The following is a 72,089-nucleotide window of genomic DNA, read 5'->3' as shown; positions in this document are numbered from 1 at the left end:
TGCCTGCCTGCCAGCGTGTGTGCCAGGCCCACTAGCCAACTAGTGCCACCAATCATATTTGTTGTAACAGTATTGAAAATATTTTAAATCATAACTTTTTTGACTGTGAATCATCAGTCTGCTAGTGCCTTTGAATTGCAGTTGCCTGCCTGCCAGCGTGTGTGCCAGGCCCACTTGCCGTTTCCAACTAGTGCCACCAATCATATTTGTTCTAACAGTATTGTCAATTTTTAAAAAAAAAAAAAATTTGGACTGTGAAGCATCGCTCAGCTAGTGTAATCTAATTGCAGTTGCCTTCCTCCCAGCGTGTGTGCCAGCCAGGCCCACTTGCCAACTAGCGCCACCAATTATATTTGTTGTCACAGTACTTTTAATATTTAAAAAATAAACATTTTTGACTTTGAATCATCAGTCTATTTTGTTGTTGTCAGGCTCACAGCGAATACTGTGCCCACTTGCCCAGTGCCACCACTCATAATTTGTTTAATAGTATTGTAAGTGTACATGTAAAAAAAATGACAGGCAGAGGCAGGCCACCCCGCAGGTGCCGTCGTGGTCGTGGTGCTGTGATTCCTTTAGACCCTACAAATATGCACAATGTTCAGACGCCAGGTGCTAGGGGGGACGCGAAAAGTTCTGAGGAGGACCTAGTTGAATGACTAACACAGGACACCCAATCTTCTACAGCTTACGCTCCTAGTCCTCCTAACCTTGACGCACAATCCACGTCCAGCTGTGCTTTGGACACCTCTCAAGTGACCAGTGCCACTCGCCCGCCTGTCGCCACCACCAACACTAGCACCACAGCCGCTTCACTTGATCTGCCACAGGAGTTATGGACACATCAGTTGGAAGAAATGAGTGATGCGCAACCATCATTGACAGAGGATGTAGATAACAGTGATATGTCTCAGTCAGGCAGCATTACAGACATGGAGGTACGGTGTGATGATGATGATGATGATGTTGTACCCGCTGCTGCTTCCTTTCTTGATGTGTCAGATACAAGTGAAGCGGTTGATGATGATGTGTCGGTGGATGTCACGTGGGTGCCTGCTAGAAGAGAAGAGGAAGAGGGGGAAAGTTCAGATGGGGAGACAGAGAGGAGGAGACGAGTTGGAAGCAGGGGGAGGTCGTCTCAAGGAGCTAGTGGCACAGTCAGACAGCATGCATCGGCACCCAGTGTCAGCCAGACAGCACACTGAAGACCATCAACGCATGCTGTTGCCACCACCAGAATGCCGTCATCGCAGAGCTCAGCAGTGTGGCATTTCTTTTGTGTGTCTGCCTCTGACAACAGTGATTCCATTTGCAACCTGTGCCAAAAGAAACTGAGTCGTGGGAAGTCCAACACCCACCTAGGTACAACTGCTTTGCGAAGGCACATCGTCTCACATCACAAACGCCGATGGGAAGAACACATGAGTAGAAGCAGCACACAAACTCAAAGCCGCCCTCCTCCTCCTGCTCCAGCATCTTCAGCCACCTCCAACACTGCTGTCCTCCTTGCCCCCTCTCAACCATCCTCCACTGAGTCTCTCTTACGTAGCAGTTCCTGGTCATCTGCCCACAGTCAGGTGTCTGTCAAGGACATGTTTGAGGGTAAGAAGCCAATTTCTCAAAGTCACCCCCTTGCCCGGCATCTGACAGCTGGCTTGTCTGAACTCTTAGGCCGCCAGCTTTTACCATACAAGCTAGTGGAGTCTGATGCTTTCAAAAAATTTGTATCTATTGGGACACCGCAGTGGAAGGTAGCTGGCAGAAATTTATTTTAACAAAAGGCAATCCCAAACCTGTACTCTATTGTGCGAAAGGAAGTAATGGCATGTCTGGCACACAGCGTTGGGGCAAGGGTCCATATGACCACTGATAGCTGGTCTGCAAAGCATGGTCAAGGCAGGTATATTACCTACACTGCGCATTGGGTAAACCTGCTGATGTCTGACAAGCATGGAATGCGTGGCTCTGCAGAAGAGTTGGTGACACCGCCACGACTTGCAGGCAGGCCTGCTGCTACCTCCTCTACTCCTCCTACTCCATCCTCTTCCATAACCTCTTCCTCGGCTGAGTCCTCTTCTGCTTCTGCGTCTTGCTCCACATCAACGGCAGCCCCCCAGCTCCCCAGGTACTATTCAACATTCCGGATACAGCAGTGTCACGCCGTCTTGGGGTTGACTTGCCTAAAAGCAGAGAGTCACACCGCACCAGCACTCCTGACCGCCCTGAATGCACAGGTGGATCAGTGGCTGACTCTGCACCAACTGGAGAATGGCAAGGTTGTTTCTGACAATGGAAGTAATTTGGTGGCGGCATTGAAATTGGGCAAGTTGACACATGTGCCGTGCATGGCATTTGTGTGTAATCTGATTGTACAATGCTTTGTGCATAAGTACCCAGGCTTACAGGACGTCCTGAAGCAGGCCAGGAAGGTGTGTGGCCATTTCAGGCGTTCCTACACGGCCATGGCGCACTTGTCCGATATCCAGCGTCGAAACAACCTGCCAGTGAGGCACTTGCTTTGCGACAGCCCGACACGGTGGAATTCAACACTCCTAATGTTCGACCGCCTGCTCCAACAAGAAAAAGCTGTTAATGAGTATTTGTATGACCGGGGTGCTAGGACAGCCTCTGGGGAGCTGGGGATTTTTTTGCCAAATTACTGGATGCTCATGCGCAATGCCTGTAGGCTCATGCGTCCTTTTGAGGAGGTGACAAACCTTGTCAGTCGCACCGAAGGCACCGTCATCGACATCATACCATTTGTTTTCTTCCTGGAGCCTGCCCTGCGAAGAGTGCTGGATCAGACTGTAGATGAGCGTGAAGAGGAAGAGTTGTGGTGTCCATCACCACCAGAAACAGCCTTATCAGCATCGCTTGCTGGACCTGCGGCAACGCAGGAAGAGGATTGTGAGGAAGAGGAGTCAGAGGAGGAATCTGGCTTTGAGGAGGAGGAGGAGGAGGAAGACCAAGCACAACAGGCATCCCAGGGTGCTCGTTGTTGTCACCTCTCTGGTACCCGTGGTGTTGTACGTGGCTGGGGGTAAGAAGATACCCTTCAGTGACATCAGTGAGGACGAGGAACAGGACATGATTAGCTCAGCATCCAACCTTGTGCAAATGGGGTCTTTCATGCTGTCGTGCCTGTTAAGGGACCCTCGTATAAAAAAGCTGAAGGAGAACGACCTGTACTGGGTGTCCACGCTACTAGACCCCCGGTATAAGCATAAAGTGCCTGAAATGTTACCAAATTCACGCAAGTCGGAAAGGATGGAGCATTTTAAAAATAAATTAAAAATTATGCTTTACACAGCGTATAAGGGTGATGTCACAGCACAACGGGAATCTAACAGGGGAAGAGATGAAAGTAATCTTCCTCCTCCTCCCACGACCATGGCGGCAAGGACAGGACGCTTTCCTGACGTGTTGTTGATAGAGGACATGCGGACCTTTTTAACTCCTATGCATCAGCAGAGCCTTTCGGGATCCAGCCTCAGAGAAAGACTCAACCGACAGGTAGCAGACTACCTAGCATTAACTGCAGATCTCGACACTCTGAGGAGCGATGGACCCCTTGACTACTGTGTGTGCAGGCTTGACCTGTGGCCTGAGCTATCCCAATTTGCAATTGAACTTCTGGCCTGCCTCGCTTCAAGTGTCCTGTGCGAAAGGACCTTCAGTGCAGCAGGAGGTTTTGTCACTGAGAAGAGAAGTCAAAAAAGTCTTGACTACCTCACCTTTATTAAAATGAATGAGGGATGGATCCCAAAGGGACTGACATTGGGCGATACATTTGAGTAAAAAAGGCCTGATGATGAGATGAGCTGCCTTGGGCTACAAATGGTACACACGCTGGCTTTTTTTTTCTTATAATGCAGGATGACTTGCGTGACTTATCCGCCAACAACTAGTGTTCAAGCCGCAAGGTTTTAGGGCACTTTCTAACTGTTTTACAAACATAAATTTTTATGGCCGCTGCTACAGCAGCGGCTGCAACAATACCGAATTTTTCAGGCATTTGTACATGCCTAATTTTTCTGGCCTCTGCTGCTGCACTGTGGCTACAAAACTCAAAGCAAAAAAAAAAGGCACATAACAGTGATTAAACTTAACACACCACTCATATCTGGTGGCACAGTACATTGCACGCGCAGTGCCCCAAATTTGAAGTAGGAGGACCGACCAAGCATCTTTTTCCATCTCTTGGTTCCTCTAAATTATCTCCGGGTTCCACCTATGCCATATCTGTACTCTATTGTGCAAAAGGATGCCTTATGTGGTGTTTCATGCTGTTGTGCCTGTTGAGGGTCATGGCCCATCGTATAAAAAGGCTGAAGGAGAACAACCTGTACTGCGTGTCCAAGCACATTTTTTGTTCAATATTCCCGGTTCCTCTAATTTATTTCTGGGTTCCTCAAATCAATGCCATACATGTACTCGATTGTGCAAAAGGGTGGCATATGTGGTGTTTCATGCCGTTGTGCCTGTTGAGGGTTGTGGCCCATCGTATAAAAAGGCTGAAGGAGAACGACCTGTACTGGGTGTCCAAGCATGTTTTTTGTTCAATATTCCTGGTTCCTAAAAATGATCTCCAGGTTCCTCAAATCAATGCCATACCTGTACTCGATTGTGCAAAAGGATGGCATATGTGGTGTTTCATGCTGTTGTGCCTGTTTTGGGTTGTGGGCCATCGTATAAAAAGGCTGAAGGAGAACGACCTGTACTGGGTGTCCAAGCATGTTTTTTGTTCAATTTCCCGGTTCCTCTAAATTATCTCCGGGTTCCTCAAATCAATGCCATACCTGTACTCTATTGTGCAAAAGGATGGCATATGTGGTGTTTCATACTGTTGTGCCTGTTGAGGGTTGTAGGAGATCTTATAAAAAGGCTGAAGGAGAACGACCTGTACTGGGTGTCCAAGCATGTATTTTGTTCAATTTCCCAGTTCCTAACAATTATCTCCGGGTTCCTAAAATCAATGCCATATCTGTAATCTATTATGCAAAATGATGGCATATGTGGTGTTTCCTGCTGTTGTTTCTGTTGAGGGTCCGGGACCCTCGTCTAAAAAGGCTGAAGGAGAACAAAGTGTACTGGTTGTCCAAGCATCTTTTTCCATCTCCCGGTTCCTAAAACTTATCTCCGGGTTTCTAAAATGGATGCCATACCTGTACTCTATTGTGCAAAAGGATGGCATATGTGGTGTTTCCTGCTGTTGTTTCTGTTGAGGGTCCGGGGCCCTCGTATAAAAAGGCTGAAGGAGAACGACGTGTAATGGGTGTCCAATCATTTTTTTTAATTTCCCGGTTCCAAAAAATTATCTCCGGGTTTCTAAAATCAATGCCATACCTGTACTCTACTGTTCAAAAGGATGGCATATGTGCTCTTTCCTGCTGTTGTTTCTGTTGAGGGTCCGGGGCCCTCGTATAAAAATGCTGAAGGAGAACGAAGTGTACTGGGTGTCCAATCATGTTTCTTTTTAAATTTCCTGGTTCCTAAAAATGATCTCCGTGTTCCTAAAATCGATGCCATACCTGTACTCTATTGTTCAAAAGGATGACATAGGAGGTGTTTCCTGCTGTTGTGTCTGTGGAGGGTCCTGGACCCTCATCTACAAAGGCGGAAAGAGAACGACCTGTACTGGGTGTCCAAGCACGTTTTTTGTTCAATATTCCCGGTTCCTCTAAATTATCTCCGGGTTCCGCAAATCAATGCCATACCTGTACTCTATTGTGCAAAAAGATGGCATATGTGGTGTTTCATACTGTTGTGGCTGTTGAGGGTCGTGGGCCATCGTATAAAACGGCTGAAGGAGAACGACCTATACTGCCTTGCTGCTCCTTTTAGGCAGGCCAGCTCTTTGCATACATGCCCACAGACTCTGTAACAGATGCCTCTTTTAGGGAGAGGTGCAGCCATAATGCAGGGTCAGAAACTCTGTCTGCAACTGCTATACTTGATTGTTCAAAAGGAACGTCACGTCTTGTTGTTATATTTTGGTGAGGGTAATCATGCAGGCCATATAGACCTCCCACGATAGGGGGAGTAACAGGGATGAAAGTGCTAATAATAGTACTACTTTACACAACCAAGTTAGCTATGGGTCCCAGTCCAAGACCGCATGTCTTGTTGTTTTATTTGGTGCGGCTAATCATGCAGGCCATTTAGACCTCCCACCATTAGGGGTTGTAACAGGTATTAAACTGCTAAGAACAGTACTACTTAACACAACCTAGTTACCATGGGTCCCAAACCGCATGTTTTGTTGTTGTACTTTGTTAGGCTAATCATGATGGCCATGTAGACCTCCCCCGAGAGGTGGCAGTAACAGGGATGAAAGTGCTAAGAATAGTACTACTTTACACAACCAAGTTAGCCATGGATCCCAGTCCAAGACCGCATGTCTTGTTGTTTTATTTGGTGCGACTAATCATGCAGGCCATATAGACCTCCCACCATTAGGGGTTGTAACAGATATTAAACTAATAAGAACAGTACTACCGAAATAAACCTACTTACCATGGTTTCAAGAGCCCAGGTTTTATTGTTGTACTTTGTTAGGCTAATCATGATAGCCATGTAGACATCCCTCGAGAGGTGGCAATAACAGGGATGAAAGTGCTAAGAATAGTACTACATTACACAACCTAGTTAGCCATGGGTCCCAGTCCAAGACCACATGTCTTGTTGTTTTATTTGGTGCGGCTAATCATGCAGGCCATATAGACCTTCCACCATTAGGGGTTGTAGCAGGTATTAAACTAATAAGAACAGTACTACTTAACACAACCTAGTTACCATGGGTCCCAGACCACATGTTTTGTTGTTGTACTTTGTTAGGCTAATCATGATGGCCATGTAGACCTCCCCCGAGAGGTGGCAGTAACAGGGATGAAAGTGCTAAGAATAATACTACTTTACACAACCAAGTTAGCCATGGGTCCCAGTCCAAGACCGCATGTCTTGTTGTTTTATTTGGTGCGACTAATCATACAGGCCATTTAGACCTCCCACCATTAGGGGTTGTAACAGGTATTAACCTAATAAGAACAGTACTACCAAAATAAACCTACTTACCATGGTTTCAAGAGCCCAGGTTTTATTGTTGTACTTTGTTAGGCTAATCATTATGGCCATGTAGACCTCCCCCGAGAGGTGGCAGTAACAGGGATGAAAGTGCTAAGAATAGTACTACTTTACACAACCTAATTAGCCATGGGTCACAGTCCAAGACCGCATGTCTTGTTGTTTTATTTGGTGCGGCTAATTATGCAGGCCATATAGACATCCCACCATTAGGGGTTGTAACAGGTATTAAACTAATAAGAACAGTACTACTTAACACAACCTAGTTACCATGGGTCCCAGACTGCAAGTTTTGTTGTTGTACTTTGTTAGGCTAATCATGATGGCCATGTAGACCTCCCCCGAGAGGTGGCAGTAACAGGGATGAAAGTGCTAAGAATAATACTACTTTACACAACCAAGTTAGCCATGGGTCCCAGTCCAAGACCGCATGTCTTGTTGTTTTATTTGGTGCGGCTAATCATGCAGGCCATATAGACCTCCCACCATTAGGGTTTGTAACAGGTATTAAACTGCTAAGAACAGTACTACTTAACACAACCTAGTTACCATGGGTCCCAAACCGCATGTTTTGTTGTTGTACTTTGTTAGGCTAATCATGATGGCCATGTAGACCTCCCCCGAGAGGTGGCAGTAACAGGGATGAAAGTGCTAAGAATAGTACTACTTTACACAACCAAGTTAGCCATGGATCCCAGTCCAAGACCGCATGTCTTGTTGTTTTATTTGGTGCGACTAATCATGCAGGCCATATAGACCTCCCACCATTAGGGGTTGTAACAGATATTAAACTAATAAGAACAGTACTACCGAAATAAACCTACTTACCATGGTTTCAAGAGCCCAGGTTTTATTGTTGTACTTTGTTAGGCTAATCATGATAGCCATGTAGACCTCCCTCGAGAGGTGGCAATAACAGGGATGAAAGTGCTAAGAATAGTACTACATTACACAACCTAGTTAGCCATGGGTCCCAGTCCAAGACCACGTGTCTTGTTGTTTTATTTGGTGCGGCTAATCATGCAGGCCATATAGACCTCCCACTATTAGGGGTTGTAGCAGGTATTAAACTAATAAGAACAGTACTACTTAACACAACCTAGTTACCATGGGTCCCAGACCACATGTTTTGTTGTTGTACTTTGTTAGGCTAATCATGATGGCCATGTAGACCTCCCCCGAGAGGTGGCAGTAACAGGGATGAAAGTGCTAAGAATAATACTACTTTACACAACCAAGTTAGCCATGGGTCCCAGTCCAAGACCGCATGTCTTGTTGTTTTATTTGGTGCGGCTAATCATGCAGGCCATATAGACATCCCACCATTAGGGGTTGTAACAGGTATTAACCTAATAAGAACAGTACTACCAAAATAAACCTACTTACCATGGTTTCAAGAGCCCAGGTTTTATTGTTGTACTTTGTTAGGCTAATCATGTTGGCCATGTAGACCTCCCCCGAGAGGTGGCAGTAACAGGGATGAAAGTGCTAAGAATAGTACTACTTTACACAACCTAATTAGCCATGGGTCCCAGTCCAAGACCGCATGTCTTGTTGTTTTATTTGGTGCGGCTAATTATGCAGGCCATATAGACATCCCACCATTAGGGGTTGTAACAGGTATTAAACTAATAAGAACAGTACTACTTAACACAACCTAGTTACCATGGGTCCCAGACTGCATGTTTTGTTGTTGTACTTTGTTAGGCTAATCATGATGGCCATGTAGACCTCCCCCGAGAGGTGGCAGTAACAGGGATGAAAGTGCTAAGAATAATACTACTTTACACAACCAAGTTAGCCATGGGTCCCAGTCCAAGACCACATGTCTTGTTGTTTTATTTGGTGCGACTAATCATGTAGGCCATATAGACCTCCCACCATTAGGGGTTGTAACAGGTATTAAACTAATAAGAACAGTACTACCGAAATAAACCTACTTACCATGGTTTCAAGAGCCCAGGTTTTATTGTTGTACTTTGTTAGGCTAATCATGATGGCCATGTAGACCTCCCCCGAGAGGTCTGGAAGTAACAGGGATGAAAGTGCTAAGAATAGTACTACTTTACACAACCTAGTTAGCCATGGGTCCCAGTCCAAGACCGCATGTCTTGTTGTTTTGTTTGGTCCGGCTAATCATGCAGGCCATATAGACCTCCCACCATTAGGGGTTGTAGCAGGTATTAAACTAATAAGAATAGTACTACTTAACACAACCTAGTTACCATGGGTCCCAGACCGCATGTTTTGTTATTATACTTTGTCAGGGTAATCTTGCAGGCCATATAGACCTCCCTTGATAGGGGGAGTAACAGGGATTAAAGTGCTAAGAATAGTACAACTTAACACAACCTAGTTAACAGTGGTTCCCAGACCGCATGTCTTGTTGTTATATTTTGTCAGGATAATCAGGCAAGCCATATAGACCTCCCCCGATAGGGGGAGAAACAGGGATTAAAGTGCTAAGAATAGTACTACTTAACACAACCTAGTTACCATGGGTCCCACACCGCATGTTTTGTTATTATACTTTGTCAGGGTAATCATGCAGGCCATATAGACCTCTCCCGATAGGGGGAGTAAGAGGGATTAAACTGCTAAGAACAGTACTACTTAAAACAACCTAGTTACCATGGGTCCCAGACCGCGTGTCTTGTTGTTATGCTTTGTCAGGGTAATCATGCAGGCCATATAGACCTCCCTTGATAGGGGGAGTAACAGGGATTAAAGTGCTAAGAATAGTACAACTTAACACAACCTAGCTAACAGTGGTTCCCAGACCGCATGTCTTGTTGTTATATTTTGTCAGGATAATCAGGCAGGCCATATAGACCTCCCCCGATAGGGGGAGTAACAGGGATTAAAGTGCTAAGAATAGTACAACTTAACACAACCTAGTTACCATGGGTCCCAGACCGCATGTTTTGTTATTATACTTTGTCAGGGTAATCATGCAGGCCATATAGACCTCCCTTGATAGGGGGAGTAACAGGGATTAAAGTTCTAAGAATAGTACTACTTAACACAACCTAGTTACCATGGGTCCCACACCGCATGTTTTGTTGTTATACTTTGTAAGGGTAATCTTGCAGGCCATATAGACCTCCCCCGATAGGGGGAGTAACAGAAATTAAAGTGCTAAGAATAGTAGTACTTAACACAACCTAGTTACCATGGGTCCCAGCCCGCATGTTTTGTTGTTATACTTTGTCAGGGTAATCATGCAGGCCATATAGACCTCCCCCGATAGGGGGAGTAAGAGGGATTAAACTGCTATGAACAGTACTACTTAACACAACCTAGTTACCATGGGTCCCAGACCGCATGTTTAATTATTATCCTTTGTCAGGGTAATTATATATCTAACAAATCTATCTATTTATCTTCTATCAATTCTATCTAACTATCAATCTATGTATGTCTATCTATCCTATCTATCTATCTTGTGTCCGGACTGTTTTGAGACAGCCAATTGTGTTTTTGACAAATTTGAAGTAGGAGGACAGACCAATCACAGGGATTAAACTGCTAAGAATAGTAATACTTAAGAAAACCTAGTTATACCAGTACCACCATGGGTCCCAGACCGCATGTTTTGTTATTATACTTTGTCAGGGTAATCATGCAGGCCATATAGACCTCCCTTGATAGGGGGAGTAACAGGGATTAAAGTGCTAAGAATAGTACAACTTAACACAACCTAGTTAACAGTGGTTCCCAGACCGCATGTCTTGTTGTTATATTTTGTCAGGATAATCAGGCAGGCCATATAGACCTCCCTCGATAGGGGGAGAAACAGGGATTAAAGTGCTAAGAATAGTACTACTTAACACAACCTAGTTACCATGAGTCCCACACCGCATGTTTTGTTATTAGACCTCCCACCATTAGGGGTTGTAACAGGTATTAAACTAATAAGAACAGTACTACCGAAATAAACCTACTTACCATGGTTTCAAGAGCCCAGGTTTTATTGTTGTACTTTGTTAGGCTAATCATGATGGCCATGTAGACCTCCCCCGAGAGGTCTGGAAGTAACAGGGATGAAAGTGCTAAGAATAGTACTACTTTACGCAACCTAGTTAGCCATGGGTCCCAGTCCAAGACCGCATGTCTTGTTGTTTTGTTTGGTCCGGCTAATCATGCAGGCCATATAGACCTCCCACCATTAGGGGTTGTAGCAGGTATTAAACTAATAAGAACAGTACTACTTAACACAACCTAGTTACCATGGGTCCCAGACCGCATGTTTTGTTGTTATACTTTGTCAGGGTAATCATGCAGGCCATATAGACCTCCCCCGATAGGGGGAGTAAGAGGGATTAAACTGCTAAGAACAGTACTACTTAACACAACCTAGTTACCATGGGTCCCAGACCGCATGTTTAATTATTATCCTTTGTCAGGGTAATTATATATCTAACAAATCTATCTATTTATCTTCTATCAATTTTATCTAACTATCAATCTATGTATATCTATCTATCCTATCTATCTATCTTGTGTCCGGACTGTTTTGAGACAGCCAATTGTGTTTTTGACAAATTTGAAGTAGGAGGACAGACTAATCACAGGGATTAAACTGCTAAGAATAGTAATACTTAAGAAAACCTAGTTATACCAGTACCACCATGGGTCCCAGACCGCATGTTTTGTTATTATACTTTGTCAGGGTAATCATGCAGGCCATATAGACCTCCCTTGATAGGGGGAGTAACAGGGATTAAAGTGCTAAGAATAGTACAACTTAACACAACCTAGTTAACAGTGGTTCCCAGACCGCATGTCTTGTTGTTATATTTTGTCAGGATAATCAGGCAGGCCATATAGACCTCCCCCAATAGGGGGAGAAACAGGGATTAAAGTGCTAAGAATAGAACTACTTAACACAACCTAGTTACCATGAGTCCAACACTGCATGTTTTGTTATTAGACCTCCCACCATTAGGAGTTGTAACAGGTATTAAACTAATAAGAACAGTACTACCGAAATAAACCTACTTACCATGGTTTCAAGAGCCCAGGTTTTATTGTTGTACTTTGTTAGGCTAATCATGATGGCCATGTAGACCTCCCCCGAGAGGTCTGGAAGTAACAGGGATGAAAGTGCTAAGAATAGTACTACTTTACGCAACCTAGTTAGCCATGGGTTCCAGTCCAAGACCGCATGTCTTGTTGTTTTGTTTGGTCCGGCTAATCATGCAGGCCATATAGACCTCCCACCATTAGGGGTTGTAGCAGGTATTAAACTAATAAGAACAGTACTACATAACACAACCTAGTTACCATGGGTCCCAGACCGCATGTTTTGTTATTATACTTTGTCAGGGTAATCATGCAGGCCATATAGACCTCCCTTGATAGGGGGAGTAACAGGGATTAAAGTGCTAAGAATAGTACAACTTAACACAACCTAGTTAACAGTGGTTCCCAGACCGCATGTCTTGTTGTTATATTTTGTCAGGATAATCAGGCAGGCCATATAGACCTCCCCCGATAGAGGGAGAAACAGGGATTAAAGTGCTAAGAATAGTACTACTTAACACAACCTAGTTACCATGGGTCCCACACCACATGTTTTGTTATTATACTTTGTCAGGGTAATCATGCAGGCCATATAGACCTCTCCCGATAGGGGGAGTAAGAGGGATTAAACTGCTAAGAACAGTACTACTTAACACAACCTAGTTACCATGGGTCCCAGACCGCGTGTCTTGTTGTTATGCTTTGTCAGGGTAATCATGCAGGCCATATAGACCTCCCTTGATAGGGGGAGTAACAGGGATTAAAGTGCTAAGAATAGTACAACTTAACACAACCTAGTTAACAGTGGTTCCCAGACGGCATGTCTTGTTGTTATATTTTGTCAGGATAATCAGGCAGGCCATATAGACCTCCCCCGATAGGGGGGGTAACAGGGATTAAAGTGCTAAGAATAGTACTACTTAACACAACCTAGTTACCATGGGTCCCAGACCGCATGTTTTGTTATTATACTTTGTCAGGGTAATCATGCAGACCATATAGACCTCCCTTGATAGGGGGAGTAACAGGGATTAAAGTTCTAAGAATAGTACTACTTAACACAACCTAGTTACCATGGGTCCCACACCGCATGTTTTGTTGTTATACTTTGTAAGGGTAATCTTGCAGGCCATATAGACCTCCCCCGATAGGGGGAGTAACAGAAATTAAAGTGCTAAGAATAGTACTACTTAACACAACCTAGTTACCATGGGTCCCAGCCCGCATGTTTTGTTGTTATACTTTGTCAGGGTAATCATGCAGGCCATATAGACCTCCCCCTATAGGGGGAGTAAGAGGGATTAAACTGCTAAGAACAGTACTACTTAACACAACCTAGTTACCATGGGTCCCAGACCGCATGTTTAATTATTATCCTTTGTCAGGGTAATTATATATCTAACAAATCTATCTATTTATCTTCTATCAATTTTATCTAACTATCAATCTATGTATATCTATCTATCCTATCTATCTATCTTGTGTCCGGACTGTTTTGAGACAGCCAATTGTGTTTTTGACAAATTTGAAGTAGGAGGACAGACTAATCACAGGGATTAAACTGCTAAGAATAGTAATACTTAAGAAAACCTAGTTATACCAGTACCACCATGGGTCCCAGACTGCATGTTTTGTTATTATACTTTGTCAGGGTAATCATGCAGGCCATATAGACCTCCCTTGATAGGGGGAGTAACAGGGATTAAAGTGCTAAGAATAGTACAACTTAACACAACCTAGTTAACAGTGGTTCCCAGACCGCATGTCGTGTTGTTATATTTTGTCAGGATAATCAGGCAGGCCATATAGACCTCCCCCGATAGGGTGGGTAACAGGGATTAAAGTGCTAAGAATAGTACTACTTAACACAACCTAGTTACCATGGGTCCCAGACCGCATGTTTTGTTATTATACTTTGTCAGGGTAATCATGCAGGCCATATAGACCTCCCTTGATAGGGGGAGTAACAGGGATTAAAGTTCTAAGAATAGTACTACTTAACACAACCTAGTTACCATGGGTCCCAGTCCGCATGTTTTGTTGTTATAATTTGTAAGGGTAATCTTGCAGGCCATATAGACCTCCCCCGATAGGGGGAGTAACAGAAATTAAAGTGCTAAGAATAGTACTACTTAACACAACCTAGTTACCATGGGTCCCAGACCGCATGTTTTGTTGTTATACTTTGTCAGGGTAATCATGCAGGCCATATAGACCTCCCCCGATAGGGGGAGTAAGAGGGATTAAACTGCTAAGAACAGTACTACTTAACACAACCTAGTTACCATGGGTCCCAGACCGCATGTTTAATTATTATCCTTTGTCAGGGTAATTATATATCTAACAAATCTATCTATTTATCTTCTATCAATTTTATCTAACTATCAATCTAGGTATATCTATCTCTCCTATCTATCTATCTTGTGTCCGGACTGTTTTGAGACAGCCAATTGTGTTTTTGACAAATTTGAAGTAGGAGGACAGACTAATCACGGGGATTAAACTGCTAAGAATAGTAATACTTAAGAAAACCTAGTTATACCAGTACCACCATGGGTCCCAGACCGCATGTTTTTTTATTATACTTTGTCAGGGTAATCATGCAGGCCATATAGACCTCCCTTGATAGGGGGAGTAACAGGGATTAAAGTGCTAAGAATAGTACAACTTAACACAACCTAGTTAACAGTGGTTCCCAGACCGCATGTCGTGTTGTTATATTTTGTCAGGATAATCAGGCAGGCCATGTAGACCTCCCCCGATAGGGGGAGAAACAGGGATTAAAGTGCTAAGAATAGTACTACTTAACACAACCTAGTTACCATGAGTCCCACACCGCATGTTTTGTTATTATACTTTGTCAGGGTAATCATGCAGGCCATTTAGACCTCCCCCGATATGGGGAGTAACAGGGATTAAAGTGCTAAGAATAGTACTACTTAACACAACCTAGTTGCCATGGGTCCCAGACCGCATGTTTTGTTGTTATACTTTGTCAGGGTAATCATGCAGGCCATATAGACCTCCACCGAAAGGGGGAGTAAGAGGAATTAAACTGCTAAGAAATGTACTACTTAACATAACCTAGTTACCATGGGTCCCAGACCGCGTGTCTTGTTGTTATACTTTGTCATGGTAATCATGCAAGCCATATAGACCTTCCCCGATAAGGGGAGTTACAGGGATGAAAGTGCTAAGAATAGTACTACTTAACACAACCTAGTTACCAATGGGTCCCAGACCGCATGTTTAATTATTATACTTTGTCAGGGTAATTATATATCTATCAAATATATCTATTTATCTTCTATCGATTCTATCTAACTATCAATCTATGTATATCTATCTATCAAATCTATCTATCTCGTGTCCGGACTGTTTTGAGACAGCCACTTGTGTTTTTGACAAATTTGAAGTAGGAGGACAGACCAATCATCTTCTTCCATCTCCCTGTTCCAAAAATGCAGGCCATATAGACCTCCCCCGATAGGGGGAGTAACAGGTAGTAGTAAACTGCTAAGAATAGTACTACTTAACACACCACGGGTCCCAGACCGCATGTCTTATTGTTATACTCTGTCAGGGAAATTATATATCTTTCAAATCTATCTATTTATCTATCAAATCTATCTAACTATCAATCGTATCTATCAAATGTATATTGCATCTATTGATTGATGTAATTCATATCTATAAAATGTATATTGCATCTTTTGATCAATGTAATTTGTATCTATCAAATGTATATTGCATCTTTTGATCGATAACATTCGTATCTATCAAATGGATATTGCATCTATTGATCTATGTAATTAGTATCTATCAAATGTATATTGCATCTATTGATCTATGTAATTTGTATCGATCATATGTATATTGCATCGATTGAGCTATGTAATCTATGTATCTATCTATCAAATCTATCTCGTGGTTGTGCAAATGGACTGTTTGCAGTTGTTTGTGGTGCGTTACACTTGGAGTTTGGTCTGTCACTGTGAAGCGGGCTTAACCCTTACACTAGCTGATCGATACGACATCATAACTGATGTTTTAAAGCACGTTATTGCAAACAATTTATTAATGTTAGGTGATTTAGGCCCTTTATGGGTTAAAAGCAGACTCTGCATCAACTATGTAATTTTCCATGGGAGTTTTGACATGGATCCCCCTCCAGCATGCCACAGTCAAGGTGTTAGTACCCGTGAAACAACTTTTCCATCACTATTGTGGCCAGAAAGAGTCCTTGTGGGTTTTAAAGTTCGCCTGCCTATTGAAGTCAATGGGGTTCGCGCGGTTCGCCGGTTCACGAACAATATCGGAAATTCAAGTCCGCCGTTCGCGAACCGAAATTTTTAAGTTTGCGACATCACTACTTGTAGGGGGCAGATTAAGATTTTTCAAAGATGTTTGGATCAATTCTGTCCAAAATCAATGGATTCAGAGTATTGTTTCTCAGGGGTACAGAATAGGATTCAGAGTAAGACCGCCTGTGAGATTTTTTATCTCACGTATTCCAGCAAACCCAATCAAGGCTCAGGATTTCCTGAAGAGTGTTTCAGACCTGGGGTTATTAGGGGTAATCTTGCCAGTTCCGTTTCAGGAACAGGGTCTGGGGTTTTATTTAAATCTATTCATTGTCCCAAAGAAAGAAAATTCATTCAGACCAGTTTTGGATCTAAAAATTTTGAATTGATATGTAAGAGTACCAACTTTCAAGATGGTGACTATAAGGACTATTCTGCCTTTTGTTCAGCAAGGGCATTATATGTCCACAATAGACTTACAGGATGCATCTCTTCATATTCCTATTAATCCAGATCACTATCAGTTCCTGAGATTCTCTTTTCTTGACAAGCATTACCAATTTGTTGCTCTTTCCTTTGGCTTACCAACAGCTCCAAGAATCTTTTCAAAGGTACTCGGTGCCCTACTCTCTGTAATCAGAGAGCGGGGTATTGCGGTGTTTCCTTATTTGGACGATATCTTGGTACTAGCTCAGTCTTTACATTCTGCAGAATCTCACATAAATCAGCTAGTGTGGTTTCTTCAAAGACATGCTTGGAGGATCAATTTACCAAAAAGTTCCTTGATTCCTCAGACAAGGGTCATCTTTTTAGGTTTCCAGATGGGTTCAGTGTCCATGACTCTGTCTCTAACAGACAAGAGACGTTTGAAATTGGTTGCAGCTTGTCAGAACCTTCAGTCTCAGTCATTCCCTCCAGTAGCTATGTGCATGGAAGTTTTAGGTCTCATGACTGCAGCATCGGACACGATCCCTTTTGCTCATTTTCATATGAGACCTATCCAGTTTGGTATGCTGAACCAGTGGTGCAGGGATTATACAAGGATATCACAATTAATATACTTAAATCCCAATGTTCGACTATCTCTGACTTGGTGGTTAGCTCACCATTGTATTATTCTAGGGGCCTCTTTCGTTTGTCCAACCTGGACTGTGATCACAACAGATGCAAGTTTTTCAGGTTGGGGAGCTGTTTGGGGATCTCTGACAGCACAAGGGGTTTGGAAATCTCAAGAGGCAAGATTACCAATAAATATTTTGGAACTTGCGATTCTGATGGATCTTCAGTTTTGGCCTCTATTGAAGAGAGAACTGTTCATTTGTTTTCAGACAAACAATATCACAACTGTGGCATATGTCAATCATCATGGTGGGACTCACTCACTCACAGTCCTCAAGCAATGAAAGAAGTATCTTGGAAATCATCAGGGTGGGACTCACAGTCCTCAAGCAATGAAAGAAGTATCTTGGATACTTGTTTAGGCGGAATCCCGCTCCTGTCTAATTTCTTCTTTTCATATCCCAGGTATAGACAATTGGGAAGCGGATTACCTCAGTCGTCAGACTTTACATCCAGGAGAGTGGTCTCTCCATCCAGATGTGTTTTCTCAAGTTGTTCAGATGTGGGGTCTTCCAGAAATAGATTTGATGGCATCTCATCTAAACAAGAAACTTCCCAGGTACCTGTCCAGGTCCAGGGATCCTCAGGCGGAAGCAGTGGATGCATTGACACTTCCTTGGTGTTATCAACCTGCTTATATTTTCCCGCCTCTAGTTCTTCTTCCGAGAGTGATCTCCAAGATCATCATGGATCAATCGTTTGTGCTGCTGGTGGCTCCAGCATGGCCTCACAGGTTTTGGTATGCGGATCTTGTTCGGATGTCCAGTTGCCAACCTTGGCCACTTCCATTAAGGCCAGACCTTCTATCTCAAGGTCCGTTTTTCCATCAGGATCTCAAGTCATTGAATTTGATGGTATGGAAATTGAACGCTTAGTGCATTGTCATAGAGGTTTTTCTGACTCCGTGATTAATACTATGTTGCAGGCACGTAAATCTGTTTCTAGAAAGATTTATTATTGAGTCTGGAAGACTTACATTTCATGGTGTTCCTCTCATAAATTCTCTTGGCATTCTTTTAGAATTCCTAGAATTTTACAGTTTCTTCAGTATATTTTGGATAAAGGTTTGTCTGCAAGTTCATTGAAAGGACAAATCTCTGCTCTTTCTGTCTTATTTCACAGAAAGATTGCTAAACGCCCTGATATTCATTGTTTTGTACAGGCTTTGGTTCGTATCAAGCCTGTCATTAAATCAATCTCTCCTACTTGGAGTCTTAATTTAGTTTTGAAGGCTTTGCAGGCTCCTCCATTTGAGCCTATGCATTCTTTGGACATTAAAATACTTTCTTGGGGGGGGGGGGGACTTCCGGGAGGCAGCCATGACAGATCGCTAAATCATCAGCTCCTTCATCTATGCACATAAATTTGTGTGTAATCAATTTTCTACCATCTCATAGCATATATCTTATGAGCTGAGGATATACAACAAAGCAAGCTCTTTCACACCATGCTACTATTTTTGGAATAATAACTTTACTCAGCAAACCGGAGTGATTTAAAGGTTGCTGTCTACCATCATATTAACCCCCCGGCAGGGCATTAATTTGCCTCTGTCGTTAAGAGGCAGTGAACATACCTCAGCGGGTGACAGGGAGCCGAGATTTGTGAGAGCAGCAGCGGAGCGTCTTGATTTAGAGCTGTATATGGGAGCAACGCTTGTTTTGCAGATCGCCACTAACTCGTCCCACATTGGAGCACTACAAGGGCTCCGGTCAGAAGGACCGCAGGAGCAGAAGATAACAGAGAGCATCCGACAATCATCCCCAGAGCAGAAACTAGACCGCGTTGATATGACCACTCACCTGCATTTCCTATATTCTCCCCCAGCTGCAGCAGGACGCATGAGCTCCACCACGGTGCAGATCCATATCAGTCGGCACTACTGTGGTCACACTTACACACTCGCCTTTCTTGGGACCCGGGACCTTTGTTTTGTTGCTGTGCTGGAGGGACAATTCTGAGACCTCTCGGTTGTGACAGATGGTTACTGACAGCATAATGTGTTAAAAGTATTGACCTTTATCTTAGCGGTAAGGTAACTCTTGAGTATACCGTTATTCCAAGCAATACTGGATGTCCCTGTTCTGTGTATATAAAAGGAGAAAAAAAAAAAAAAAACGTTTGACTATTTCAATATGGACCCAATGCTTATGATGCGTACTGCACATGTTGTTTATTTTGTACTTTGTGCTTCATTAACCCTCTGCAATTTAATATTGTTGTTTATATATTTAGTGAAATATCCTGTTAGATATCATATATAAATCTAATGGAGTATGGTACTCTCTATATTCTGATATCGCATATTTGAAGATTTCAGTCAGAAGCTCTAGCCCCCTATATGTCCTGTTACAAATATTTTCTTATACTAACCCACTATTTTAACAAAGGCTGGTCCTTGCACTACAACATTATTTTGAGCCTCAAGAGGTTCCATACTATTTAAGACATGTTTGAATATTGAACATACACAGGAGGTGGCACTTGGCTTCCCTAGCTTTTATATTTATGACTCCAACTGTTAATGTAGAAGGTCCACTATATTATATGTTGTTAGAGTTGTAGCTTATTGCTAGTTTTTCAGTTTTATCATATGGCTATCCAGTATAACAAGTATCACTGTCAGGGTTCAGCCTGGAATTGAACCTGGGACCTGTCTCTATTTCGGCAGCTGTTGTTTCCCAGCCTGTTGTGTTACCACTATGCCACCAGATGGCTTGATCACAGGGAAGGAATATTGTGATTTTCTGTTTGCTGCAACTTTGGCTCTCTGGCTCCACCTGCTTGCCAGCTGAAAGAAATCATTTAATCAGCAGCCTGCCTTTATCTGGGAGCTTTGTTTGCAATTTGGTGCTTTCACATTAAGAGTGATACTCTGAAACACTCTCTGCTCCTGTTTCCTGTGAGAAATACAGTTATCTTGGATTTCCTGGTTCCTTACTTCTGTTTCAAATACTGACTTCTCTTCTGGATAATTCCTTGGTACTGTGTTTCATTTTTGGACTGAATTCCTGGCAATTGAACTTGCTTAAAACTTTATTTCCTAAGGACTGATTCAGGAACTTTTGCTTGCTTGTTTCCTGATACTACAAAGTTCCAATTGCAGTCTATGTAAATATCCTGTTTGTTATTACAAAGCTTTGCATCCCTGCCTGTTATTACAAAGAACTGTTTTCCTGCCTGATACAATACAGTTCCAGTCTACAGCATATGCAAATATCCTGTTTATTACAAAACGTTGCATCCATGCCTGTTATTACAAAGAACTGTTTTCCTGCCTGATACTTCACAGTTTCCAGACTACAGCATACGCAAATATCCTGTTTGTTATTACAAAGCTTTGCATCCATGTCTGTTATTACAAAGAACTGTTTCCCTGCCTGATACTTCACAGTTCCAGTCTACAGCATACACAAGTATCCTGTCTGTTATACAAGCTCTGTTTTCCTGCCTGATTCTACTCAGCTCCAGTTCTACAGCATATGCAAGTATCCTGCTTGTTATTACAAAGCTCTGCTTTCCTGCGTGTAATTTCACTGTTCCAGTCTAGAGCATATGCAAGTATCCTGCCTGTTATTATAAAGAACTGTATTCCTGCCTAATACAACAACTTATAGACTTTGTCTTATCTAATTGCATATCTCTGCATTGCTTTATCCTATAAATAAAACCATCTCCTTTATTTCCTAAAACCTTGTACCTGTTTAATTATGCCTAAAAGGAAAGACTCACGCAGACAAAACACAACATTAATACCAAAACCTGACACCTCTGCACAACAGCTCCTTACTCCTGAACCTGCTCCCTTGCAGAGTATGACAATCACTGAGGTATTACTTGGGAGCAGTGAATACCTCTTCTTGTGTGATATTATAGCTAAGAGATATAAATATGGCTCCTGAACAAGTCTTTAAAGCCACTTAATCTCACTGATTGCCACATTATCAATTTTGTCTTTCCCCTGGTATGCACAGAAGTAGAGATATCTAGTCATATGGAAGTGGCTTCTGTCAACAAGACTCATGCTGTAAACTTTTTATCAATCGCACTGTGGGGAGTATACCATGGCTCTTATATTTCTCTCACAGGTACCAGGGTCAGTAGATTGGTTTGATGGGGATTCAAAGTACATATGCTAATAGGGTGTAGAGATCTGTAGTCAGCTCTTAAGTATAGTCAAAAAGACACCTAGTTTATGAGGCCCTTATACTTGTAACTTGAATCCTCCTTTTTTGTTCATGTCATAACAGGGATCTCCAGGTCCATAGCTTTATCTCCAGCCCACTGTGAACATATTTTCATTAATTAACCATTTTGTTTGTACAGTAAGTATTAGCACCAAGTTTATTGCGTCTTTTTCACAGTTATCAGTTGTAGCATTTTACCAAATTGCTAAAAAAAAGAGGTTCTCATTCAAAGATCCAAAAGTGGTCTTTCATATTTGTCATAGCCCCCTATGAATGGTTATATATCTCTGGCTGAGGTCCAAAGTGACCTCTTTTCCCATCTAGGGAGCATATAGAATATTAGGCATTGTACTTTCATACCATCATTTTGAATTTTCTTTTCAGACATGCATTATGTTTCTATTCAAAACTGTGTTACAATGTACCTGTTCTTTTATTATTGCTACTTTTTGTTTATTATGCTTTATGTATGCCTTATTCAGAACCTCAATAAAAAAAATAAATAAAAAAAAAATACTTTCTTGGAAAGTGTTGTTTCTTTTGGCCATCTCTTCTGCTAGAAGAGTTTCTGAATAATCAGCTCTCTCTTGTGAATCTCCTTTTCTGATTTTTCATCAGGATAAAGCCGTTTTGCCGACTTCATTTAAATTCTTACCTAAGGTTGTAAATTCTAACAACATTAATAGGGAAATTATTGTCCCTTCTTTGTGTCCTAATCCTAAGAATTCTTTGGAGAGATCTTTACATTCTTTGAATGTTGTGAGAGCTCTGAAATATTATGTTGAAGACTTCTAGTCTATTTGTTATCTTTTCTGGTTCCAGGAAACGTCAGAAGGCTTCTGCCGTTTCCTTGGCTTCGTGGTTAAAGCTTTTGATTAATCAAGCTTTTTGGAGTCGGGTCAAGCCCCTCCTGAGAGAATTACAGCTCATTCTACTAGATCAGTCTCCACTTCGTGGGCTTTTACGAATGAAGCTTCAGTTGATCAGATTTGCAAAGCTGCAACTTGGTCTTCTTTGCATACATTTACTAAATTCTACCATTTTGATGTATTTGCTTCTTCAGATGCAGTTTTTGGTAGAAAATTTCTTCAGGCAGCTGTTTCAGTTTGATTCTTCTGCTTCTGATTTAATTTTTTTTCCTTTCATTTATGAGATTAAAACTCATATTTTGGGTTGTGGATTTATTTTTTTCAGCGGAAAATGGCTGTTTTTATGTTATCCCTCCCTCTCTACTGACTCTTGCGTGGAGTTCCACATCTGGCGTATTGATATCCCATATGTCACTAGCTCATGGACTCTTGCCAATTACATGAAAGAAAACATAATTTATGTAAGAACTTACCTGATAAATTAATTTCTTTCATATTGGCAAGAGTCCATGAGGCCCACCCTTTTTATGGTGGTTGTTATTTTTTGTATAAAGCACAATTATTTCTAAATTCCTTTGTTGATGCTTTTTACTCCTTTCTTTATCACCCCACTTCTTGGCTATTCGTTAAACTGAATTGTGGGTGTGGTGAGGGGTGTATTTATAGGCATTTTGAGGTTTGGGAAACTTTGCCCCTCCTGGTAGGATTGTATATCTCATACGTCACTTGCTCATGGACTCTTGCCAATATGAAAGAAATGAATTTATCAGGTAAGTTCTTACATAAATTATGTTTTTTTTTCACAGGGTCTTCATCTTAAATTAAGATGATCAGTGCTGAAAAATAATTTTCTCATACAACAATATAGCTGCATCTATTCTAATCCTCTTAAACTGGATTTTCACAGTTCTCATCCTGTAAGTCTTGAAACTGCTAAGTGACTAGGTTTTAAATATAGTCCAAAGTTGAAGAACTCACCGTACAGACGGTGTTTTCAAAACCTCACTGTACAGACCATCGCTAGATTACGAGTTTTTGTCGTTAAGGCTTATAGGGCTAACGAGCAGTTTCAGCTCACTGCTCACCTACAAACAACGCTGGTATTCCAGGTTTTTTTAAACCCAGAGTTAGCCACAAAAAAGTGAGCAGAGAGCAAAATTTAGCGCTGCTTACGGTAGCGGTGAGCTGGCAAAACGTGCTTGTGCACGATTTCCCCATAGGTTTAGGGGTTAATATATTTATTGAAGTGGCGGCGATGTCCGGTCGGCAGATTAGGGGTTAAAAAATGTATTTAAGTGTTTGCGATGTGGGGGGGGGGGGGGCTCGGTTTAGGGGTTAATAGGTAGTGTATGGGTGTTATTGTACTCTTTTTAGTTAAGAGATCTATGTTACAGCGTTAGCCCATAAAACTCTTAACTACTGACTCTTAAATGCGGTGGGAGTCTTGACAGGAGAGGGTGTACCGCTCACTTTTTCCAAGACTCGTAATACCGGCGTTAGGAAAATCCCATTGAAAAGATAGGATACGCAATTTGTGGTATGCTCGAGTCACGGAAAGACTCGTAATACCAGCGTTAGGATAAAAGCAGCGTTGGGACCTCTCAACGCTGCTTTTTAACCCTAACACAAAACTCGTAATCTAGCTGAAAGTTTTTAAAACCTCACTCTACAGACATTTTCAAAACCTCACTGTACAGACCATGTTTTCAAAACCTCACCATACAGACCATTTTTTCTAAACCTCTCCGTACAGACCATGGGGCTGATTTTTCATTGGGCGGGCGGACATGATCGGCTGTAGCGTATCATGTCCGCCAAACATTGATAAATGCCAACAGCATGCGCATAATTAAAGTGGACCATTTCTCATACAGGAACAATAATTGTAGTTGTTTTTCGTTTACTGGCCTGGACAATAGAGATAATAAAATGACAGACTGGCCAGTGGACAAATGTGAGGAGGGTCTGGGGGGGCGTGTCCAAGCCATAACCACGATGAGTCGCAAAATGAGAGAGCTCCTCATATAACTTAATAATTTGCTGATTATTTTTTCCCTAACGAGCCATCTTTCACCTAATTTGGAGCAGGGATCACAAAGAAAACAAGGAACCCACGGATACTCCTGCCACCCGGTTTCCATGAGCTGAAAACTTGTTTTAGCTCACCCGAGGACAAAGGCGGCGGCCTAATATCACCATCTCACTACTTCCACTCTGGGGGCCGGATAACTGGGTAAAGCAGCCCTATTCAGTTGAACTCCCCAACTTCCCTGGAACCTCGCACTTAAATATGGCAGAGGAGATATATCTGCAGATTAAACACCTATTCAAAGATCTTGAACGACAGATCCTCAGTAACTTTGAAAATCTTGGTCATACCTTGGGAGTGCCGTACGAGAACGGAGTAACATTTAGAGCCAATTGCCCAGCGGATATCGCTACACAACATAGAGGTCCCAGTGCAGATGAGAAACAACTTCCCCCTAAGTTCTTAAGCAACAATAAGAGTAAGTCCGGATAAAAACCGGAGGAGAAGAGTGTGGGCCTGCATATGGGAGAGCCTGTGATAATTTACACCAAAGACGATTCTTTCACCCCTGACTCGGCTGGAAGCTGCCTTCAGTCCGGTAAGATACCCCTACAACAAGGGATCACTGTGCACACAAGAAACATAAAGGATCCATACCCGGGGGATGGTGATAACATCCTTACCTACGAGCAGGTTGGCTCCACTGTGCCTATTCAGATTGTATCCCAGCAAGGTGCGGCCAGCCCCCGGGAATATCACTGCACCATAGAAACAGAGCGGTGCGCCATAGTGTTCACTACTACAGCACAGAGGGGACGAGGTAACGGCAGGCCACACGTTATTACAGAGTCAGAGAACACCGCTATACTTGGATCGCATGCTCCTCTACCCACGGGCATTGACCGACCGGTCCTGAGTGACTTTCAGCTCTCCCATGGTCTGGGTAACTTTCTCTTGATCCATGCACTGGTTTTGGACCGATTGTACAGGAGAGGTGTTGGTTAAATCTATGGACAAATCTTCCTCCTTGGGGCTCTCAGACAACTTGGAGTTTAAGTATCTGCCACGCACTCCAATCCTCATGTTTATATTTTATCCTTACTGTTATCAACCTTATATGTCACATTGCTATTACAAGAGAATTGCCCAGTAGAGAATAAATAGCATTCAGACTTTGTGAACTACACTACTAATATCCTATATTCTATTAGGGGCTTTCACCAATCTGCATCATGCAGAAGAATAGTTCTAGCCACATATTACCTTATGATCCACCTTACTCCACTTTACTTACCCAGGGGTTGCCCACTACTACACCTACACAGACTACAACTTACCATTATATACTACATAGAGACGGGTTATAACTATCCCAGAACAAAATTACAAGCTCTTGTTCAGCTTATATTATTTTGTTACACCCTATACCAACTAACATTGTCTCCAAAGCTAAGGAGAAATATTTTATCCTAGGTCCTTTGATTTCTACTTTGACTTTGATGTGACGTGCACATAATACACATACAAATTTACTGATTCAAGATAGTCATTTGATGACCTAACCATGTATTCTGTCTCTCACTTATTCCAATTATACAGCATTTCCACTAAGATGTTTAAAAAATTATAAAAAAAAAAATAAGGGAAAAAAGAAGAAAAATGGCTCTATTCACGTAGCACTATTATAAACCACAGTTACTAGTACACTATGTAACCCCATTAACTACTCTCCTATACCCATGGGAACCCATTACCATGGGAAATAGTCGGCAATCCCTCCTATAAGGAATACTCTGCATGCTTTATTATATTCACAACCCTAGATCTTTGTATCTGTTTTACACGAGTCATTATCTGGACAAAACATCTGCTCTTGTTGTTAAGCCCCTCTCCTCCCTTTCCCGCCGGTCCTAATTGCCTGCGGGTCATACCCCTACTCCCTTTCCCCTCATCGCCTATAGGTGGCAACTCCCTAGGAGGGGGCCACATACATAATCTCCTTGTCCTCAACCAGCCACTGGAACACTAGTGGCTGAGCTAAGCTATACTTTATATTAGCCAGATTCAGGGAGTCTACATAAGAGATATATACCGTTCCCTCTACTATAGGTACCTACACGAGATAAGGCTTGATGGGCTTTCTTGATTTAAAAGGGAAAAAAAAAACCTCCTACTTATTTACTCCGCTCATAACTCATCCTATTATACAGTGTCAGCTTTCTAGAAAAGGCGGTTAAGATACAACTAAGGTGTAATGGTGGAAGTAATTTTATGATACCCAGTTTTTATTTGCTATCTCTCATAGCCATAAACCCTATGTCACATATTTATATGGGTCTGAATGAACACGCTCTTCAGCAACCATGACACTCATATACCATTATGGAAAATGGTCCCTTTAAGCCTTAATACCCATAGACTTTCACATTCTTTGTCATCTTAATACATATACCTCAGGCAAAAACACACAGCATATTTTTACACATAGAATACTGGAGAGTTGTTTTTATGCTTCAGACGCCTTTTCGCCCATCCCATTAAGTTTATAAGGAACCTAATAGAGATACTACTATATCATATCGTAACAATAACACTGTGTCTCTCAAGCACCCGGACACGTCCCCTCTCTCCCCCTTTTTTTTTTTTTTAACCAGAGCAGCTCTTGCCTGCTGAACTCCCCTTCCCCCAAAACAAAACCATGATACTAACCCCCATCTTACCCCAATTAAATCTGATTAGATAACTCTATAGCCTCCACAGTAATTTGGGGACCATTCTTACCCTCTTCAAGTCAAAGGTTATAAAATGAGGTCTCTTTATTATATGTTCCAGTTAGCCATCTCTGCCATACGCAAGTCTTTTTCTTCTACTTTCAATCCTATATATCATGCATCTTATAATCCACACCTCAGACATACTTTTATACACTTTACCAGACTTATTCTCTCATTGCTGAACTTGTTAGTCTGTTATTCTATACAGGTCAAGTTTTTATTTGCATGTATTTAGTTTAGCTGTGGTCTTGACATGGCAATTATAATTGTAACACTGGTACCTTAACGTATTAGACCTAGCCCGTTTTTTATACTAGAATTGTAAAGATGTTCTTTCCAAGTATGATCTGTATCTGGACATATGCACTGTTTCTATGTTAATGCTCAGTACCTCAATAAAAAACTTATTTAAAAAAAAAAAAAAATGTGAGGAGGGTATAATAAAATATATTTATAACTTAAAATGTACATATGAAGAAATCAATTATGCAAGGTCTATAACTATTGGACATTTGATCTAGCAGCAGCCAAGAGCCCCCTAGATTGGAATGCACCCCTAGGAACTTTGTGCCTCGGTTTCTCCTAATGAAGGGCCCTAAGTAGGGGGAAAGCTATAAAGGGAAATTTGAACATGATTCTTTTTTTTATTAAACATAAAAAATGTATTACAGGTTGTTATTGTTTTGTTTTTTGGGGGGGGTATTTTTTATGTTTGTTTGTTTTTTATACTAGCAAAGTCATGGCTATTTTTATCTTAGAAATCTACTTATACTTAAGTAGTAGTCATTTTTACATATGCTTGATGATAGTGTAAATATGAGTTTAAACAGCTTTAAAGGGAATATAAACACCTTGAAATTGGTATATAAAATGTTTAGTTATATATAATAAAACAACTTTGCATTATACTTTCCCTATTCATTTTGCCCCTTTTTCATATAATTTAGTTCTGAAAATAGAGTGATTTCTAATCGCCAGATATTAAACTGCACTCTGCATACAAAGAGAAAAGCGCTCTACCAGGAACGAACAACAGCTCATTAGATTTACCACCCGGAAGCAGCCTCTTTTAGACCAGTGTGCTTTTCACAAAGGAAAACTTTCCTTAAGTATATCAGTCTGATCCCGCCAAGTAAGGTCAGTCCAGCCCCGAAATACCAGGCAATTCTCCTCTGAACAAGGAACATGACAAACCCAGACGATCATTTCGACCTCCTATGGGCCTCATCAGTGAGGTACAGCCACATTCCTCTAAGCACACTGGGCAAGGAGTCCATGTCTGGTTTCCCCCATCACCCATAGGGAGACTTCCCCAGGGTCATATTAATTTGCATACAAAGAGAGAAGCGCTCTACCAGGAACAAACAACCTCTCATTAGCTAGTTCTATGGTGATTTACCACCCGGAAGCAGCCTCTTTTAGACCAGTGTGCTTTTCACAAAGGAAAACTTTCCTTAAGTATATCAGTCTGATCCTGCCAAGTAAGGTCAGTCCAGCCCTGAAATACCAGGCAATTCTCCTCTGAACAAGAAACATGACAACCCCAGATGATTGTTTCAGCCTCCTATGGGCCACATTCCTCTAAGCACACTGGGCAAGGAGTCCACGTCTGGTTTCCCCCATCACACATAGGGAGACTTCCCCAGGGTCATATTAATTTGCATACAAAGGGAGAAGCACTCTACCAGGAACGAACAACGGCTCATTTGCTAGTTCTATGGCGATTTACCACCCAGAAGCACCCTCTTTTAGACCAGTGTGCTTTTCACAAAGAAAAACTTTCCTTACGTATATCAGTCTGATCCCGCCAAGTAAGGTCAGTCCAGCCCCGAAATACCAGGCAATTCTCCTCTGTACAAGGAACATGACAACTCCAGATGATCATTTCGGCCTCCTATGAGCCTTGTCAGTGAGGTGCAGCCACATTCCTCTAAGCACACTGGGCAAGGAGTCCATGTCTGGTTTCCCCCATCACCCATAGGGATCAGACTGATATGCTTCAGAAAAGTTCTTCTCTGTGAAAGGCACATGTTGAGCAAAAAGAGACTGCTTCTTGGGTGGTAACTAGCCATAGAACAAGCTATTATGCTATTGTTCGTTCCCAGGTTGAGCACTTCTCTCTTTTTATTTATGCAAATTATGACACTTAGGAAAGTCTCCCTAAGTGTGATGCGGGAATCCAGACGTGGACCCGTTGCTCAGTGTGCCTAGAGGGATATGGCTGCACCTCACTGACGAGGCCTACAATAGGCCAAAACGTACGTCTGGGGTTTTGCTGTTTCTCTCGTTCAGAGAGGGATTGCCTGGTATTTCGGGGCTGGACTGTACTGTGAAGTCAGGATCAGACTGATATGCTTCAGGAAAGTTCTTCTCTGTGAAAGGCACATGTTGAGCAAAAAGAGACTGCTTCTTGGGTGGTAACTAGCCATAGAACAAGCTATTATGCTATTGTTCGTTCCCAGGTTGAGCGCTTCTCTCTTTTTATTTATTAAACTGCACCCTGTTAACTTTTCAAGACTAACCCCTCTAGATATCTGTCTCTAATTAACTGATATTAACTGCAAAACAATGAACTCTATTCTTACATTATAACTGGGGTTACCCTTCTTATCTGCAGACTAAAACCCAGTTTGGCTCCTCCCAACAATGCAAATAGTGGGTGGAGTTTGGCTAGTCATAAAAAAATTCCAGAAAAATTGATTTTTATTTGTTTTAAAGGGACAGTCTACAATAGAATTGTTATTGTTTTAAAAGATAGATACATCCTTTATTACCCATTCCCCAGATTTGCATAACCAACACTGTTACATTAATATACTTTTTACCTCTGTGATTACCTTGTATCTAAGCATCTTCTGAGAGCCCCTGATCACATGACTGTGACTATATAAAATCTATTGAGTTGCATTTAGCATTGTGTTGTGCTAACTCTTAAATAACTCCTCGCATGTGAACACAATGTTATCTATATGGTTTACATTAACTATCAGTTTTTTAAGAGGCTGTCTATAGTGGCTTAGAAACAGGCAGAAATTTAGAGGTCTACATGTTGTAAAGTATATTACTATAACGATGTTGGTTGTACAAAGCAGGGAAATGGGTAGTAAAGGCATTATCTTTTTAAACAATAACTATTTTAGTGTAGACTGTCCATTTAAGAAACCTTGGCTGATGTTATTCTAAAGCAATACATTTTTCATGCAAAAATATATTTTAACAATGGCAATGTTTCATTGGCATACATGTTTTGTTGAGGATAATGTTATTTGGGAAAATCAACAAGACCAGAAAAGACCCTATGAAAATGATCAGTCTTAAAAAATGTTTGATTAAATAAATGAAAATTACTATTTTAAAGTCTTTAATCATTAAAACTATTATTTAAAGGAGAGGTCTTTGACTCTACTGATGTCATTTTGACACATAATAAACATGAAAAATAACATTAAAGGGTGGTGAATTTAAGAAGCTTCATTTTTTATCATTATAATTTAGAAACTTAACAATTTATTATAATTATCCTCATTTCACAGATGTTGTTATATAGTTAAACATTATCACAGCTTTAATGTATTAATGTACTGTGAGTAATGTAAGTCACATAACATATTTTTTTAGGGACTTACAATGAAAAATGAAACACTCTTATCTGAAGGTCTATTATCAAACATAAAAGCTATTGTACCTGACATTCTTTGTTCACAAAGGTTATTTATTTTAATGGTTACAAAGTGTCAAATGTTGGCGGATTGCTGGAAGAGCATGTATTTTTCTCCATTTTTGGTTTCTCTCTCTTTTTTTAAATTAACATTTAAAGTTCAAATCTTTTTACCTTCTATCAAATGGATAACCTTTTTTTCTTCTGTGAATAATAGCAATTGAATTCCCCCTTTTCAAACAAACAGTGTAATTTCAAGTCCTTGGAGAAATGAACTAACATTGGAGCTTCTTTCATTTTAAGTTGTTTTTATAATAATAACTAGTCTTTGGTGTTCATTAATGGATAAATAATTAAAACAAAAAGTATATATAAAAAAAGTATTTATCATCAATAACAATAGTTTTTATAGTTTTAAACCAAAGCTCTTATTCCTTCTTTGTTTGAAAAAATATATAAAATAAAACCAGTTTATAGTGAGTGCAGTGCTGTGACCCTTTAAGAAATGTGCTAGAATTATCAACGCTGAGGCGTACAGGGGCGCGTATACGCGCCCCTGTATGCCTCAGCTCGCCTGTGGCGGGGCGAAATTACCCGCAGGTAATTAACATTGCACACGAGCGCAATTTTGCGCTCGCATGCAATCCCGCCCCCTGCCCGCGCACAGCCAATCACGCGCAGGCAGGAGCTGTCAATCTCCTCGGTCGGGCTCGACCGAGGAGATTTAATTTCGCCACAATAGAGGTGGCAAAGATGTTAGGGAAGCAGCGGTCTGGTGACCGCTGCTTGATAAATCGCGGCGAGCAAGTTCTTATGTGAACTAGCTGCTGCAGGGGCTTGATAAATCTAGCCCTTAAAATAGATGGAATGTCAGAATTAACAAAGTATTTTAGCTCCCTATAACACTGTTATTACCTAAAACACCTTGTAACTTGTAATACAATAGCTATTTTGAAGGATTTTATTATAAACATGACCCCAAGACAGCTTGTTAAATATGATTTATTTAAAAATCCACTAAAAGATAATTAATAATGTTTTCCTTGCTCATGCTTTTCTATTCTGTTTACTGGAAAGTGAATATGAATTATATACTCAAAATGATATAATTAAATTATCCCAAGAATCAGACAAACCACCAGAGTTATGTGTCTTTATAAAGGAAAAGCCATCATTTATGTTGCTTGTGACTGCATTTTTACAGGGTTTTTTGCAGACATTTATGTAAAGGGAGTTATAACCATCCATAATTCAGATACAGCATGTCATTTTTTTAAAAAAAATCTTTATTTATAAGCCAAAACATTTTTCAAAAACAGAGATAATACATAATACATTTGTTATTTTGAATAAAAAATTGAAAAAATAGAGAAACAATAAAGCACAGTATGGCCTTGCGTAATTTGTACAATATTATGCTAATTCTGCTTAACATACATATTTGAAATTATACTTAGTATAATTCAAAATATTGAAATAACTAATTCATTTGTCTCTGAGAATGCCTTGGGATTTTATTAGCTTTTTCAATCCCTTCCCCTTTTTTTCTCCCCCCCCCCCCCCCCCGTGCAGAGAGTAAACAACAACATTAAAAAAAAATGTGCTCATTCTTTTATATTTACACTTTTTGAGTCACCAGCTCCTACAGAGCATGTGCAAGAATTCACAGACTATATGTACATGCATTAGTGATTGGCTGATTGCTATCACATGGTACAGGGGGAGTGGAAATATACATAACTTTGAAATTTGTTAGAAAGAAATATACTACTCATTTGAAATTCAGAGTAAATGCTATTGTATTGTCTTGTTATCTTGCATTTGTTGATTATGCAAATCTACTGTGTTTACTGGTCCTTTAAAAGACTACTGCTTAGTTGGAACATGGAAAGTGAAGCATAAGAGATAGTAGAGCTCACATACATAATTGTTTTATACACTTGATTTTATTTAAGAAAAACAACAAATAAGGCTCACAAGGTGCAGAGAGGTGGCTTACCCATTAATGTGAAGCTTGGTATAGGTAATTCTAATGGAGTCCTGGTTTGTAAGTATGGACTCAGTGCTGTGAGTACTATACTGAAATCATGGACATTTTCCATGACATCTGTGTCTTAGCACAGATGCAAAACTCCTCATACTTGCTTAAAGACTGGTGGGAACATCCTTATATGAGCCTTAGGGGCATATTTATCAAGCTCCGAATGGAGCTTGATGCCCCGTGTTTTCTGGCGAGCCTTTGGCAAGTCTTTGTGACCGCTGCTCCATAACCTGTCCTCCTGCTCTGAGCAGGCGGACAGACATCACCGGAAATCAACCTGATTGAGTACGATCGGGTTGATTGACACCCCCTGCTTGCGGCCAAATGGCCACGAGTCTGCAGGGGGCGGCGTTGCACCAGCAGCTCTTGTAAGCTGCTGGTGCAATGCTAAATACGGCGAGCATATTGCTCGCCGTATTCAGCGAGGTCTGTCGGACCTGATCCGCACTGTCGGATCAGGTCCGACAGACCTTGATGAATAGAGGCCTTAGTACCAACATGAAAAGTAACAAATAGATACCCATCTTGCACCTGCATCCATAAAAGACCTCAGTTTATAAGATCCCAAGGTGCCCTCAAAATCTGATTGGAATTTATGATAGTTGTCTTGATTTCTAGCATTCAGTTATTCTTCCCTGTTCTCCTTTCTATGTACCTTGTGTGCATATCCTTCCTCCTTTTATCCATTGATTTGACTTCTGGTTTACTGACTTATGAATCTGCTCCATTCTTATACAGGACTATGACTTCTCTGTACCTTGCCAGCTTCCTAGCTCCCTGGCATTGTCTTCTCACTATGTACATGTCTCTGAAACGACTGTGACAACAGTTTACCTGACTGGCTTACTTGATCTCCTGGCATTGGCATCTTATTACATTCCTCCTTGAAAAGCCTGCTGTACAGCTGTTTCTTATAGCTTTCTGTTTGTTTGTTTGTGTTTTACTAAATTTCCTGTTATATCTGTTAACAATTTGAGTACTGATGCTAATTCAAACAGGTGATATTATAATTGATTAAGATTGCAGAGAAAAAGAAGCCAAAAAAATCAGTGGCCTAGATTTGGAGTTTGGCGGTAAAAGGGCTGTTAACGCTCCGCGGGCTTTTTTCTGGCCGCACCATAAAATTAACTCTGGTATCGAGAGTTCAAACAAATGCTGCGTTAGGCTCCAAAAAAGGAGCGTAGAGCATTTTTACCGCAAATGCAACTCTCGATACCAGAGTTGCTTACGGACGCGGCCAGCCTCAAAAACGTGCTCGTGCACGATTCCCCCATAGGAAACAATGGGACTGTTTGAGCTGAAAAAAAACCTAACACCTGCAAAAAAGCAGCGTTCAGCTCCTAACGCAGCCCCATTGTTTCCTATGGGGAAACACTTCCTACGTCTGCACCTAACACTCTAACATGTACCCCGAGTCTAAACACCCCTAACCTTACATTTATTAACCCCTAATCTGCCACCCCCGCTATTGCTGACCCCTGCATATTTTTTTTAACCCCTAATCTGCCGCTCCGTAAACCGCCGCAACCTACGTTATCCCTATGTACCCCTAATCTGCTGCCCTAACATCGCCGACCCCTATATTATATTTATTAACCCCTAATCTGCCCCCCTCAACGTCGCCGACACCTGCCTACACTTATTAACCCCTAATCTGCCGAGCGGACCTGAGCGCTACTATAATAAAGTTATTAACCCCTAATCCGCCTCACTAACCCTATCATAAATAGTATTAACCCCTAATCTGCCCTCCCTAACATCGCCGACACCTACCTTCAATTATTAACCCCTAATCTTCCGAGCGGAGCTCACTGCTATTCTAATAAATGTATTAACCCCTAACGCTAAGTCTAACCCTAACACTAACACCCCCATAACTTAAATATAATTTACATCTAACGAAATTAATTAACTCTTATTAAATAAATGATTCCTATTTAAAGCTAAATACTTACCTGTAAAATAAATCCTAATATAGCTACAATATAAATTATAATTACATTGTAGCTATTTTAGGATTAATATTTATTTTACAGGCAACTTTGTAATTATTTTAACCAGGTACAATAGCTATTAAATAGTTAAGAACTATTTAATAGTTACCTAGTTAAAATAATAACAAATTTACCTGTAAAATAAATCCTAACCTAAGATATAATTAAACCTAACACTACCCTATCAATAAAATAATTAAATAAACTACCTACAATTACCTACAATTAACCTAACACTACACTATCAATAAATTAATTAAACACAATTGCTACAAATAAATACAATTAAATAAACTAGCTAAAGTACAAAAAATAAAAAAGAACTAAGTTACAAAAAATAAAAAAATATTTACAAACATAAGAAAAATATTACAACAATTTTAAACTAATTACACCTACTCTAAGCCCCCAAATAAAATAACAAAGCCCCCCAAAATAAAAAATTCCCTACCCTATTCTAAATTAAAAAAGTTACAAGCTCTTTTACCTTACCAGCCCTGAACAGGGCCCTTTGCGGGGCATGCCCCAAGAATTTCAGCTCTTTTGCCTGTAAAAAAACCCATACAATACCCCCCCCCCCAACATTACAACCCACCACCCACATACCCCTAATCTAACCCAAACCCCCCTTAAATAAACCTAACACTAAGCCCCTGAAGATCTTCCTACCTTGTCTTCACCATACCAGGTTCACCGATCCGTCCTGGCTCCAACATCTTCATCCAACCCAAGCGGGTGTTGGCGATCCATCATCCGGTGGCTGAAGAGGTCCAGAAGAGGCTCCAAAGTCTTCCTCCTATCCAGCAAGAAGAGGACATCCGGACCGGCAAACATCTTCTCCAAGCGACATCTTCGATCTTCTTCCATCCGGTGCGGAGCGGGTCCATCTTGAAGCAGGCGACGGTGATCCATCCTCTTCTTCCGTTGTCTCCCGACGAATGACAGTTCCTTTAAGGGACGTCATCCAAGATGGCGTCCCTCGAATTCCGATTGGCTGATAGGATTCTATCAGCCAATCGGAATTAAGGTAGGAATTTTCTGATTGGCTGATGGAATCAGCCAATCAGAATCAAGTTCAATTCGATTGGCTGATCCAATCAGCCAATCAGATTGAGCTCGCATTCTATTGGCTGATCGGAACAGCCAATAGAATGCGAGCTCAATCTGATTGGCTGATTGGATCAGCCAATCGGATTGAACTTGATTCTGATTGGCTGATTCCATCAGCCAATCAGAAAATTCCTACCTTAATTCCGATTGGCTGATAGAATCCTATCAGCCAATCGGAATTCGAGGGACGCCATCTTGGATGACGTCCCTTAAAGGAACAGTCATTCGTCGGGAGACAACGGAAGAAGAGGATGGATCCGCGTCGCCTGCTTCAAGATGGACCCGCTCCGCACCGGATGGAAGAAGATCGAAGATGCCGCTTGGAGAAGATGTTTGCCGGTCCGGATGTCCTCTTCTTGCCGGATAGGAGGAAGACTTTGGAGCCTCTTCTGGACCTCTTCAGCCACCGCATGATGGATCGCCAACCCCCGCTTGGGTTGGATGAAGATGTTGGAGCCAGGACGGATCGGTGAACCTGGTATGGTGAAGACAAGGTAGGAAGATCTTCAGGGGCTTAGTGTTAGGTTTATTTAAGGGGGGTTTGGGTTAGATTAGGGGTATGTGGGTGGTGGGTTGTAATGTTGGCGGGGGGGTATTGTATGTTTTTTTTTACAGGCAAAAGAGCTGAAATTCTTGGGGCATGCCCCGCAAAGGGCCCTGTTCAGGGCTGGTAAGGTAAAAGAGCTTGTAACTTTTTTAATTTAGAATAGGGTAGGGAATTTTTTATTTTGGGGGGCTTTGTTATTTTATTAGGGGGCTTAGAGTAGGTGTAATTAGTTTAAAATTGTTGTAATATTTTTCTTATGTTTGTAAATATTTTTTTATTTTTTGTAACTTAGTTCTTTTTTATTTTTTGTACTTTAGCTAGTTTATTTAATTGTATTTATTTGTAGCAATTGTGTTTAATTAATTTATTGATAGTGTAGTGTTAGGTTAATTGTAGGTAATTGTAGGTAGTTTATTTAATTATTTTATTGATAGGGTAGTGTTAGGTTTAATTATATCTTAGGTTAGGATTTATTTTACAGGTAAATTTGTTATTATTTTAACTAGGTAACTATTAAATAGTTCTTAACTATTTAATAGCTATTGTAAACAAAAGTGAAAAAGGAGCACAAGCAGCAGATTATGCACAAAGAATTTATTTACAGATAGTAAACATAGCGCATTGGCGCTCTGAGTGAAGAAAAACAAACAAACACGTTTGTCAAACAATATACAAAACCGTGAGAGGGGTTTTCCTAAAAGCTAGTCTTACTGTTTTTGTCAGTATTTACCCCGGGGGTTTTTCTCCCCTCTCACGGTTTTGTATATTGTTTGACAAACGTGTTTGTTTGTTTTTCTTCACTCAGAGCGCCAATGCGCTATGTTTACTATCTGTAAATAAATTCTTTGTGCATAATCTGCTGCTTGTGCTCCTTTTTCACTTTTGTTTGCACTTGCTTGGCCTTCAGTGTAGCACAGCAGCTAAGTATTGCACCATTATCCTGACCGCATCTTCACGCCCAACACCTGGGACGCTAACGAAAGGAGGAGTCACCCACCGCAGCCACCGGAGCTCACGCAGGAGCTGGATACCAATTGAACGAGACAATCCATACACAGTAAAGAAACCGGATATACTGCCGAAACGGACTGTCGCTCAGGTTCCAGTAGTACACAGGTATGAAGTGTGGACTCTTGGCGTTTATATGTACTAGTTATCTAGGGTGTTTGCACTTTTAATTTTATACATGTGCAATCAGCGGTGGTATATGATTCTCACCGGTCCAGACTCGAGGTAGGGAAAACTCACAGGACCTGGTCACTTTCCACTATCAATACTCGATATTCTAACAATACTTGTATTGCGTTTTGGGAGCTAGCTGATCAACACACTGCTCTCAGTTGATAGACATACGTTATCATTGTTACTCTCCACTTTAACTGACTTTCCCTTAATAGCTATTGTACCTGGTTAAAATAATTACAAATTTGCCTGTAAAATAAATATTAATCCTAAAATAGCTATAATATAATTATAATTTATATTGTAGCTATATTAGGATTTATTTTACAGGTAAGTATTTAGCTTTAAATAGGAATCATTTATTTAATAAGAGTTAATTTATTTCGTTAGATGTAAATTATATTTAAGTTAGGGGGGTGTTAGTGTTAGGGTTAGACTTAGCTTTAGGGGTTAATCAATTTATTAGAATAGCGGTGAGCTCCGCTCGGAAGATTAGGGGTTAATAATTTAAGTTAGGTGTCGGCGATGTTAGGGAGGGCAGATTAGGGGGTTAATACTATTTATTATAGGGTTAGTGAGGCGGGTTAGGGGTTAATAACTTTATTATAGTAGCGCTCAGGTCCGCTCGGCAGATTAGGGGTTAATAAGTGTAGGCAGGTGTCGGCGACGTTGAGGGGGGCAGATTAGGGGTTAATAAATATAATATAGGGGTCGGCGGTGTTAGGGGTAGCAGATTAGGGGTACATAGAGTTAACGTAGGTGGCGGCGCTTTGCGGTCGGAAGATTAGGGGTTAATTATTTTAAGTAGCTGGCGGCGACGTTGTGGGGGGCAGGTTAGGGGTTAATAAATGTAATACAGGGGTCGGCGGGGTTAGGGGCAGCAGATTAGGGGTACATAAGTATAACGTAGGTGGCGGTCGGCAGATTAGGGGTTAAAAATTTTAATCGAGTGGCGGCGATGTGGGGGGAGCTCGGTTTAGGGGTACATAGGTAGTTTATGGGTGTTAGTGTACTTTAGGGTACAGTAGTTAAGAGCTTTATGAACCGGCGTTAGCCAGAAAGCTCTTAACTCCTGCTATTTTCAGGCGGCTGGAATTTTGTCGTTAGAGCTCTAACGCTCACTTCAGAAACGACTCTAAATACCGGCGTTAGAAAGATCCCATTGAAAAGATAGGATACGCAAATGGCGTAGGGGGATCTGCGGTATGGAAAAGTCGCGGCTGAAAAGTGAGCGTTAGACCCTTTAATCACTGACTCCAAATACCAGCGGGCGGCCAAAACCAGCGTTAGGAGCCTCTAACGCTGGTTTTGACGGCTACCGCCGAACTCCAAATCTAGGCCACTGTTTTGTGGTGGTAGTCAACATAATTTTACAGCATTTAAGAAAAAAAAAAGCAATGATAATAATAATATATTTGAATGGGAGTCAATAAAGGAAGAAATAACTGTGCCAGACAAAAAAAAATCCTCTGGCTTTTGGAAAATCCTAATGCAAAACTGTATATGAGTTAAGAAATTTTAAATAAAATTTGCATAGGTACAAAAGTAAAGTGTAACAAAACCTGGAAAACCAAGTTCCAAACCCAAGCAGGGATGTCTGATTAAAGGACAACACCTTTTACAAGTCTGAAATAATAGTAGGGTTTCAGTTTAAAGATAAGTCTTTGAATAAAAGAGTACTGAAACCATTAGATAGACCAATATCAGCATCATCTTGGAGAAAGTCTAAGATCCATGCAATCCGAAATTGCGGATCATGTCCAATGATCCGCAATTTCTCCGCATTCAGCATTGCACCAGCAGCTCTTGTGAACTGCTGATGCAACGCCGCCCCCTGCAGATTCGCGGCCAATCGGCCTTTAGCAGGGGAGGTGTCAATCAACCCGATCATATTCGATCGGGTTGAATTGCGGCGATGTCTGTCCGGCTCCTCAGAGGACAAATTTAAAATATCTTTGATAAATGGCCACAAATTCACTTGAAACCAAGAGAAAGATCCTATGACAAGGTTAAAACATCTAAACTAAACCTGGGCACAACAGAGAGAATCTCAATAAGATGAACCATTAAAATGCATTGATCTATGTGGTTTAGTACTAATAGCAAAATAATGCTTAGATTTAAAATAACATATACTATAAAGGATGTCTGAAATAGAGACAGCAGACTTCTGTCTTTAGAAAATTGAATAGATTGGATTATAATCCTTGACCCTAATGCAAAGTGGTAACAGACTCTATCCCATCCTAGATGTTATTGTACAATAGATCAAAACGCTTTGCTACTTCTTTTAAAAAAGTCACCTTGCACTCTTTAGAAAGGGACTACAATGGAATGGAACATTGGGTAATCTAGGACTTCACTTAAGATCTCATCTTGGCGATTTTGGAACCAGACTTCTAAGACAACTTGAAAACATTTAGAGAAAAACAGATAGAAAACTGTATCCATAAACAAATAAAAAATATTTGGGTTATTGATTATGCAGGTACTAGATTTAATAAAGCCTCATTTGTAACAGATGTATGAGACAAACTTGCCCTGCCATCTCAAGCAACTAAAACATTTTTTTCCAGAAACAGACTCAACTCCCTTATTAATACAAAACAACAATGTTCATAAACAGTCTGAAATTCATTGCATTTATCTTGAGAATCTGTTCTCAATTATGCAAAGCAGGGGAAAAATAATAAAATAGCATAAAACTAAAGGCAGAAATAATCTCTGTCCTGATTTAGACCATTCCTCAGTCTTACAATCAAAAGCCATAGAAGGAACTATCAGAAAATCAGGGGTAGCAATACAGGCTTGGGTAGCAGTATTGTAAGATCATCTGTTCACATCTCAAGTGAATATTTATTGACATCTGCTAAGAAATGCTGAGTTAACCTACTCTCTCTTCTGCTTTCAGGTATGTGAATTGGGTCCCTGCATTCAAATCCTGCCAATTTCCCGTTTTTTGTGTCATCTGTATTGCAAGTCTCTCTTTTTGCATTTGTCTGTAGTCTGTGTAATATGTTATGTATTTACACTGTTGATATCTTATCTTTATCTATGTGATGTTCAAAACTTGAAAATACTTGTTATCCATAAATTTATAATGTCACTAATGGTATAACCCCAGCCTCCCCCAAATTCTATTGTCTGTTTTTTAACTTATCTCACCCTGAATCATATTTTCCTAATTGGCCTTTGACTGTCTTTGATCATGTCATTACCTAATTTATTGCATTCAGCTGAATGCTCTGGCCTATAAATTTAACACTGCTATGGGGAAAACAATGCAGGGGTAGCAATACAGGCTTAGGTAGCAGTATTGTAAGATCATCTGTTCCCATCTCTTAAGTGAACATTTATAAATGAGGCACCACAAATTATACAAGGATTGGACAAGGGATAAGACAAATTCTGTTTTCATACTGAGTTTTATACACTGTCTGACTATTTTGTAAAAAATGCACAATATCTTAATAACCCTTTTGCCACCTTTTGTCTGTTTAATAAACTACTTTACTCAATTACTCCTTACCCCTCACCACCTGCACTGCTCATTAGCCCATCTCTCTTAACCTCACCTTACTTTTGTACTTCATGAACTTCACACATTCCTAAAGACTCTCTCTCCCCCTTGCAACACAAAAACACTCTCACTACTGCAAATCCGCATCCAATCTCATGTCACTCTCCCTCTTGCTCATACTAGCTGCTGGCGACATATTCCCTAATCATGGTCCCCCACAACTTCCTTGCCCTGCACACCCATGTGTGCCCTTCAATAGACTTCAAAAACAAAACTCTGGTAACCTTAATCTCATTCCTCTTGCATCTAAAGCCACCACCCCCTTCACTTGTGCACTTTAGAACTCTTGCTCTGTTTGCAACAAGCTCACTTCTATCCATGACTTCTTTATCTCCCACTCTCTCAATCTTCTGGCTCTCTCCTTCAGACACTGCTTCCTCTGCTGCACTGTCACATGGGGTCTCCACTTCAGCCACACTCCTAGGTCTGACAATAGACAAGAAGGTGGTGTTGGTATTTTACTTTCCTCTCATTGCACCTTTCAACAAATACAACCTCTCTCTTCCCTCACATTTTCTTCGTTCGTAACACATGATTCGCTTACTCTCTCCCTCCCTCTCTTTACGCGTTGCAGTCATATACCGCCCCCCTGGCTCTGCAACTCTATTTCTAGATCACTTTGCCACCTGGCTATCTTACTTCCTTTCCTCAGATACCCATGCCCTCATTCTCAGTGACTTCAACCTCCCTGTTGATAATCCCACTGCCTCCTCTGCAAAACAACTTCTGCAACTCACTTCCTCTTTTGGCCTGTCACAACGGACTGACTCTCCCACTCACACAGATGGTCACACTCCCTTGATCTGATTTTAAGCTATCGATGCACTATCTCAAACTTTACAAACTTACCTTTTTCTCTTTCTGACCACCACCTCCCGTCCTCACTTGTAACATCACCTCCCTCCCTACAACTCTCTCTCCTTCTAACCCTGACACTTAACTTCACAGAAGTATCAAGTCATTAGATCAGCAACAGCTCGCTAGCTCTCTTGAACCTCTTCTCTCTTCCATCCCCTCCTTTTCCTGTCTTGATGAATCTATCTGCCACTATAACTCCACCCTTACATCGGTCCTTTTTTATTCTGGCCCCACCTACCATAGCTCGGAAAACATACACTCATCCTCAGAACTGGCATACTCCTCTGACACGGTACCTACGCAGAAGTTCCCGTACTGCTGAGCTACACTGGGGGAAATCTCAGAGTTCTGCTGACTTTCTTAACTACAAATTCATCCTGAACTCCTACTACTCTGCCCTTAATCTCTATAAGCAACAATACTTCTCTACTCTTATCTCTACTCTTTCTTCATACCCAAAATGTCTGTTCTCCATGTTCAATACTCTTCTTCACCCACCCCCACCTCCCACCACATCTTTTCTCACAGCTTAAGATTTTGCCAGCTACTTCAACAACAAAATCAACTCCATCAGAAATGAAATCAGCTCTCAACATACTACCGATCTCACACCCCCTCAAAAGCTCACAATCATCCAAAACCCACATAGCCATAAATTTAGCTCTTTTGCCCCTGTTACAGACTAAGAAGTTTTTACCCTTATACTATCCTCTCACCTCACTACCTGTCCCCTCGACCCCATCCCCTCACAACTACTCCCCTCCCTTCCTCTCTTCTACCCTTACCCCTATACTCAAACACATCTTTAACCTCTCCCTCAGCACTTTTATAGTTCCCACATCTCTTAAACATGCATTAGTCACACCTCTCCTAAAAAAACCTTCTCTCGATCCAACCTCCCGATCCAACTACCACCATATTGTCCTACTCCCTATTGCCTCAAAGGCTCTTGAAAAGCTAGTACATGCACGTTTATCCCATTTCCTTACCTTGAATTCCCTCCTTGATCCACTGCAATCTGGATTTTGCCCCCTTCACTCAACAGAGACAGCAATTGTTAAGAATTCCAATGACCTACTTACAGAAAAAGCCAAAGGCCACTTCTCTCTACTTATCCTCCTTGATCTGCCTTTGATACTGTCAACCACCCTCTTTTGCTCCATACCCTCTAATCCTTCAGCATTATGTGACACAGCTCTCTCTTGGTTCTCTTTTTATCTGTCTAACTGTATCTATAGTGTAGCCTTCTCTTGGGCATCCTCTGCCCCTTTACCTTTTTCTGTTGGGGTACCACAAGGCTCTGTCCTCGTTCCTTTTCTCTTCTCAATCTACACATCCTCATTAGGTTCCTTAATAAAGTCCCATGGGTTTCATAATCATTTGTAAGCCGATGATACCAAATCTACCTCTCTGCACCATAACTATCTCCTTCCTTGCTAACCTGTGTCACTTACTGTCTCTCATATCTCATCTTGGATGTCCTTTCATTAGCTCAATCTAAATCTCTCCAAAACTGAGCTCCTTATTTTCCACCCTTCTTCCAAAATCTCCACACCCCATGTCTCTAACTTTTGATAACTCCATAATTTCCCCAACCTCACATGCCCAATGTCTTGGGGTCACATTTGACTCAGATCTTTCTTTCATTCCTCACATTCAGTCCTTGGCTAAAGCCTTCCTCTTCCACCTTCAAAAACATCGCTAAAATTAGACACTTCCTTACAAAAGACACAACTAAGATTTGAATCGACTCTCTCATCCTTTCTCGTCTCGACTACTGCAACTCCATCCTCTCTGGTCTCCCTAGCTGCCGCCTAGCTCCTTTAAAATCCATAATGAATGCAACTGCCAGGTTCATCTTCCTTACACGTCACTCTTCATCTGTCGCACCGCTCTGCCAATCCCTTCACTGGCTTCCTCTTGCCTCCAGGATTAAACAGAAAATTCTCACTCTGACACACAAAGCCCTCAATTGCATTGCTCCCCCTACATCTCAGACCTTGTCTCCAGATACTCTCCCTTCCGTCCCCTTCGCTCTGCTCATGATTTCCTACTTTCTTCCTCTCTTGTTACTTTCTCACATTCCCGTTTACAAGATTTCTCCAGACTGGCTCCCATCTTATGGAACTCTTTGCCTTGCTCCACAAGAGTCTCCCCTAGTTTTAAAAGCTTTAAGTGCTCCCTGAAGACTCTACTATTCAGAGATGCATACAACCTACATTAACCTTCCTATCGCCACTGCTATCCCCTTAAACCCCATAGCAAGTAAGTCTATGAGCTCAGCTGTTTATTGTCCACCTTCATAAGAGCCGACTACAACAGTGCAACTCTCGGCAGGACCCTCTACCCATTTGATCCCTGTAATTGTTTTTTATATACCACCTATGTTCAGAGCACTGCGGAACATGTTGGCGCTCTACAAATACCTGAATAATAAATAATAATAATATAACTTTAAATATCAGAATTATGACCTGAAGCATCATCTATACTCACAATTTTTTTATTATAAGAAGAAAATAACAAATCAGTAGAAAAAATAACTTCTCCTATGGGATCCACAATCATAACCTCTATGAAAATCTGAATCAATAGATGCGAAAATTCAGAATAAATATATGCAATAAATGTAAATGTGTTTATATTTTATCATACAGCATAAACATGGCTAGAGAAATGCTGAGGATCTTTAAGGCTATATTTAAGAACCTAAACACCTGTAAAAGCCTTCAAAATTATTGGACATAAATTTTTAATCACTTTAATCATTAGTCACAATTTCTATGCAGTTTTTCTGCAGAAAAATTGTCCGGCCAGATGCACAGGTCGTTGTATTAGGAAGCTTATAGGAAAGAGATGCCTTGCATGCTTCAGGGGATAAGAAAAGTACTTTGATAGTAGGTACAGTAAACAAGTCTGTAGCAGGAGCAGAAATCACTCAATAAAGTCATGTCATGTCAAAGCAAGGTGACAACCAATTTCATAGCCTTATAATTGTGTCTGTTTTAGAGGAATTATTGAGTAAATGGATATATTAATCAAAAAAATGTTATACTATGTCAACGACTTAGCAGCAATAAAACATGTTAAAAGTATTTTGGCATAAAAAAGTTACGAAAAATTTGAAGTGAAACTAACTGGAAATGCATAGTTGTGTTTTTCTGCTTACTGACTAATAGGGACACACACAGAAATATGGTAGTTATTCACTACAGTATTATCCATTTATGAAACATTGTTTTTTAATGGGACATGAAACCCCACCTGATTTTTCTATTTTACTTCTATTAACAATTTTGCTTCGTTCTCTTATTATCTTTTGTTAAAGTAGCAACAATGCACTACTTGGCGCTAGCGGAACACCTCAGGTGAGCCATATATGTGCAGCAGCAAATCAGCGGCTAGTTCCCAGTAGTACATTGCTGCTCTTGAGCCTACCTAGCTATTCTTTTAAACAAAGAATACTAAAGTAACAAAGCAAAGGATTGGCCATTCACAATCCTTTAGAAAAACATCTTCATAGACTTTAGTGGTGTTTTTCTGTTGATAATAATTAGATACGTTTTTCTAAAGCTAGCTGCTGATTGGTGGCTGAACATATATGCCTGTCATTGGCTTATTGGGGCGCGATTACATATACGGCACAGGCTTCAGCGCAAGCGCTGCAACCCGCGCTGCCCATAATTTCCCTTTGCACATTTGGGTATTACATAAACTCCGCCGGCAGTTCATAAAGTGCCGTAAGTCTGATAAACTAGCAATGTCCAGAAATGAGAGTAAATACAAATTTCTGGAGTCGCCAGTGACTTACGGCACTTTAGAAACTGCCGGCACCTAAGAAAAGTAAAGGAAATATCAAATCTCCCATAATAGGCTAACACGCCTCCCAAAAATAAACCCGACACATAAAACACCTATATCCGCAATCCCCCCTCTCACTACTAATAATAAATGTATTAACCCCTAAACCGACAACCCCCCACAACGCAATAAGCCTAATTAAACAACCCCTATATCCGCCATCAAACCCACACTGCATGTAATTACTAAATTATTAACCCCTAAATCCGCCAACCCCAACATTGCAAACTACCTATTAAAACTATTAACCCCTAATCCGCCATTAACCCACAACGCAATAAACCTATTAAAACTATTAACCCCTAAACCACCATTAACACACACCGCAATAACTCTATTCAAGTATTACCCCTAAACCGCCAAAGCCCACAAGGCAATAAACCTAATCCCCCTAACCTAACACCCCCTAAATGAACCCAAATTACATAATTTACCAAATACTAAAGTTACTATTAAATTAAAAAAACCTAACACAACTTTAAAAAATACAAATAAACTAAGTCTAATCAAAATTCTGGAGTAGACTGTCCCTTAAAGCTACAATTACAGAAAATAAAAAAAAATCTAAGATTACATAAAATAAAAAAGAAAATTACCAAATTTTAAAAAAATTATACCTAATCCCTATGAAAATAAAAAGCCCCCCAAAATAAAAACACCCCCTACTCTAATAAACTACCAGTAGCCCTTAAAAGGGCTTTTTGCAGGGCATTGCCCCAAGATAATCAGCTCTTTTACAATAAAATACAGAAAGCCCCCCATAACAGTAAACCCCCCCCCACCCACCAACCCCCCCCCCAAATAAAATAACTTAACACTAAAAACCCTAAACTACCCATTGCCCTAAATAGGGTATTTGTTGGGCATTGCCCTTAAAAGAGCATTTAGCTCTATTAATAGTTGTAATAGGTTGTTGAGGTTGGCGGATTTAGGGGTTAATAATTTAGTTATTATTTGCAGTGTGGGTTTGATGGTGGATACTAGGGTTAATACACTTTATTAGTTATTGCGGTGGGGGATTGCGGGGATTTTGCAGGCATTTTCGGTAGTTACGGTGCTCCCATACTCAGTGCAAGGCTTGCTACGGCTGCCTTTTATGGCGAGGAAAAAATGGAGTAAGATTTCTCCATTTTCGCCACGTAAATCCTTGCGCTGCATATTGGATACCGATTTGCTATGCGGTCCCATGTTAGCCTATGGGAGTAAAAATTGTGGGCAACGGATGAAATATACGTGCCGCATTTATATGAGGTGCTGTATATAGGATACCAAACCTGCGCAAAAACCGGTGTTGCTGGCTTTTGCGGGGCAACGCTGCATATGTAATGGGGCCCCTGATCAATTTCCTCTTCTTCAAGAAAGGATACAAACAAAATGAAGCAACATTGATAATAGAAGTAAATTGGAAATTTGTTTAAAATTGTATGCTCTTATCTGACTTTTTTAAGAATTTTTTTTCATATTCCCTTAAAGGGACAGTCTAGTATACATTAAACTTTTATTATTCAGATAGGACTTTTAATTTTAATCAACTTTCCAATTTACTTTTATCATCAAATTTGTTTTTTTCTCTTGGTATTCTTAGTTTAAACTAACCATAGGTAGACTCATATGCTAATTTCTAAGCCTTTGAGGGCTGCCTCTTATCACATGCTTTTTAAATCTCTTTTCAACACAAAGAGACAGAAAGTACACGTGGGCCATATAGATAACACTGTGTTCAGGCCCAGGGGGTTATTTAAGATTTAGCACAAAAAAATGCTAAATTTAAGACAATAGATAGTAAACAGTCACAGTCATGTGATCAGGGGGCTGGAAAAAGGTTCCTAGATACAAGGTAATCACAGAGATAAAAAGTATATTAATATAACTGTGTTGGTTATGCAAAACTGGGGAATGGGTAATAAAGGGATTGTCTATCTTTTAAAACAATAACAATTCTATGGTAGACTGTCCCTTTAAAGGGGTTGATCATAATCCTTTAGAAAATGATTTATATACAAAATGCTCCATAGAAATTAGTAGTTATTTTCTGTTGAAAACTATTACGTTTCTAAAATATTGTGATAAAGTCCATAAACATTGTTTTACGGTATTGTTTAGTGTTTTTTTCTCTTATCTTATTTGCATTTGAATGCTATCAAACAAATTAGCTTTAGGCTCCGAATACAATATTTTGGTAAGTTCTGTCGCTGCTTTCTAAATACTTTAAAAATAGCTTTTAACCAATTTTTTTTGTTAAAGGTACAGGAAACCCCAAAAATGTATTTAAAGATTAGGAAAGAAAACACAATTTTAAATAACTTTACAATTTGCTTCTATTATCAAATTTGCTGGATATGTGCGTTTTCTTTTTTAACACAGGGCACTAAGAGAACGAAGCACATTTGAAAATAGTGAATTTAAAAGTGATACAAAAAGAACAGTTCTCCAAGTATATCTCTCTCAAGTGCCGGGTAAGTGAATACAGTCACAACTGGATCATAGCCTGTTTAGAGATAATGGGTGTACAGATTTCACTGAGCTTGACTCACCGCTCCGAGGAAGCATGCAGAACCTTAGCCGGCGGGGGACTGTGGCAAGTTGCCAACCCTTAATCCTTACGCTCCGGTGTATTCGGGTCTTGCTACGATCTGTGCGATCCACCACAAACAAAGCTGTGCTTTGCAACACGTGCAGTTGTCGCTTCCGAGTGACGTTATCTACCAGGTGCTGGTCGTCTACTCCATGCATAATTATGCTGCTTAAACCACAGTTCCAGAAAGAGGACATATATCCAAGGCTGGTAAGTAGATGGTGTAAAGAATAGGAGGGTTCCTCTCCCTCCAATGTCACGTATCAAAGATAATCAAGAGCAAACCACCTCATCAAAAATAAAACAAAGACTTTAATATGTCAATTTAAAAGGTACATGGGGACCAAGGCATAGGAGGGAAAGAGTGTAGAAACAGGCTTACGTGTTTTGGCAATGTGTAGCCGTAATCATAGACCATACATTCTTACAGGTGTCACACTTATTTAAACTATACAGTAGTTACCCATTGGAGGATAAAAACACCCCCCCCCCTTTCCGTACCCTCACCTAATTAAAGAACAGCATTAACCCATTCAATACTTGGCTGAGAAGAACCCTTGAATCACAATTATACTACAGCATAATTATATGCATATACATACACAAATAATTAATAGGCATATGCACATAGGGTAGTAGTGAAGGAATCAGTGAAGGAATCAGCATTGTATACGTTCGGATAAAATAGCCCTATATATACATAATTACACATAAGATGTGAAAACAGCAATACTTAATCACAACATTTACATATATATATATACACAGGCTAAAATAATGGATTATTTTGCATATATTACATAGGATTTAATTATATGTACAGCATTGAGCTCAAATTATGTGCATAAGCATATAGAGGCATAACAAAACATGAATACCCTAGTACATAATAATGCAGAGTAAAATACTTAATCAGCCCAATACAACTCATTTAGGTAAATACGTCATACATCTATCCAATAGTGAACCTAAAGCATAGTGATTAATAAGTCATCCATTAAGCACCTTATAATAATAATAAATCCTATATCTGGTAATAAAAAATTATTATGTTATTGTTATCATTCCCAAAAGTCGATAATATAATTTTCTGCATTGAAGCCATATGGTACACGTGTGCTCATTTTATTAATCCAATAGACCTCTTGTCTGGCTAAAATAGGCCATTTGTCTCCACCTCTGGGAGGGCATCTTATGGTCTCTATAGCATTCCATTCAAAATTGCACACATTCCCATTATGCACTTCAATTAAATGTCTTGCTAGTTCAGAGCAAAGCATACCGTTCCTGATATACCCCAGATGTTTCTGTATCCTTGTACGAACATCACGTACTGTAACTTGTGATACGTACAACCAATGAGGTAAATCACAAACAAATTCATACATCCTCGAGTATTGAAGGACTGATAAGTCACATAGGAAGTAAATTGAGTGCCTACCTTGATGACCTCACATGCCTTACAATTTTTTCCACATTTATATGTCCCATTATGTCTAAGCCAAGAACTCTGGCTCACAGGTTTACATAGTTGGCTAGGTCAGACCATATTCCCCAGGGTTAGATTCTTCCTATATGTAAATCTACAACCACCCTTAACTGTGTCTTTTAATAAGTCATCTCCATACAGTATTGGTAGATATTTCTTAATGATGTTGCATATTTGATAATATTGGTTTGAATACTTTGTTATAAAGGTAGGTCTATTTACTCCACTCCCATTTTCCACAGTTTTATTACTTGAATTCAGAAGGCTGTTTCTCTCTCTTTTGTTTGCATCTTCAAGAGCCTGGTTTATAACTTTCTCATTATAGCCACATTTATGCAGCCTGTCTTGCAAAGATACACACTTAGAAAGGAAAGTATCATTCCTTAAGCTAATCCTCTTGGTCCTGAGGAATTGTCTCTTTGTTATCCCTCGAAATACATGTTTTGGATGTGAGCTTAATGAGTGTCGTAATGAGTTACCTGCAATAGGTTTGCGATACACTTGGGTTTCAATTCTCCCAGAGTTAAAATCCATGGTCAGCTCCATATCCAAAAAGTGTATTTTCTCCGTTTGCCATTCAGAGGTGAACTGTATCTCAGGAATACATGAGTTGAGAAAATCTACAAAGGAATCCGCCTCTTGTGGTGTAAAGGAGGTGATAAAAATAAGATCATATATAAATCTTTTGTTTCACAAAATTCAGTCCAAGAAACGATTACCATGTCCAAACAGGTATCTATATTTGAACCAGCCCATAAACAAGTTAGCATATGAGGGGCAAATTTTGCCCCCATAGCTGTACCCCTCAATTGGACATAATAAGTTCCCTCAAATAAAAAATAATTGTGCTCCAAAAGAAATTTAGTGGCTATAATAATAAATTTCTTCATCTCATCCAAGTAATTGGACATGAGATCTAAGAAGAATTTGATAGCTTCAAGTCCCAATTGATGGGGTATGGAAGTGGACAGGTCGACAACATCTACTGTGAGCCAACTCATACCTTCCCCCACTTGCAAAGGTTCCACAAGATTCAACATATATGTAGTGACCCTCTTAAACTTGGGAGAGACTTAACCAATGGTTGCAGGATGCTATCGATCCATTCTGATAGATGCTCAAATAAAGAACTAATTCCTTCAACTATAGGTCATCCTTTGATGTCATCTACACCCTTGTGTACCTTTGGCAGGTGGTGGAAGATCGGAATTACTGGGTTATCAATATACAAAAAAACAATAGGTATCCTTATTAATAATACCATAAAAAAGAGCATTATCTAACAGGGATCTAAGTTTATTCTGAAACAATCGGGTTGGGTTCCTGCTAACTACCTTATACGAAGCTGGATCATTTAGTTGGCGTAAAGCCTCTGAAATGTACATCTGTCTATCCATAACTACAATGTTACCACCCTTATCTGTTTGTTTGATCACTATGGACATGGTATTCTGTAACAAGACAATAGCCTCTCTTTCATGTTTAGTCAGATTAGAGTGATTAACTATTACAGTATCGTTTAGATTATTCAAGTCTTCCATCACTCTCTTATGGAAACTTTCCAGGGTTTTTCCTCTTGATTGCACTGGATAAAATCTAGATCTGGGTTTAAATCCTGGGGAGCAAGGGTAAACAGTGGGTGACTCAGTGGACTGTTCACTCGCCAGGGATTGGAGAGTGGCCAAATCACACATATCACTAAATACAGATAAGGACTCAATATTGGTGACATTCTTTTCCACTCCGTCTGATAGATTACAGGCTGTGTTCTCTTCATCATAAAAGTGGCTACGTAGGGTAAGATTCCGAACAAACTTGTTTAGATCTAGGATAGTTTGAAATATATCAAACTTCCTGGTAGGGAAAAACCCTAATCCTAAATTAAGTACCCTGCATTCAGTATCACTAAGTTAGTGTGATGAGATGTTAATGACAATATTTTCCTTCACTTCCTTGCTAGTTCTCTGAGGGAGTATCTGTTAGTACCTCTTGAATTCCAATCCTCTGTCCCTCCCCCTCCCTTTGATTTTAGGGCTGACCGAAAAACCTGAGCTGGTGGAGGACCCATATTGGATACCCCTTGTGAATTAACAATTCCAGAGCTCATTCCTGTATTTGGCCCCTCATTAGGATGCTTCCTGTTTAAACTGGTATTCTTAGGAATAGCCCCCAATTGTGTAACCTGACTGGCAATCTCCAACACAGATTGTTGTTTATTGGGTTGATTAGGATTCATACACACTAAGGCAGGGTCATTGGCTAAATGAGATGTATTGCTAGCTAGGGTCTCATTTTCTGAATTTGAACCTTAATCATAGGAAGTGGAGAAATTAGACAAGGAATCTTCATCAGTACTTACATTATCATTTTCCTTAAAGGTAACCTTCTTCTTACCCCTATGTCTCCTTCTCCTCCTCCTATGGTTATTTCCATTAGCCCCTATAGTGTTATCCTTATCCTCTTCATCTCCCTGGTTCTGCCAAATACATCTACGTCTATGTGTCTTGTGCCTTAAAAATATATGCCCAGTAGTGTAATCCTTTTGCTCACATAATAATTTTAAATGTTTAACTTGAATAATATCTCTTTTATGTCTCAATTACTTCTTGCAGCATCTTATCAAACTCGCCATACCCATTACACAGTTGGTGTCTAATAAGCTCTCCCTGTAAAGAAACAATATCTTTCCTAACAGAAACAAGTTGCTCAGATTTATATTTAACAAGCATCAACATATTTCTGATGGAACATTCCGATAGGATGCTATTCCACTCTTTAATAAATTCATTATCCTGAACCTCGAATGTAGGGAATTTCTACACCCTGAATCCCCTAGGTATCATATTCAGGGATACATATTTATTCATGATCCAAGAGTCAAGCTATAAGCTTAGTTCTTTTAAACGTAAAAGTTCCACAGTGTGAAAAAAATCACTAAGTTTGATGTTAGCTTTATCCAAAGTAAAAAAATCCTAAAGTTCATGATCTGCCAAATCCTGATCATCCACAGCTGCAAGTGAAAAGTATGTCTGCTGTTCCCTCGGTACCTCCATGTTTAAATATCAAAAAGTAATAGTTATAAATGTCCACAGAAAATTCCAGCCAAAATAGAGCACAAGAATATACAAATGGAGTTTAAGGAAATAGAAGTCATACAAAAAGAACAGTTCTCAAAGTATATATCTCTCAAGTGCCGGGCAAGTGAATACAGTCACAACTGGATCATAGCGTGTTTAGAGATAATGGGAGTACAGTTTTCACTGAGTTTGACTCACCGCTCTGAGGAAGCATGCAGAACCTTAGCCAGTGGGAAACTGTGGCAAGTAGCCAACCCTTACCCCTTATGCTCCGGTGTATTCGGGTCCTGCTACGATCTGTGCAATCCTCAACAAACAATGTTGTGCTTTGCAACACGTGCAGTTGTCGCTTCCGGGTGACGTCATCTACCAGGTGCTGGTCGCCTACTCCATGCATAATTATGCTGCTTAACCACAGTTCCAGAAAGAGGACAAATACCCAAGGCAGGTAAGTAGATGGCGTAAAGGATAGGAGGGCTCATCTCCCTCCAATGTCACGTAACAAAGATAATCCACAGCAAATCACCTCATCAAAAATAAAACAAAGCCAACTCTGTAAACCTGTGAGCCATAGTTCTTGGCTTAGACATAATGGGACACATTCCATAATACAAACTAAAAAGTCCTTAATAAGTGCACTCCCAGCCAGGGGATAGTCAAAGCCAGACAAAGTTAACGCCTCTTGGCATGAAACTACACAGAAAATCCGTCATAAAAGTGTGGGGTCATCCGGCAGCCTAGTTTCCAACAAGGGTCATGGTGTCACATCCACAAACGAAAATCTATATGAGAAGAAAGGAAAAGGTGCCCATATGGTGTAGTATTGTGGTGAAAATCATAAAAATCTGTAAGTGCTATATACGGTGGATTAACAAGCTAAAATTCATAAATGCAAAAAGACAACAGTGAGATACTGTAACAATAACATAATAGTTTTTTATTACCAGATACAAATGGATTCCGGTGCACTAGTCAGTAGTGTTAACTTGTCAGGTATTCCACAAATCCTTCCAACAAGATCTCACAGGCACCACAACTCCAGCAAGATCTTGAGAAAGCCCTGTATAGGGAGAAACGCGTTGATGTGAAGTTGCAACTAATGAGACAGAATTTATCTATGTAGCCTGAGCTACACTGTTTATACTACTTTGCTAGAGATGTGGTGCCTGTGAGATCTTGTTGGAAGGATTTGTGGAATACCTGACAAGTTAACACTACTGACCAGTGCACCGGAATCCATTTGTACTCTAAAGACCGCTGACCCAGTTTGCAGCGGGGCCGTTTAGAACCAAGACTGATATTTGTGCCATCCACACACCTCCTCCATAATAATAACCCTGCATGCTATTAGGCACTTAAGAGTGGTTACTTTGTTGTGTGGAATTCGGCACCTACATTCTTTTTGATCCGGAGGACCGAAAGAGACCAATAGGATTGCCTCTTTGGGACAGCGCCCATAAAAGTGACGTCATCCTGCCACGTCTGTAAGCTTTGACGGAGGCACCCGAGTTACACACTGTCCGCAGTTAAGACTGTTACCAGGAGTTTACGAGGTAATATTAGTATCTATCCGGATTTGCTTACTTTGCACCTACTCAAGTTTTTGACTGTTTTAAACTTTTATGTGGTGGCAACCTTTTACCCGTTTTTTATAAATGGAGACGTCCATTTTTAGTATATATTATTAGACTCTAAACACAGTTTGTTTTTTTCTATATATTGCACCATTATTAATAAATTGTGGCATAGCCATTTATTTTACACTTTTGTCTTTTTGCATTTATGAATTTTAGCTTGTTAATCCACCTTTAGCGCTCCTGCTCTCTTTTTATGTATATATCTAGTGCCTAACCTGTGTAAGGGACTCTTAGGTTTAACAGGAGTTTGGTGGTTACACCCTGCGCTCACTTATATTTTCATTTGATTATACATTTTACTGTTTGGATCATATCGAGGAGTGAGCTTGCTGGACGGCTATAAGATCCATAATGCGTATATAGCACTTTGGTAGTGCTAGGAGACTTGTGAGTAACATTCCACTTACAGATTTTTATGATTTTCACCACAATACTACAGTATATGGGCACCTTTTCCTTTCTTCTCATATAGATAATGGGACATATAAATGTGGACAAAATTGTAAGGCATGTGAGGTCATCAAGGTGGGCATTCAATTTACTTCCTATGTGACTAATCAGTCCTTCAATACTTGAGGATGTATTAATTGTTCAACAACGTTCGTGATTTACCTAATTGGTTGTACGTATCACATGTTATAGTAAGTGGGTATTACTACTCGTGATGTTCGTGCAAGGATACGGGAACACCTGGGGTATATCAGGAATGGTATCCTTTGCTCTGAACTGGCAAGACATTTCATTGAAGTGCATAATAGGAATGTATGCAATTTTGAATGGAATGCCATAGAGACCATAAGATGCCCTCCCAGAGGTGGAGACAAATGGCCTATTTTAGCTAGGCAAGAGGTCTACTGGATTAATACAATGAGCACACTTGTACCATATGGCTTCAATGCAGAAAATTATATTATTAACTTTTGGGAACGTAACAGTATCTCACAAAAAAAAAATCTCACATTTTAGTCAATATTTTATTATATCTTTTCATGTGACAACACTGAAGAAATGACACTTTGCCACAATGTAAAATAGTGAGTGTACAGCCTGTATAACAGTGTAAATTTGCTGTCCCCTCAAAATAACTGAACACACAGCCATTAATGTCTAAACCATTGGCAAAAAATGTGAGTACACCTAAGTGGAAATGTCCAAATTGGGCCCAAAGTGTCAATATTTTGTATAGGCATCATTATTTCCCAGCACTGCCTTAACCCTCTTGGGCATGGAGTTCACCAGAGCTTCACAGGTTGCCACTGGAGTCCTCTTCCACTCCTCCATGACGACATCACAGAGCTGGTGGATGTTAGAGACCTTGTGCTCCTTCACCTTCTGTTTGAGAATTCTCCACAGATGCCCAATACGGTTTAGGTCTGGAGACATGATTGGCCTGTCCATCACCTTTGCCCTCAGCTTCTTTAGCAAGGCAGTGGTCGTCTTGGAGGTGTATTTGGGGTCGTTATGTTGGAATACTGCTCTGCGGACCAGTCTCCAAATGGAGGGGATCATGCTCTGCTTTAGTATGTCCCGGTACATGTTGGCATTCATGGTTCCCTCAATGAACTGTAGCTCCCCAGTGCCGGCAGCACTCATGCAGGCCCAGACCATGACACTCCCACCACCATGCTTGACTGTAGGCAAGACACACTTGTCTTTGTACTCCTCAGGTTGCCGCCACACATGATTGAACCAAATAAGTTTATCTTGGTTCCAGTAATTCATGTCCTTAGTCTGCTTGTCTTCAGCAAACTGTTTGCAGGCGTTCTTGTGCATCATCTTTAGAAGAGGATTTCTTCTGGGACCACAGCCAAAATTTGATGCAGTGTGTGGCGTATGGTCTGTGCACTGACAGGCTGACCCCCCCACCCTTTCAACCTCTGCAGCAATGCTGGCAGCACTCATACGTCTATTTCCCAAAGACAAGCTCTGGATATGACGCTGAGCTCATGCACTCAACTTCTTTTGTCAACCATGGTGAGGCATGTTCTGAGTGGAACCTGTCCTGTAAATGGCTGTATTGTCTTGCCCACCGTGCTGCAGCTCAGTTTAAGGGTACTGGCAATCTTCTTGTAGTCTAGGCCATCTTTATGTAGAGCAACAATTCTTTTTATCAGATCCTCAGAGAGTTATTTGCCATTAGGCGCCATGTTGAACTTCCAGTGACCAATATCAGAGAGTGTGAGAGTGATAACACCAAATTTAACATACCTGCTCCCCATTCACACCTGGGACCTTGTAACACTAACGAGTCACATGACACTGGGGAGGGAAAATGGCTAATTGGTCCCAATTTAGACATTTCCACTTAGTCACTTTTGTTGACAATGGTTTAGACATTAATGGTTGTGTGTTGAGTTATTTTGAAGGTACAGCAAATTTACACTGTTATAGAGGCTGTACATTCACTACTTTACATTGTAGCAAAGTGTCATTTTTTCAGTGTTGTCACATGAAAAAAGATATAATGACATATTTACAAAAATGTGAGGGGTGTAATCACTTTTGTGAGATACTGTAACAATAACATAATAGTTTTTTATTACCAGATACAGAATTTATTAAAGGGACAGTCTACACCAGAATTTTTATTGTTTTAAAAGATAGATAATCCCTTTATTACCCATTTCCCAGTTTTGCATAACTAACACAGTTATAATAATATACTTTTAACCTCTGTGATTATCTTGTATCTAAGCCTCTGCAAACTACCCCTTTTTTCAGTTCTTTTGACAAACTTGCAGTCTAGCCAATCAGTGCCTGCTCCCAGATAACTTCTCGTGCATGAGCACAGTGTTATTTATATGAAATACGTGAACTAACACCCTCTAGTGGTGAAAAACTGTTAAAATGCAATCTGAAAGAGGTGGGCTTCAAGGTCTAAGAAATTAGCATATGAACCTCCTAGGTTAAGCTTTCAACTAAGAATACCAAGAGAACAAAGCAAAATTGGTGATAAAAGTAAATTTGAAAATTGTTTAAAATTACATGCTCTATTTGAATCATGAAAGTTTATTTTTGGCCTAGACTGTCCCTTTAAGGTACTTAATGGATGACTTATTAATCACTATGCTTTAGGTTCACTATTGGATAGATGTATGAAGTATTTACCTAAATGAGTGGTATTGTGCTGATTAAGTATTTTACTCTGCATTATTATGTACTAGGGTATTCATGTTTTGCTATGCCTCTGTATGCTTATGCACATTAATTGAGCTTAATGCTTTACGTATACTTAAATTCTATGTAATATATGCAAAAGGATCCATTATCCTAATTATTAACATCATTGTAGCCTGTGTATATATATGTAAATGTTGTGATTAAGTATTGCTGTTTTCACATCTTATGTGTAATTATGTATATATAGGGCTATTTTATCCGAATGTATACAATGCTGATTCCTTCACTATTACCCTACGTGCATATGCCTATTAATTATTTCTGTATGTATATGCACTTAATTATGCTGTAGTATAATTGTAATTCAAGGGTTCTTCTCAGCCAAGTATTGAATGGGTTAATGCTGTTCTCTTTAATAAGGTGAGGGAAGGGAAAGTGGGTGTGTTTTTATCCTCCAATTGGTAACTATTGTATAGTTTAAATAAGTGTGACACCTGTAAGAATGTATGGTCTATGATTACGGCTACGCATTGCCGAAACGCGTAAGACTGTTTCTACACTCTTTCCCTACTATGCCTTGGTGCCCATGTACCTTTTAAATTGACAAATTAAAGTCTTTGTTTTATTTTTGATGAGGTGGTTTGCTGTGGATTATCTTTGTTACATGAATTTAAAAGTGTCTTAAAATTACATGCTCTATCTAAATCATACAAGTTTAATGTTGACTTTCTTATTCCTTTAAATAAACCATGGGTGCAATACCATGCCACCATAATTTACATGAAACTGACCCCTGTATTATAGTGAACATTTGAATATCTTTTCAAAACACTACTAATAAGCTATAAATATGTTTGATTGACACAAAATTACCATTAACAAATAGCTAGTTGAATAAAGTTTTTTTTATATAATTACTGTGTCTATTTTAATATTTGATATAGTAAATAGGTTATCTGAGCAAAAGGAATAAAAAAAAACTCCAGCAAATAAATTATTCATGGCACCAATATATTATTCAGGACAGAAGAGAAGCTATTGGCATAACTCCATGAAACATTTCATATCTTGAATTACTAAAATTGCTTTGTTCTTTATTTTGACTACTAACATTTTTCTCTTTTTGTTTTTAAGATAAGACACCTTAGCCTCAATCACAATCTAACTGGAGCCACATTTTCTGCAGATTTTTTGGCCCAAAAGGCTCCTTTTGAATTCAGCGTGATCACAATAGCACAATCTTGGCTGATTCTTGCACTCCCAACAAGATTTCGACTGCTGGAAAAAAGCCCTATCTACACTAAGAAGACTGCTTTGTAATCACAATAAGTTTAGCTCACTTTTCAACTACTTTTCAAAATCTAAGGCACTTGATAAGTCTTTGGAAGGGATTTTTGGTCGCCTGTTTCCAAACATTCTTTGACATTGTACTTATGTTAAAACATCTGAAATGGCCACTTGAGATATTCTAGAGGTTTGTTAACATATTTAGTATGGATTCATTAGAGCTCCATTCGTCCCTATTGGAGAGGCTGTATAGAGTCAACAGGGTACATATTTACATATATTTAGGCACATATGTATATGTAATTGTGATGACTACAAAATATCATGTACAGCTATGTGGATATGCAGGAAAACTCGCATCAGGACACCTACATCTGCAAATGGCATGATTTCATATTTCATATCTGAATGTATTTCTCACTCGCACTGTTATGATTTAAAATTGTGCTTTTAAAGGAGATCACATAATTGCAGCAATCTGTTTCCATCCGCACCACTGCTAACCCATTTAAATGCATCTATAAGGTTGTTGTTATGGGCAGACTGTGCACTGTTTAGTTTGAGAACTTTCACTGGGATTGTCTTTAAACACAATTTTTAGTGTTTTTTAAAGGTCCGGTTTCATTTTGGCGATAAGTGTACACAAAATGGTGACTGCAAGTTTCTATGTAAAACACAAAATATGTTTTTGTAAAAGTTTTTCAGTTCTTTAAAAACAGTAAGGAGACGATTTATTAAAGTGCGAGCAGACATGATACAATGTAGCGTATCATGTCCGCAGCACATCGATAAATACCGACAGCATACGCTGTCAGCATCTATCATTGCACAAGCAGTTCTAGTGAACTGCTTGTTCAATGCCGCCCCCTGCAGATTCGCGGACAGGGGTGTCAAACCTATACGATCGGGCAGATTGATGTCTGCAGCCTAACAGCAGGCGGATAAGTTATGGAGCAGCGTTCTTTAGACCGCTGCTTCATAACAGCTGTTTACGGCAAGCCTGAAGCCTCACGTGGAAACAGGGGCATCAAGCTCAATTCGGAGCTTGATAATTTAGTCCCTAAATCTTTACCCCATTTCCTTGCTGATTACTATCTTAAACAAAATCACACAAACCCTTAAACAAAATCACACAAACATTCATGAGTGCATTTATTATTGAGCTCACTGCCATAAATGCTCATCCCAGATTACAAGTTAAATAAAAGATGCATTGTCGTGAATGAGCATGCATGGAGGCTCTTATACATACAGTATCTTATAAGTATACACAGTATATACAGTATATATATATATATATATATATATATATATATATTTATTCACTCTAACCCGGAACCTACATACATACAGTATCTTATAAGTATACACAGTATATATATATATATGTATATATATATATATATATATATATATATATTCATATATTCACTCTAACCCGGAACCTAGAATGATTGAGAAAAAGTACAAAAGGGGTTAACATGGCACTCTATCTTGGGCAATGTGTTTTTTTTTTTTTAAGTATTTATTTATAGACCAACATGAGTACAAAACACAAAATGCGCCACGCAGGGCTTGGTTTAATAACCTATGACAAAAGAAAATTGATGCATTTATCTTAATTGAATAATAATAATAATCCATATCTATTGTTGATAGATTAATACATATTGTACTCAATGGAGGTATTTTCTATTTAATTTATACATTTGGTTTAAGAAAAGAAGGACAACAAAGAAGAAAAAAAGAGAAAAAAAGCCATTCTATTCATTCAAGTAGTAGACGGTTTACTTTAAGGTCAGTTTCATATTCCTCAATTAGATTATCGAGGTAAGGGAGATGTGAATAGCCACATTATGGGGAGGAGAGGGAGGGGGAGAGGAGGGAGAAGGAGAGGGGAGAGAAAAAAAAAAAAAAAGAGGGGGAAGATTTTAAATGTTACCATTGATCTAGTATCACTACTTCGGAATGCCTAAGGGGATAAATTAATTGGTCTATTTCTTCTGGTGGGAAAATCTTGATGAATGTCGACCATTTTTTAAAAAAGAGCATTATCTCTCTTTCAGATGTTAGGGCTGTATCCATTTGCTCGATAATGCATTGTTTTTTCATATAATTTTTGATTTCTGAGATGCTAGGTATCTTGGGGGCACGCCAGTTCTTAAGAATTAAGTTTCTTGTTGCCAGGATGGTCACATTTCTAGCCTTCATATGCTCAATGACCATAGACGATTCTTTCAGAAAGACAACTTCCGCCAGAGAGATAGAGAGAGGATGTATCTTCAATGTCTTTTTGAGCCAAAATTCTACTTTTTGCCATAGCTGTTTTATCTTTGGACATGTCCACAACATGTGAACAATATCGGGCAATGTGTTTTTAATTGACCTAATTAACCTTGTATAAGTTTGTGCTGCTACAGCGCCAGATCAGAGGTCTATGAGTACGACTCAGGAGAGCTGAAACGCGTAAAGACCTGATCTGACGCCCAACCTAGTATTTAACATGTCGAGTGTTTATGTTTTTAAATAACAAATAAAGACTATTTTTTTAGCTGCACGTACGGCTGGAACTTGTTTGCTTTCATTATATTCATATACACATGAAAAAGATAACAATCTCCTCTTATTATTTTACTCATAAGATCAATGGCTAATGGCTAAGGGTACAGTGATATGAAGAATAACCATATTAAAAAAATAATACAATTACTTTTCACAATGTTGCAGTTGATAACAAACTACAAAAAAAAAATTTTTTCATGATGAAAAGATGAAAGAGCATGCAGTTTTAAACAACTTTCCATTTTACTACTATTATCTAATTCACTTTATTCTCTAGATATCCTTTGTTGAAAAACATATCAAAATAGGTTCAGTATCTGCTAATTGGTGGCTGCACAAGATGCCTTGTGATATTGGCTCACCCATGTGCACTGCTATTTCTTCAACAAAGGATACCTAAAGAATGAAACATATTAGATAATAGATATAAATTGGAAGGTTGTTTAAAATTGTATTCTTTAGAAAAATTATTGTTTTCATGTCCCTTTAAGGCCCAGATTACAAATGGTGCTCTGTCAATATTGCAGGCCCACCCTAATCATAGCACACAATCTGGTAAAAAAAATTATCAGAGAATGTTAGTGTGGCTGACATTTTTTTTTTTAACACGCCCTACACTTTCAATGGCTAGCTTTGCATTGTTGGACTGAAAAGGGTTCAAAAGTATATATGTATGTCTGTAGGTATATATGTGTATAAGTGTGCACACATAGATACATACATGCACATACATATCTATATAAGATAGATAGATAGATAGATGAAAGATAGATAGATAGATGAAAGATAGATAGATAGATAGATAGATGAAAGATAGATAGATAAAAGATAGATAGATAGATAGATAGATAGATAGATAGATAGATGAAAGATAGATAGATAGATAGATAGATAGATAGATAGATAGATAGATAGATAAAAGATAGATAGATAGATATCTAAAAGATAGATAGATAGACACAAGATAGATTTAAATTAAAATATTATTTTATTTTATGTGAAGAACTAAACTATTTATTTTCTTTTTCGGCACACCTGCAGGTTAGTGCTCAAGAGAAAGCCAGACATGAGTTTTGTAGCACGCCCCATCGAAGTCTATTAGGTCGGCTGCACTATCAAACCTCCAGATGTTAGTGCCCTAAATTCTTTTTGCTTGACTGCTAACATTTACTTTTAACATTTAATATAGAAGTAAAAATGTCAGTGCTATCTATTGCACACTAGCAATGTTAGTGCACCATAATGCTACCCTTTTTTAACTCTACTTTTAATCTAGGCCTTTCTTTTCAATCATGTAGAAAAATGTACAGGTAGCCCTCAGTTTACGCCTGGGTTAGGTTCAGAAGGAATAGTTGTAAATCGAAACCGTTGTAAATTGAAACCCAGTTTATAATGTAAGTTAATGGGAAGTGAGGGAGATAGGTTCCAGGCCCCTCTCAAAATTGTCATAAGTAAAACCTAATACATTATTTTTAAAGTTTTGAAATGAAGACTTTAAATGCTAAAATAATCACACAACACAGACTTCACTTGCATTTTTCTGCAAACAGTTCTTTCTATGCATTCCAATCTGGATTGATTTATAGACAGGAAGTTCTTGTTCCTTTAAAATCTGCTCGATAGCTCAGGTCTGGTTAAACTGATTAATTTCAGCTTGCTTGGCTTTGCTGCAACACAAGCAGACAGCTCCACCTACTGGCTATTTTAATAAATGCACTGCTTCCTAATGCTTTTCAATAGCACAAAAACAAAAAGGTTGTTATTCAGAAACGGTGTAAATTGAACCGTTGTAAAACAAGGGCCACCTGTATATGTAAAAACAATTAAGTATATTTATCATCTTGATATATAAAATGTATCATTCTAAAAACCCTGGATTTTAATTTTACCAGGCACATCAGGTAGCAATTCAAGTATCTGTAGTATCAATTATATTAGTATTTTATAATATTTTAGCACATGACTATTTTAAAAAAAAAATCTTAAATAGAATCGATCACAATCTTGTAAAAAAAGTTCACCAAATGACTTATCTACAACATTACCCATAGATTTTAAATGGTGAATTTCTGTAGAAAATCAATAGATAAACTTTACATAATAAACAAGTTTGATTGACCCTTAAGTTATGCAATTCTTAAAGGGATAGGAAAGTCAAAAATTAAACTTGCTTGATTCAGATAGTGTGTCATTTTAAGACACTTTTAAATTCACTTCTGATTTCAAATGTGCTTTGTTCTCTTGGTATCCCTTGTTGAAAAATAATACGTACACAAGAATACACTAGTGGGAGCTAGCTGCTGATTGGTGCCTGCATACAATTGTCTCTTGTGATTGGTAAACTAGATGTGTTCAGCTTGCTCCCAGTAGTGCAATGATGTTCATTCAGTAAAGGATACCAAGAAGAGAATGAAACAAATTTGATAATAGAAGTAAATAGGAAAGTTGTTCAAAATTGTATGTTCTATCCAAATCATGAAAAAATATTGGGGGTTTTCTGTCCCTTTAAATATTACATTTTTTTCTTACTATAATGACATAAAAGGATTTGCAAATTGGTACAGAACACAAGTAAAATGTGTTTATAATTACTTCTCTATGTGAACCAACTTCCTTATAGATGTCCTTAAAACTAAACCTTGCACAAAGAGTAAATATCAATCCTGCTTTAAAGGGACATGAACCCCAATTTTATTTTCTTTCATGATTTAGAAAGTACATGCAATTTTAAACAACTTTCTAATTTACTTCTGTTATCTAATGTGCTTCATGCTCTTGATATCCTTTACTGAATAGCATATCTAGATAGGCTCAGTGGCTGCTGATTGGTGGCTGCACATAGATGCCTCGTGTGATTGGCTCACCCATGTGCATTGCTATTTCTTCAACAAAGATATCTAAAGAATGAAGCAAATTAGATAATAGAAGTAAATTGGAATGTTGTTTAAAATTGTATTCTCTATCTGAATCATGAAAGAAAAATTGTGGGTTTAGTGTCTCTTTAAGGTTTTCTTGCCATTATATTTCAATTATTCTACATTTAATAATAACATTTGAGGAGCAAAATAAGAAACATACACTGACTTTTACTCTCTCTTTCTTCTGCTCGTGTGAGAATTATGGAATTTTCTTAAGTTGTGCATGGTTGACCAACATAAATACAGTACATATAGGGCCAGATTACAAGTGGAGTGTTATTTAATGCTCCGCTCGAGCGTCAACTGCGCTAGAAGTATTGCTTGTATTACAAGATGACAGTAACCCTAATTCTCCCATAGTAGTCAATGGAGCAAAAAAGTGGAAAATAACTAACATCCAACACGTGCACAAACCCAATCCCATATTCTCAAGTGTGCTAACTATTTCACATTCCAATGTTCTTCACGTAAAATAATATGTTCTATTAATTCATAAATACATATTTCTATAAATATATCTGATGTTTTTGGTACATATATATATATATATAAGTCCCAAAATGGATTTGCACTCTCACCTCCCAAAAACAACTGCCAGGGTATCAAGAAATGCAAGTTCAATCCAATCAAACAAAAAATCTGCACTCACTGGGTTTAACTGAAATAAGTTTATAGTGACGTTTCTGGGTACAACATCCCTTCCTCGGACTCTGAGGCCTATTTATCAAAGGTCTGTCGGACCTGATCCGACAGTGCTGATCAGGTCCGACAGACCTCGCTGAATGCGGAGAGCAATATACTCTCTGTATTCAGCATTTCACCAGCAGCTCTTGTGAGCTGCTGGTGCAAAGCCGCCCCCTGCAGATTCGCGGCCAATTGGCCGCCAGCAGGGTGGTGTCAATCAACCCGATCATACTCGATCAGTTTGAATTGTGGCGATCTCTGTCCGTCTGCTCAGAGCAGGAGGAAAGGGTTATGGGTCTTTAGACCGCTGCTTCATAACTGCTGTTTCTGGCGAGCCTGCAGACTCGCCAGAAACACGGGCCCTCAAGCTCCATACAGAGCTTGATAAATGAGCCTCTCTGTCTCTTGTTTTATTGGATTATACATATATATATATAAAAAACTATAGGTATAAATATATATAGGAATATCAATTTATAAATACTTTAAACATATTCTGCTATGTACAGAACATTAGAATGTGAAATGTATACAGTAAATACATAGATAAAACCTTTATAAAAAATTATTATTGCAAATAATGCACATATACAGTATGTATGTGTATATATATATATATATATATATATATATATATATATATGTGTGTGTGTGTGTGTGTGTGTGTACATATGTATTTATGTGTGTATATGTGTATGTATCTTCAGATATGTATGTATGTCTATGTTAAACCCTTTGCCACTTTTTGTGTTACACCTGAGACCTCATGTAGTTGACCCCTTAAAACTTTTTTGTGCAATATTTTTTTAAAATCATTTTATTAGATTGTGTTATTATTAGTCTAACTGTGTTTTTTAATATATTTTTTATTTGTTTTGTGTTTCGCAAAACAGTTGAATTGTGCTCAATCGATTGTGTTAACTGTTAACATACTATAACTGTTAGCGCTCCACTCATTATCTGGCCCATTACCTTTCCTAGCTCTTATATACATACATATATATATATATATATATATATATATATATATGTGTTACAAACTGCTATTTGTAACTGGCCCTTTAAATGTAAAATTGCCCTGCTTACCTGGATTTTGGAGAAGCCTATTTGCCAGCCTCCTTCCTCATGACTAAGGCCCCTGGAAGATTGTGCCCCTGAGAACATATTAACTTTTATTGGGTGTGTATGGCCCTTTAAGAACCGTCTGGGGACATATTGTGACTTTGGTGAACAATGCCCCTTTAAGACTATGTCCCCAGACCTGTGAAATAACTTGTCCCTGGCTTTCTCCCACTTGGTTCAGTAAATAGGGCTTACTGAACCAAGTACCACACAGACAGAGTGTTCCACAGAAAGGGAGCACTATTATAAAAGCATTAGTTTTCATTGTGTGCCATTAAGAGTTAATTTTGTTCAATTCTAAATACAAGTTTGCTGGGATCAGCTCTAATTAAGTTTAGTGATAAACCTTCCCTTTGTCTAATCAGCCTGCTAGTGATAAGGTGGACTGCATTGTTTTATTGTGTGTAAATTGTTATCTGCTGAAGAAATGTAATTCTACTATGGCCTGTAAAAGGGCGTTGTCTCTATCTAAATGTATCAAATGTGTGATTGGGGATTTTATGCCTCCCCCTGAAAGTGTCCTTTTTGCATGTAACCTCAATAAAAAGCAGGCTCGGTGTTCCAGCACCTCAGACCTATTCTGACCCTCTAACTTGCAGCCTTGACTCATGTTTGTAGGGGACAGCCATAATCACTACAGGGATTGCTATGCTCTATATACTCCCTTAGCTACTGAGCTCCTGTAAGAGCTCTTGTTCCTGATCCTGCTTCGCTGTACAGAAGGAAGAGGTTCACCTACTGGAGCCTTGTCGTAGGTCCAGGGCGCAGAGCAGATGGCGAGATACCAGCCTAGCAGCGGTGGTTCGTAGAGTCTGCATTACTTATGGTGGCTACGCAGTAGTTATAGTGTCTACGGTGCTGCTGCTCCTTTGGTGAGCGCTAGGAGCATCCTTTTCTACGGTCCAACTTCCAGCCAGCCTGGAGGCAACCGTAACAATATATGTATGTATATGAGAGCTAGGAAAGGGAGGGCACTCTCAGGATTTATATACATCAAAATGAATGATTCTGTTTTGCCGGTGGTGTTGTGTGCGGCTGTTCATCTGTCTTGATGAAGGCTTCTATTTAAGCCGAAATGTCGAAACGTCGACCTATCATTATGACTTTCTAACGTTGTTGTTATAAACAATTAACTAACTTTGATGTATATAAATCCTGAGAGTGCCCTCCCTTTCCTAGCTCTTATCTACAATCCATTGAGGATTGCACACAGGTGCTTCATTATTAGTTGAAGCTGGAGTGCTGGAACACGTGCTAATTGGATAATATATGTATGTATATGTATATATATATTATATATATAAACAGATTTGGACAGGTAAGCACTCCTGAAAACTCTTTCCCTTTTACTCTCTTCACCCGGGGTGCAGCAAATATAAATCCAATAACGTGCACTCACCGGGGCTTTATGCAATAAACGGGGATTTTGCATAAGCCCCTGTGAGTGCACTTTATTGGATTTATATATATATATATATATATATATATATATATATATATATATACACACACACACACACACACACACATTTGGTGGCACTATACAATACGCTGTGATTATAATAATCATCATAATAATAACTGAAATGTTAAATCAACTTTTACACATTTTCACCAAAAGCTAATACTTTTCCAGACACTGACAAAGTAGCTTTTCCTGTAGGATTGTATAAAACTATTCATGCTGCCATATATAAAACATGTAAATATTAAATGTTATAATAACTCACATATACTAAAATAGTTTAAATCAATATGTACAGGGCCTCTAGTGATTGTAAAACACTTTTCAAAATTAGAAAAATGAGGGTTGCAGTGCTTTTGTCCAGTAATTCTAGAGTTATAAGCAAGTACAAATTTATAATCACAAGCTTTTCCTCCACAGGTATCTGTGCCTTACTATAACTTTGAAGTTAAAAATATCTGATAGAACATAGACTATTCTGTGACACATATTAATTGATATTATTGTTAAGTAAAATCTGCCAACATTTTGGCAATTCCTGTTGCCTGATTATTTTTTTATTAAAAGTTTATTTTCTTTTTATTCATTCTTGATTGAATTTATATAATATAACAAAAATTTTGGCCTTTCAGCAAAGTACACTTTAAAATATGCTACATTTAACAGTTTTCAAAAACATACAGTTTTGTTTGGAGCATTAGTGACATCTAATGTTTGTTAAGAGAAACTACATTGTACAATAAATGTCATACTTTCAGTCATGTAAGCAGTTGATCATCAATCAAAAAGACAACAAGGTTACAGGACTTCAACATCAAAATTCCTTTACAACCTATTTGATATCTTAAGACGTGTAAATATATATATATATATATATATATATATATATATATATATATACAGTGGATATAAAAAGTCTACACACCCCTGTTAAAATGGTAGGTTTCTGTGATGTAAAAGAATTAGACAAAGATAAATAATTTCAGAACTTTTTCCACCTTTAATGTGACCTATAAACTATGAAACTCAATTGAAAAACAAACTGAAATCTTTTAGGTGAAGGGAAGTAAAAATAAAAAAATAAGCTAATACTTTGTTGGTGCGTACATATATATATATATACACACACACACACACACACACACACACACACACACACACACATGTATGCAAAGGTTTAGGCACCCCTGACAATTTCCATGACTTTCATTTATAAATAATTGGGTGTTTGGATCAGCAATTTTGTTTTGATCTATCAAATAACTGAAGGACACAATAATATTTCAGTAGTGAAATGAGATTTATTGGATTAACATAAAATGTGCAATATGCATCAAAACTAAATTACAGGGAGTGCAGAATTATTAGGCAAATGAGTATTTTGACCACATCATCCTCTTTATGCATGTTGTCTTACTCCAAGCTGTATAGGCTCGAAAGCCTACTACCAATTAAGCATATTAGGTGATGTGCATCTCTGTAATGAGAAGGGGTGTGGTCTAATGACATCAACACCCTATATCAGGTGTGCATAATTATTAGGCAACTTCCTTTCCTTTGGCAAAATGGGTCAAAAGAAGGACTTGACAGGCTCAGAAAAGTCAAAAATAGTGAGATATCTTGCAGAGGGATGCAGCACTCTTAAAATTGCAAAGCTTCTGAAGCGTGATCGAACAATCAAGCGTTTCATTCAAAATAGTCAACAGGGTCGCAAGAAGCGTGTGGAAAAACCAAGGCGCAAAATAACTGCCCATGAACTGAGAAAAGTCAAGCGTGCAGCTGCCAAGATGCCACTTGCCACCAGTTTGGCCATATTTCAGAGCTGCAACATCACTGGAGTGCCCAAAAGCACAAGGTGTGCAATACTCAGAGACATGGCCAAGGTAAGAAAGGCTGAAAGACGACCACCACTGAACAAGACACACAAGCTGAAACGTCAAGACTGGGCCAAGAAATATCTCAAGACTGATTTTTCTAAGGTTTTATGGACTGATGAAATGAGAGTGAGTCTTGATGGGCCAGATGGATGGGCCCGTGGCTGGATTGGTAAAGGGCAGAGAGCTCCAGTCCGACTCAGACGCCAGCAAGGTGGAGGTGGAGTACTGGTTTGGGCTGGTATCATCAAAGATGAGCTTGTGGGGCCTTTTTGGGTTGAGGATGGAGTCAAGCTCAACTCCCAGTTCTACTGCCAGTTTCTGGAAGACACCTTCTTCAAGCAGTGGTACAGGAAGAAGTCTGCATCCTTCAAGAAAAACATGATTTTCATGCAGTACAATGCTCCATCACACGCATCCAAGTACTCCACAGCGTGGCTGGCAAGAAAAGGTATAAAAGAAGAAAATCTAATGACATGGCCTCCTTGTTCACCTGATCTGAACCCCATTGAGAACCTGTGGTCCATCATCAAATGTGAGATTTACAAGGAGGGAAAACAGTACACCTCTCTGAAAAGTGTCTGGGAGGCTGTGGTTGCTGCTGCACGCAATGTTGATGGTGAACAGATCAAAACACTGACAGAATCCATGGATGGCAGGCTTTTGAGTGTCCTTGCAAAGAAAGGTGGCTATATTGGTCACTGATTTGTTTTTGTTTTGTTTTTGAATGTCAGAAATGTATATTTGTGAATGTTGAGATGTTATATTGGTTTCACTGGTATAAATAAATAATTGAAATGGGTATATATTTGTTTTTTGTTAAGTTGCCTAATAATTATGCACAGTAATAGTTACCTGCACACACAGATATCCCCCTAAAATAGCTATAACTAAAAACAAACTAAAAACTACTTCCAAAACTATTCAGCTTTGATATTAATGAGTTTTTTGGGTTCATTGAGAACATGGTTGTTGTTCAATAATAAAATTAATCCTCAAAAATATAACTTGCCTAATAATTCTGCACTCCCTGTAGACAAGCGCATAAATTTGGGCACCCCAACAGAAATATTGCATCAATATTTAGTAGAACCTCCTTTAGCAGAAATAACAACCTCTAGATGCTTCCTATAACCTGTAATGAATGTCTGGATTCTGGATGAAGGTATTTTGGACCATTCCTCCTTGCAAAACATCTCCAGTTCAGTTAGGTTTGATGATTGCCGAGCATGGACAGCCCGCTTCAAATCACCCCACAGATTTTCAATGATATTTAGGTCTGGGGACTGAGATGGCAATTCCAGAACATTGTACTTGTTACTCTGCATAAATCTTTTCAATCCAAGTGATCATACATCCAAGCACTTCAGCCACCAGAATAAATCTTTTTTTTGAAAGACCATTATTGTCATTTAGTTGGGTCCAAAAGTTTATAGGAACAACGTTTCGAACCTACAACAGGTTTGTGCTTTTATACCCTCACCTGGATAATACAAAGTTCTAGGTAACATTATAGTGACATCTACTGGTAACATATTGGTATTACATATTTTAACTAAAATATTAACCCTTAATGTACCAAACTCCAAAAGTTAAAACCCTATCACCTCCTCTCCTGGGGACATCCACTTGTTCAATAACCTGAAACCGAAGTTGGCTGATGTTATGTCCCCTGGAGAGGAACTGAGAGGAAACAGGCACTTCTTTATTTTTGCATCTAATGTTTGACTTATGTTCTGTAAGTCTATCTCTGGCCTCTCTACAGGTCTCGCCAATATAAATAAAACCACATTGACATTTGATTAGATAGATAACAAATGTTGATCTGCAAGTGAGATACTCTCTAATCTTGAATTTGTTACCATTGGTTGGATGGTAAAAGAATTATCCTCTAATCATTGATCCACAGTGGCTACAATTCAGGCATGGGTAACAACCAGTTTTGGTGCTCCCTATGGTTTTTTGTGTAAATGTCTTATTACTTCCAATATCTGAATAGACCAATTGGTCTTTGAGACTTTTGTTTCTCTTAAATGCTGTCATAGGCATATTTTTAAA

The sequence above is a fragment of the Bombina bombina genome, chromosome 4 (genome assembly GCF_027579735.1).
Source record: "Bombina bombina isolate aBomBom1 chromosome 4, aBomBom1.pri, whole genome shotgun sequence".
In the NCBI taxonomy this organism is placed as follows: Eukaryota; Metazoa; Chordata; class Amphibia; order Anura; family Bombinatoridae; genus Bombina; species Bombina bombina.
The sequence above is the reverse complement of the archived record's forward strand: the minus strand, read 5'-3'. Positions refer to the sequence as shown.